General features: G+C 34.7%; 1 protein-coding gene across 1 annotated transcript; it reads right to left on the bottom strand.

Moving 5' to 3' along the window:
• Positions 1–29,263: 29,263 nt before the first annotated feature.
• LOC116864775 (tropomyosin alpha-3 chain-like) lies at positions 29,264–42,969 on the bottom strand. The gene is made up of 3 exons (XM_032852635.1): positions 42,826–42,969; positions 31,466–31,529; positions 29,264–29,721 (listed from the first exon to the last, which is right to left on the bottom strand). The coding sequence occupies exons 1-3, from the start codon at positions 42,967–42,969 to the stop codon at positions 29,294–29,296; spliced, it is 636 nt and encodes a 211-aa protein (XP_032708526.1). The 3' UTR covers positions 29,264–29,293.
• Between the last annotated feature and the right edge of the window lie 29,120 nt (positions 42,970–72,089).

Below are 72,089 nucleotides of genomic sequence, written 5' to 3'. Positions count from 1 at the left end.
ATTCTGTTTTGGACTTTTGGGTTTTGAGGAGCCTGTGATAATAGTCTGATGGAGATTTCCAATGACTACTTCAGTTATATAATCCTACAATTCATGAGGGAACAGTGGCTGGGATATTTAGATTACAGAGTTTTCAGTAAACAAGTGGATGCTGAAGTCATGGAAGTAAATGATATTGTCAAAGTGAGAACAGATGATGGAAGTCGTGTATCATGCCCTGTTCATGGGCTTTAAAGGAGATATAAAGATGTAAAACATAATCCCCTCACAGATTTCCATCTCATGGGAGAAATACATCACTAAACACACAATTACAATATGGAGTAATAAGCGCTCAATCAGAAGGTCAAATCACTGACAGTAATTTACCTCCTGTAAGTCCTGTAAGCGAAGGCCATGGTCCATGAAACTAATTCCTAGAGGCTGCAATGCCCGAGCTAAGTCTAGAATGATGGCTTGGAGTAAATCAGGTGAAGATGAGTAAGTATCAGATTACCTGGGCAGTAGACCTTTAGGTAGTTTAAGCAGCCCAAGAAAAGCTGGTGACAGGGCCCGAGATAGGGATGCCTCTCGGGTAGTATAATTTCTGTAGGATGGTTGCATTGTGGATGTCTGGAAAGGAAGTGCTGGGAGGTAAGCAGTGGGGAGGGTCCCAACCGACAGAAAGCCTTTCAAGTAATAACCTCTGTTCTCACTTTATCCAGCTTGTGCCTTGACAACAAAGAAGTATATCCTATGTAAATGTGAATATTAAAATATTTTGAATAAACCCTGTATACTTCATTTGTGTATTCAGATGAACTAAGGAATAAGTCACAATCTCATGCTTAAATAACCAAACAATAAGAGCCCATTTTTCTTCCACATCTTAAATAATATTTTACATGCTATCCCTGAATTTTATCACTTAAAAATATTGCCACGATAGAAAGAGTTAAAAAAGCAGTGTGTAGGAGACAAGATGCCAGTTTGTTTTTCATTAAAGAAATACTAACATACTTGCCCTCCCAAATTGTAATTCTGTTGTCATAATGTACTTTACCTGGAGTCACCCGCCCTGGTAATTGGAAATCCCTGAAAGCAGAAAGTAATTTGTTCCCATGCATAATTTTGTGAAGGAGTCTGACCACAGCGTTGGTGGTTACCTAACACTCTTCAAGTTAAATTCTAGACAGTGTTGCAATAAAAATCTAGATATCTATTTTTTTTAAATTGATTTCTCAAAATTGCACTGTCACATATTCTTTTTTTTTTTTTTTTAAAGATTTATTTATTTATTTATTTCACAGAGAGAGAGATCACAAGTAGGTAGAGAGGCAGGCAGAGAGAGAGGGAAGCAGGCTCCCTGCTGAGCAGAGAGCCCAATGCGGGGCTCGATCCCAGGAGCCTGAGATCATGACCTGAGCTGAAGGCAGAGGCTTAACCCACTGAGCCACCCAGGCGCCCCTCACGTATTCTTAAGTTTTGTTGAAAAAAAAAAAAATTACCAAATTGACAAAGCATACTTCCCAAATGCCTGAAAAGATAAGTAAATATATATATTTTTTATTCTTACTTTTCATAACACTAGCTAATATTCTAAATCATGGTCAAATAATTTGTCCCTAGTAAAATTGGCAACAGCATTTGAACAAATCTGGAAAAAAAAAATCTGGGAAGAGCACAAGAAAAAAAGAGAAACATCTGTGTATTATATGATTTTGCAAAATTATGAATGTCATTAGCAAGCATAATTTATGAGATTCTTTTTATTTATGCTAATGTATTACTCAAAGTGTTTTCTAACTTCTTATTTGGAATGTAACAGAGGATTTCAATATGATTGACACAGACTTTATTCTCCCTGTCACAACTAGTTGTTTTTCTCATGCATGTGTGTGTTTTGCAGGGTTCCCACAGAGTTGTTAATGAGCCATCAATTATTTGTGCAAATTGGAAGAAGAAACTAAAAATCTCTCTACTTAAGGTATTAATACATGAATTTATTTATTTTTTATTAAAGATTTTATTTATTTATTTGACAGAGAGAGATCACAAGTAGGCAGAGAGGCAGGCTGAAAGAGGGGGAAGCAGGCTCCCACTGAGCAGAGAGCCCGATGTGGGGCTCTATCCCAGGTCCCTGAGATCATGACCTGAGCCGAAGGCAGAGGCTTAACCCTCTGAGTCACGCAGGTGCCCCCATGAATTTAAATTGAATATGGGAATATTTGAATTTGAACACAAGTATATTAATCCTTGTACCCAGACACATAGCACTTTAAAAATATTATTTTGTGCTTTAAAGAAGTTAAATAATCTTTCAGTCAGAGATTCCTTCACAGTGGGCAGTTAGGCTACATTTGATGGAGGACTAGAGAGCTGTGTATTATATATACACCAGTTGAGGCAAAAGATCGAAACGTTATGCATGAAAAGAGGAGGGGAAGGAAAGTTTGAGAGGTATTGTGGTATTTTGTGACTATTCATGATTCTAGACATGTAAATAAAGAAACTAGTTATTTTGTAGACCTCTGGGGAAGATGACAGAGAAGGAGGATCCTAAGCTTACCTCATCCCAGAGATACACCTAGCTAACACCCACATCAGTATAACTAACCCAGAAAGACTGGCTTTCTACAGAAACTGACTTTCTACACTTGATCACTTCGTCATGAGTGATCCTAAGATTCTTCCCGAACACATTCTCATCAAAAAAGGTAGGGAAGAGAGAGGCACCTTTGGGAACCAAAATAATCTGTGAGACTAACCACGAAAAGTAGGGAAGAGGAAGAAAGGAATCAATCTCATTAACAATTGAACCAAATAAAATACCTAGGAATAAATTTAGTCAAGGAGTTGAAAGACCTGTACTCTGAAAACTATAAAACATCAGTGAAAGAAACTGAAGATAACACAAACAAAAGATAGATATCCCACGCTCATGGACTAGGAGAACCAATACTATTAAAATGCTCATACTGTCTGAAGCAATCTACACATTTAATGCAATCACTATCGGATACCAACAGCATTTTTCACAGAACCAGAACAAGTAATCCTAAAATTTGTCTGGAATGACAAAAGACCCCCAATAGCCAAAGCAATATTGAAAAAGTAGAACAAAACTAGAGGTATCACAATTCAAGGTTTCAAAATATACTACAAACCTGTAGTAGTCAAAACTCTATGGTGCTGGCACAAAAATAGACACACAGATTAATAGAACAAAATAGAGAACCCAGAAACAAACTCATGATTATATGTATGATCAATTAATCCATGAGAAAGGAGACAAAAATATACAATACTGAGCCTACACCAAAATAAAATCTTTTGCACAGCAAAAGAAAACATCAATAAAACAAAAAGATAACCTACTGATGGGAGAAGATATTTGCAAATAATATATCCAATAAGGAGTTAATACCTAAAATATTTCAAGAATTCATACAACTCAACACCTGAATAAATAAATATTCTAAATAAAAATGGGCAAGGAACCTGAAAAGACATTTTGCCAAAGAAGACATACAGATGGCCAACCAACACATGAAAAGATGTTCAACATCCATGGATCATCAAGGAAATGGAAATCAAAACTACTATGAGGTACCATCTCACACCTGTCAGAATGGCTAAAGTCAAAACCAGAAATAAGACGTGTTGGTGAGGATGTGGAGAAAAAGGAATCTTCATGCAGTGTTGTAGGAATGTAAGCTGGTGCAGCCACTGAAGAAAACATGATGGAAGTTTCCCAAAACGTTAAAGTTAGGATTATTCTCTGGTCCAGTAATTCCACTACTGTGTATTTATCCAAAGAATACAAAAGCACTAATTTGAAAAGATATACCTACTCCTGTATTCACTGCAGCATTATTTACAATAGCCAGATATGGAAGCAGCCCAAGTGTCCATGAAAAGATGAATGAATGAGGAAGATGTAGTACAAAAGGTAACACAATATTACTCAGTCATAAAAAAAGAGTGATATATTGCCATTAGCAAAAGCCTGGATGGATCTAGAAGATATAATGTTAACTGAAATAAGTCAGAGAAAGACACATACCATGTGATTTTGCTAATATGTGGAATTTAAGAAACAAAACAAAGGGTGCCTGAGTGGCTCAGGCAGTGAAGTCTCAGCCTTTGGCTCAGGTCATGATCTCAGTGTCCTGGGATAGAGTCCCTCATCAGGCTCCTGGCTCAGCGGGGGTCAGCTTCTCCCTCTTCCTCTACCCCTCCCCCACAGGGCTCATGCTCTCTCTTGTGCTCTCTCTCAAATGAATAATAATAAAAAAAAAATCCTATAAAAAAGAAAAGATGAAAGAGAAAAAAAAAAAAAGACAAACTGAGAAATAGATTTAACTATTGAGAATAAACTAGTGTTTGCCAGAAAGGCTGCTGGGCTGGAGGTGGGAGTAGGAATGGGTGAAATAGGTGAAGGGGATGAAGATTATACTTATTAAAAAGAGTACTGAGAATTTACAGAATTGTTGAATCACTCTATTATACACCTGAAACTAATAACACTGTATGTTAATTATATAATAAATAAATAAATAAATAAATAAATAAAATTTTAAAAGAGAGAGAGAGAAAGAGACTGTAGTTGTTTTGATGTGACTTTGATTCTAAGGTCTTTGGTCTGATCACAAAAATGCTCCCAGAATGAATCACAAGAATTATGGCTTACTAAGGATTAAGTCTCAAGGACCCTGCCATATCTTCATCACAAGTAATCCTAAAATTCTTCTTGAACACATTCTCCCTCTCAAAAGGGTATTTTTTCCAAGTCAATAAAATCCTGCCTCCCTGTTAAAAAAAAAAAAAAAAAGTATTTTTTTCCCCCAGAGCACATTTTATCTTTTTTTCCTTCTTTGTTCACAATAGAACATTTTAATCACTGTGAGCTCCAAGTAACTGCTGCTCCCTGCCATGTATCAAGGCCTGGAGGGAATTGCAATTAACAACTCAGCTTGCAGACAGAAAAATCCTCAGAATGCAGGCCCCAAACGCCGCACAGAAGTTCACACAGGTGAAGAGAGCAATCTCCACAAAGCCAGCAGAGAAGCAAAATTAAAAATTGGGTTTACAGTATTAGAAGAGAATTTCACTTTCATTAAAGAATATTATTAATGCAAGGTGCTGGGTGACTCAGCTGGTTAAGCGGCCGACTTGATTTCAGCTCAGGTCATGATCTCCTGGTCCTGGGATCAAGCCCCAGGTCGGGTTCTGTACTCAAAGCAAAGTCTGTTTGTCCTTCTCCCTCTGCTATTCCTCTGCGGTCTCTTTCTCTCCCTTATATAAATGAATACAGATTTTTAAAAAAGAATATGATTAATGCAGTCTTCCAACTCTTATTTCAGCAATGATCAGCATTCCAATAGTGACCATTTGGACCCCCCTTTATTATCCATTCATGCTTAATAACCATTTCCTATATCTCTATAAATAAATATATATTTATACAATAAAATTAAATATTTATTAATTTAAAATGTTATTAAATGAAAACATTATTTAAAAATCTAATGGCTACAGATACAACAAAGTTTGCCATTTAATCTGCTTTATTGATGATTTTCTATAACTTATAGAAACTTTTATAGGTCTAGAAAATCAAACCAATAAGCAAAGTCTTAATCTGGAGCATTTGACTATTCTGTGGTATAAATATTACAACCAAGGTCAATTGTAAAGCTATTGATGTAATATTACTGAATATAGAATGGTGAAGACATATTTAGAAACCAACTATTATATAATTTTTAAATGTCACACAGGTAACATACAAAGAGGTAAATAACCCCAAGAGCAGAAGTAATAGTAAAATGATTAGAAAATGATTAGACTTGATAGTGATATTGATAGTTTTGAGTATTTATTAAACTTTAGCATAATTACTTAAAGTAGAAGTCACATTATTTAACTTTTAATAATGTCTGTTTAATCACTGACTTGTAAAATCCCTGAAAATTTAACTGTCAGGTGTTGTGAGCCATCACGAGCCTGCATTCACACTAAGCAAATGGATGGTTATAAAAACTCTGCCTGGGGGGCCTGACTATCCACCAAGTGCAAGTAACTAGTATAAAATAATGCCAATATATTCCTTGTTAGATTTTCAAGATAAATGAAGCTAAAATCTGTCTAGAAATCTCTTAACTGTCTTAAGCTTTGAAGCCTGAGTCTTAATCTGGCAAAATCTGTGCATTTATAATCCTGGGACGTACTCTTCTTATTATTTCATCTACTCACTTTAGGATCACTTCTTATTTACCAAAGATATTCAGTCTTGGGTCAGTGTTTCCCCCTTTACCCCACAATCACCATCATTTTTAAAAGAACATTCTAAGTGCATTATCTGAGGCTCTGAGTGTCATGACCTCAAATCCAGTGAGGTCTCTTTCTTCAATTTCTAGAATATCTCAAACTTTGTCATCACGACTACCTACCTCAGTCTCAAAATATCCTTAACAAACATCCCATACTTCATCCATCAGCTCTTATACATCTATCCCACTCCCTCTAATATCTCCATTAATGCAGAGATACCACTTAATTCTCCATATCTGTAAGACTCCTCCTACTTTCAAATCTCTCATTTTATAGTTTTTTAAAAATTTTAAATGCATTTTTTCATCAGAGATAAATAGCATGCACACAAGCAGAGGCAGCAGCAGGCAGGGAGAGAAGCAGGCTCCCCATTAAGAGAAGAGCCCGATGTGGTACTTGTTCCCAGGACCCTGGGATTGTGACCTGATCCCAAAGCAGATGCTTAACCGACTGAACCACCCAGGCATTCCACATGTAAAAACATTTATTCCACATATAAAAAACATTTCATAGTTTTCAAATAGCCTCAATTCCAAGTAGAGTTCATTTCAGCAGTGCCAAGACTGTTTCAACATTTTAAAATTCATCAATATAAAATCAATCATCAATTTAATACAATATTAACAATATATAAAGGAAAAACTGTATAATTAATACCATAGATTTGACAAAATTCAATATACATTTATAGTTCAAAAAAGAAAAGTAGTAATAAAGAGAACTTCCTCAACCCAGGAAAGGACATCTATAATACACTTGTAGTTAATATTACTCTTAAATGGTCAAAGACTGGAAGCTTTTTCTCTAAGACTGGGAAAAATACAAGGTTGTATACTTTAGCTTACTTCTACTTAACATTGCCTTTTAAGTTCTAGTCTGTGCAATACAAAAACAAAAAGAAATACAAAACACAAAGAGAAATTAAAAAGGAAGACTCTTCAAAAATTACATGATGGAGAAAATCATTAAAAAAAAAATCTAGAAACAGGGATAATTGGGTGGCTCAGTCAGTTAAGTCAGCCTTTGCCTTCAGCTCAGATCATAATCTTGGGATCAAGCCCTGTGTTGGGCTCCCTGCTTAGTGGGGCCTGCTTCTCCCTCTCTGCCCTCCTTATGCTTGTGCTCTCACTTACTCTGTCATGCTCTCTCTCAAATAAATAAATAATATCTTTTAAAAAAATTTTTAAAAGTCTGGAAACAAGTTTCTTGAACTAATAAGTAAGTTTAGCAATATCCAAAGCTTCAGGACACAAGGTCAATATATAAAAATGTTATATTTCTTAACAATAGGAAGGAAAATTTGTAAATTACTTTTTAAATAATTATATTACAATAGCATCAAAAATATCAAATACTTGGGAGTTAATTTTAAAAATGTGTGTAGGATCTGTATACAATGCTTGTAACCAAGAACAAGAAGAGATTTCTTAGAACATATAAACAATGAACAACACAAATTGATAATTCAATAACTGTTAAATTAAATTTCATCAAATTTTAAAATGTTTGTTTTTCAGGGGCACCTGGGTGGCTCAGTGGGTTATGATCTCAAAGTCCTGGGATCTAGCCCCACATCTGGCTCTCTGCCCAGCAGGGAGCCTGCTTCCCCCTGGCTCTCTGCCTGCCTCTCTGTCTACTTGTGATCTCTCTCTCTCTGTCAAATAAATAAATAAAATCTTTAAAAAAAAAAAACATTTTTCAATGACACTGTAAAAAATAAGAAAGCATATCACTGAAAGAAAATATTTGCAAAAAATATTTCTAGTAAAAGACTTTTGCAATTCAATGACAAGAAGACATAGAACTCAATTTTTTAAATTAAGTGATTTGAACAGATATCTCATGAAATACGATCTACATAAGGCCATATGAGTGGACAGTAAGCACATGAAAAGAATATATCATTAATCATGAGGAAAGAAACATTAAAAAATCCATCAATATACCATTTCATTCTCACTAAATTGATGAAAAACAGAAACCTGAAAATGTCAATTGTCGATGAAGATGTGGAAGAACTAGAACTCTTATACATTAACTCCAGTACTCATTGTACTGGAAGGAATATAAAATGGTACAAATGCATAAAATGATACAATGAAAAATAATTTGGCAGTTTCATATAAAATCAAATATATACTTAACATATGACCTATAAATCCTCCTGCTAGGTATTTATCTAAGACAAATGAAACATGTTCAAAGAAGGGGTTGCAGAAAACTTTTTATAGCAGTTTTATTTATATATAAAACTGCTATATATATATCTATCTATATATAAAACTGCTATAAAAAGTTTTCTGCAACCCCTTCTTTGAACATGTTTCAAATGTATATATGTGTGTATATATATATATATACACATATATATAGTACATATATATATATAGTACATACATATACATATATATATGTATAGTAAAAAAACCAGAAAGAGCCCACGTGCCCATCTATAGGAAAATGAATGACTAAACAAACTGTAGACTATCCAAATAATGGAATACTATCTTGCAGTAAAAAGGAATAAACTACTGATATATAAAACAACATGAAATATTAAAAAAAAAAACGCAAAAGCATCATGCTATGTGGAAGAAGCAGATACGAAAGACTACACATACTATAAATTCTGTCAGAATCAGATTGGGATGAGTTAAATATTCTATAGCTTGACTGTGGTAGTATTTATATGCCTTTATACATTTTTTTTAAGTTTTTACTCAAATTCCAGTTAACAAAAATTGTAATATTAGTTTCATGTGTATTCAACACTTCCATAGAACACTTGGTACTATGTGTGCTCCTTAATTCCTATCACCTATTTAACCCATCCCCACACCCACCTACCCTCTGGTATCCATCAGTTTGTTCTCTATGGTTAAGAATATATTTCTTGATTTGCCTCTCTCTCATCTCTTTTTTTCCCCTTTGTTCATTTGTTTTGTTTCTTAAATTCCACATGGGTGAAATAATATGGTATTTGTCTTTCCCAGACTTATTTCACTTACCATAATACCCTCTAGCTCCATCTATGTCATTGCAAATGGCAAGATTTCATACTTTTTCATGACTGAATAATATTCCATTACACATACACACACACACACACACCACTTCTTTATCCATTCATTAGTCGAAAGACACTTGGGCTGCTTCCATAATTTGGCTATTGCTAATAATGCTATTATAAACATTGGAGTGCATGTATCCCTTTGAATTAGTATTTTTGTATTTTTTAGAGAAATGCCTAGTAAAGCAATTGCTACATTACACAGTAGTTCTTTTTTAAAAAGAACTTTTTTGAGGAACCTCCATAAAGTCTTTGAGTGGCTGCACCAGTTTGCATATGAAACCAACAATGCAAGGGGATTCCCCTTTCTCCAATCCTCACCAACACCTGTTGTTTTCTGTATCCTTGATTTTAGCCATACTGACATGTGTCTATTTTTATGCCAGTACCAAAGTTTTGATCACTACTGCTTTCTAATATAACTTGAAGTCCAGAATTTTGATGCCTCCAGCTTTGCTTTTCTTTTTAAAGTTTCCTTTGCCTATTCAGGGTCTTTTGTGGTTCCATACATATTTTAGGATTGTTTATTATAGCTCTGAAAAAATGCTGCTGGTATTTTGACAGGGATTGCATTAAACATGTAGAGTGCTTTGAGTAAGAGACATTTTAACAATATTTGTTCTTCTGATCCATGAACATGGAATGTCTTTCCATTACTTTGTGTTCTCTTCAATTTCTTTAATCAGTGTTTTATAATATTCAGAGTATAGGTCTTTGCTTAGATTTAGTCCTAGGTATTTTGTTGTTTTTGGCACAATTGTAAATGGGACTGATTCCTTAAATTCTCCTTCATCTACTTCACTATTGGTATATAGAAATTTAACAGATTTCTGTATATTGATTTTATATCCTGTGACTTTACTGAATGCATGTACCAGTTCTAGTAGTTTTGGGGAGTCTTGGCTTTTCTATAGAGTACTGTGTTATCTGCAAACAGTGAAAGTTTCACTTCTTCCTTGTTGATTTGGATGTCTTTTATTTCCTTTTGTTTTCTGATTGCTGTGGCTAGGACTTCTAGTGCTGTGTTAAATAACAGTGATGAGTATGGACATTCCTGTCTTCTTCATGATCATAGAGGGAAAGGTCTCATTTATTCTCCATTGAGGATGATATTAGCTGTCAGTTTTTCATATATACCCTTTATTATGATGAGGTATGTTTCTTCTAACCTACTTCATCAAGGGTTGTTATCATGAATGGAGGTACTTTGTCAAATGGTTTTTCTGCATCTGATGAAATGATCATATGGTTCTTGTTTCTTTTATTAATGTGGCATGCCATGCTGATTGATTTGTGAATACTGAGCCACCTTTCAACCTAGGAATAAGTCCCACTTGACATGGTGAATGATCTTTTTAATGTTTCATTGGATTTGGTTTACTTGTGTTTTACTGAGAATTTTCCATGTTCATCAGGGTTATTGGCCTGTCTCTCTTTTTTAGTAGAGTCTTTATTTGGTTTTGTTATGAGGGTAATGTTGGCCTCATAGAATGGATTTGGAAGTTTTTCATCCCTCCCTTTCTTTCTTTGTACCTTCCTTCCTTCCTTCTCTCTCTCTCTCTCTCTCTTTTATTTATTTATTTATTTATTTATTTATTGAATAGTTTGAGAATTCCTCTTTAAATGTTTGGTACAATTCACCTATTAAGTCATCTGGTCCTAGACTTCTGTTTGTTGGGATATTTTGGATTATTGATCTAATTTCATTGATGGTTATTTGTTCATGTTTTCTATTCCCTCCTCTTTCAGTTTTGGTAGTTTCTATGCTCATATGAATTTATCCATTTCTTCCAGATTGTTCAATGTTTTGGCATGTTGTTTTTATAATACTCTCTTATAATTGTTTGCATTCCTATGGTGTGGTTCATTATTTCTCTTCTCTCAATTTTTATTTATCTGGGTCTTTTTCTCTTTTCTTTTTGATCAGTCTAGCTAGAGATTCATCAATTTTATTAATTTTTTCACAGACCTACCACCTCATTTCATTGATACACTCTATTGTTTCTCTTTTTTCTTTGCTTTTCTTTTTTCTTTGCTTTGCTTTGCTTTCCTTTTCTTTTTAGCTTCTACATTATTTATTTCTGCTCCAATATTTATTATTTCCTTTCTTCTGCTGGTTTTAGGCTTCATTTGTTATTGTTTTTCTAGCTCCTTTAGGTGTAAGGTTAGGTTGCTTATTGAGATTTTTCTTACTTCTTGAAGTTGGACCTCATTGCTGTATACTTCACTCATTGGAATGCTTTTGCTGTATTCCAAAGGTTTGGGGCCATTGTGTTTTCTTTTTTATTTGTTTCCATGTATTTTTAGTTTCTTCTTTGATTCCATGGTTGAACTATTTATTGTTTAGTAGGATGTTATTTAACGTCCATATATTTGTCTTTCTAGATTTTTCCACGTGATTGACTTCTAATTTCATAGCATAGTCCAAAAAGGTGCGTGGTATGATTTCAGCCTTTCTGTATTTGTTGAGGCCTCTTTTGTGACTAACATGTGATCTGTTCTGAAGAATATTCCATGCACACTTGAATGTATTCTGCTGTTTTAGGATGGAAGGTCCTGAAAGTATGTGTTAAATTCATTTATTCCCAGGTATCATTCAAAGCCATTGTTTTCTTGTTGATTTTCTGTTTGCATAATCTGCCCATTGATGTACGTGGGGGTGTTAAAGTCCCCTATTATTACTGTGTTATTATCAATTAGTTTGTTTTTTATTGATTGTTTTATATATTTGGGTGTTCCCATGTTGGATGCATAAATATAATTATTTTAACTTCTTGTTGGATTGTCCCCTTTATGATTATATAATGTTCTTCCTTGTTTATTTTTACTGTCTTCATTTTAATGTTTAGTTTGTCTGATAGAAGTATTGCCACTCTGGCTTTCTTTTGTTATAAATGTTTCTCCACCCTTTCACTTTTGATCTGTATGTGAATTTAGGTCTAAAATGAGTCTCTTGTCAGCAGTATATAGGTGTGTCTTGTTTTTCTGTCCATTCTGAAACACTATGTCTTTTGACTGGAGTGCATAGTCCATTTATATTCAAAGTAATTATTGATAGATATGTATTTATTGTCATTGTATTACTTGTTTTGTTATTATTTCTGGACATTTTCTCTGATTCTTTCTTGTCTTTGTCACTTTTGCTCTCCTTTGCACTCAAAGAGTCTGCTTTAATATTTCTTGCATGGTTGGTTTAGTGGTCATGAACTTGTTCACTTTTTGTCTGGGAAACCCTTTATCTCTCCTTCTATTCTGAATGATAGCCTTGCTGCATAGAATATTCTTGGTTGGAGATTTTTCCCATTCAGCAAGTTGAATACGTCATGACACTCTATTCTGGTATGAAAAGTTTCTCTTGAGAAATCTGATAGCCTTATGGGTTACCTTTTGAATATTAAGGGCTTATTCTTGATGCTATTAAGATTTTTTTATCACCATATTTTGCAAATTTAATTACCATATGTCTTGACGTTGGCCTGCTCTTGTTGATTTTGATGGGAGTTTTCTGTGCCTCTTAGATCTGGATGTCTATTTCCTTCCCTAGATGAGGGAAGCTTTCAGCTGCTGTTTTTATTTCAAATGAAACTTCTTTTCTCTCTCTTCTTCTTTTGGGACCCTGATAATGTAAATGCTATTAAATTTGGTGGATTCATTGAATGTCCCAGTCTATTCTCATGTTGCATAATTCTATATTTTGTTCAGCTTCATTATTTTCCATTATTTTGTCTTCTAGGTCACTAATTCATTTCTTAGCATCTTCTAGCCCACTGTTCATTGCATCAAGCCTGTTTCCAATCTTATTTATTGCATCCATTATTTCTGATTCTTTCTTTTTTTTTTTTTTTAAATCTCTGTGGTAAAGGTCTCACTGATGCCTTCTGTTCTTTTTCAAGCCCAGTGAGTATCCTTGTGATTGTTACTTTAAATTCTCCACCATGCATATTATTTATATCTGTTTTGCTTTTATTTTTGGCTGTGGACTTATCTTGTTCATTTGTTTGGGATAAATTCCTCTTTCTTCACATTTTGTCTAAGTCTCTGCCTTCTTCTTGTGTTAGAAAAGCCAGTTATGTCTCTTACTCATGAAAGTAATGGCTTCATAAAGAGGAGACCATGTATTACCCAGGGCCTGTCACTTCAGGGAGTGTCTCTGGTATGTGCTGTGTGTGTTCTGCTATTGTGTTTTGGCTGTTTTATCCTTCAGACCAGTCACCTGCAGAGGTTCTCCTGTAGGAGAACTGTAGACAGCATTTGGCCTCTGCTTAAATGTGGCAAGTTTTAACTAATTGTGCTATGGTCTGCCTGTGAAATGAGATCTGACACCACCTTCAGATATCACACCACACCAGATGTCTATTTAGGATGATTTGATAGTTATCTAGCTGTATTTGTAGGATGAGAAAAATTTCCTATGCTTGCCACCATCTTCCTCTCTCAACTGTATACATTCCTTTACAGCTTATAAATCCTACACATATTTGGTGAATTTTATTTATATAGATTATACTTTAATAAAACTGATTAAAGTATGCTTCTAAAATGAATTCTAAGGGAATATACAAAATCAGTAGTTATCTTTTTGCCATTGCAGCTTTTTTTACATCTTTTATAAGTATTCTAAATTTTTCTCTCATACTTGTTACCTAACTTTAAATGACTAATAATGATCAAATGCTATTTACATAAATAATGATATATTATATCCTAAAATACTTCATTCAGAAATTCTATATGCTTAAGTTACAATAGTCTTAGAAAACAATCATTAAAATTTGAGTCATAAAAGCTACTACAGGTATGACCTTGATAAATGCCTATTAAAATTATTAAACACCCACATGCACTTATTGCTTTCAAGGCATATTATCTTAGGAAGAGATGTGTGGTTGAGAGAATTGCATACATTTTAGCAATTGAGCAGCCTTATCTTGGCAGATTTATTTTAAAATATGTCAAGCTATATCACTTAATGAGTCACTAGAATGTGACTAATGTCATTTCTATCCAGTCTCTGAAAAGTGTTAAACATTTAGATATTAAACATAATATATTCTTGTCCTCTTTAAAAAGAAAGAAAAATAAAGAAATATAGTAAGAAAGTAAAATAAGCCAATCAATAGCTTGTTATTGTTTTGAAAACTTTACATATATATACATATGTTATATACACACATGTATAAGCACACTTGTTATTTTTGTATATGCATATGCCTATATACAAACATCTTTTATGTGTAGTATTACCTAGTGCCTAAAAATCATTCATGTTTCAGGGAATACACTGAATATCATGTGAAATTATTACTTTAATAACAGCATTATGCTCCATCATGGAGAGGCAACTTAATGCAACTATGGTGTTGTAGCACATATGTTTCTATTATAATTAATTTTGCCATAAATCTCTTTTAGCAAATATTTGCCTAAAATTTTGATATAACATTTATACAACATGACTCTTTACCTATTATCTAGTCAATTTCCTGCTTCAGAAAAATTACCCCAGAAGGAAATTTAATCATTACTAATTTCTCTCAAATTTTAATGGTTGGGTAGAGGTTAGGCAAGAGTCACTCTTGTCCATGACAATGCTTATTATACTGATAATTTCAATTTCTAGCACTCCCAAATCACCAACAGTTTCTCTTTTTTCTATTTCATCAAATCTTGTTTTGATTCACATAATTCTATGTCAAATTTATCCAAAAAATGTTGGCTCCCAATCCATGCTGAACAATGGAATCCCTGGGGAACTTTTCAAATACCCCAATACCTAGATTCCAACCACAAAGATTCTAACTGAATTGGTCTTGGGTGAGGCTCAAGGATTGGTAGTTTTTCAAGCCCTCCAGAGGAGTCTCATACTAATATGCAATCTGAATTGAAAAACCACTGCTGCAAATGTTTCCCCAAACTGAGACCAGAACTCTGTTTATCCCTTTCAGCTAGGTTCACAATTCTTGGTCTATGTTTAACCATATTTCTAACATTTATAGTTTGCCAAAACCACTATACCATCTTAGTTTTCAGTTTCACAGTAAACTTTTCTTCATTGTTGATCAATAATTTTTTTTTCCATTTCTTTTCTGCCATCACAGATACACTAACTACAAGATTTTCACTGGGTATTGAAGGGGCAATTTTCTATTTTCAATTTATATTATCACTACATAAATCCAATTTTAGCAACTTCTGAATCCCTACAACAGGTGTGTCTAAACTGGACTACTTTCCAATAGACTCTGGGTACCGCTGGGTTTAGAAGAATGCATTTCCAGTTCTTCTCTATGGACTGTCTCTGAGAATTTGTTCTCTCTTACCATTTTCCCTTTCATACCAGCTCTCTTTAACTTTAGAGGCAGAAAGAATAGCCCTTTCCCTCAAATGTTACAATATTGTATCTTCCTGGGGATGAAGCCTCCAGTTCTGTAAACTATTGGGATGGGTGAAGACTCCTTTGGTGAGCATTCAGAACACTGTAAAACCAACACAGAGCCTCCTGTCTTTTATGTTATTAAATAGACATGATACGCATGAAACATACCACAAGAAAAGATATTTTAGCCCATATGGGGAAGGACTGAAATGAAATATAAAATAAGGGCATTGGGAGAAATAGCAACTTTTAAAGAAGAAAGCTTCTATTCCTTGACTATTGTGAAAAAAGTACAACTGTTGAGGGAGAACCTGGAAAGGGAGATTTTGGTAAAAGACTCATAAGAGAGATGCTAAATATGCTTTTTTTTTTTATGTGTTAAAACATAAGCAATTCATGGGGTGTTTGGGTGGCTCAGTCAGTTAAGTGTCTGCCTTTGGGTCAGGTCATGATCTCAGAGTCCTGGGATGGAGCCCCACATCAGGCTCCCGGCTCATTGAGGAGTCTGCTTCTGCCTCTCCTCCTGCTTCTGCCTCTCTTACTGCTGTGCTCTCAGTCTCTCTCTCTGTCTCTCTCAAATGAATAAATAAATTAAAAAAAAAGTCTTAAAAAAACATTTAAGCAATTCATATAAACTCTTCCAAAACGCATTAGGACTTGCCATTAGCTGGAAAGTAAAGCATCTTTAATCAGAAGAAATAAAAATTACTGATGTTGATTCTACAGATCAAATTGGAATGTTTTCTGAAATTATATGAATTTTTAAGTTGTAATGATAAAATTCAACTCCCAAAATAACGTAATTTCTTTAAGTTAGTAAATATCTAAATGTACTTGAATTATATTTTATGACATTGTAATCTCAAATTAGTTTATCATGTATGTATTTAATAATTTTTCCTATAATTTTTAAAAGTGAAGTACTTAGTCTAGCTGTTGTTAGGATCAGTTTTGTCAGAGTTACCTTTTTTTGTTAAAACATTAGAAAAGTTTGGGGCACCTGGGTGTCTCAGTGGGTTAAGCCTCTGCCTTTGGCTCAGATCATGATCTCAGGATCCTGGGATCGAGCCCTGCATAGGGCTCTCTGCTCAGCAGGGAGCCTGCTTCCTCCTCCTCACTCTGCCTGCCTCTGTCTACTTGTGATCTCTCCCTGTCAAATAAGTAAATAAATAAATCTTTTAAAATATTAGAAGAATTTGGTCATAATATCTAAAGAAAGCAACAGTATATGAGTTATTAAATTTATACTTTTCTTTTAATTATATTCAAAAGCTGAATGCAAAATTCTAATATACTCATACACATACATTTCCTGAATAAAGGAACAACACATCTTTTATTACAATCTTCACTTCATATAAAACTCATCATTTGAATATATATTGTATTTTATTGATACAAGAAATAAGAAACATAGAGGAAGATGGTAGAGTAGTAAGATCCTAAGTTTATCTCATTTCACAGATAAAACTAGAGTGCACCCACCTCATTGTAAATAATTCAGAAAATGAACTGAACACTGGAAGAACAGACTCTTTGAAGCTAAATGTAGGGGAAAGTCCAGATCAAAGAGGGTAGAAATGGCAGAGATGTGGTCAGGAGCCAAATACAGCCACAGGACTGTCCATGGGAGGGAAGGACACCATGGGTATGGAAGAGTGTAGAGGACCAGACTCCATGCCAGGCACCCCAGGCACAGAGAACCCACATGGGGAAGACAAGTCCCCATAACATTTGGCTTTGAAAAACAGAAGGATCTAACAATTGCTAGGGCTTAATACCTCAAACTTAGCACCAGGTGTTACATGGAGGTGCTGAATCACAATATTGCACACCTGAAACTAATACTACACTGTGCATTAACCAGCTGGAATTTAAATAAAACTTAACAATATTAGATTTGGTTCTGGGTAAGCCAAGAGGGCAGAGGTCCCACACTTAAAGAATCAGTAAACAAATAGACCCATGGAGATATAACATAGATCCTCAATTTGAAAAACACCTAGGCTATAGATGGAGATTTATTTGCTAATCTCAGAGCATGTGATGGATTTATTTACTAATCTCAGAGCATATGAGACTTCTCCAGGAACAAAGGAGACCAAGGGTGGCATTTCCCTTCTCTGTCTTTCAGCCCAGCCCAGGGACATGTGTAGGAAACAGCACAGCATGAATACTCTCCACTTAACTTGCTAACAGCATACTCCACCCCCACATTTTCTTTCAGACACAGCCACTCCAGCAAGGCTACGGCTTTACATCTCCTCCCACAGCAGTCCTTTGCAAATGTTGCCAATACCAACTCTCCTGCCCCTATGTTCTTTAGCAGATCTCTCTCTTTCAACACAGCCAGGCTTAGTCCTGGGCCACTGCAGGTCCCCACCCACAGCAGCGCTGCACAAACCATGCTTACACCACATGCCTTGCACCTGTCTTTTTCTGTACACCTGTCCCTTCAAATTCACCTGTGGCTGAAGGTGGTTCAAAGTGGTTCCAAGGGCCTGGCAGTGCATAAGCAGGCCCAAGAGAAACCAGCACCACTCCAACGTGTCTTTTGTCCCAGGGAGAAGGGAAAATACCACACACTCTAGTCCAGTTACAGCTCCAGCAGCAGACTGGAGGGTAGACAACTGGTCTGACTGCAGGCCCCATCCACCAACAAAAGATTCTCGGGGAACAACACAGGAAAATCACCCAACAATTTGGTGTTACTGCATCTTGGTGACTGCCCAGTCTCACTCAACTCAAGGAGACCCTGGACTGGTACACTAACAACAGAGGGACCAAACCCTGACTACAACAGGAAAAAAGAGCCACTGCAGATGGCTGGAATGAAAACAAATGCAGCTGAGGCACAACAGCAGGGCACATGCAACACACATAGAAGACAACCATAAAGATCCAGGTATGGTAAACAGGGGATACTGTACTGCAAGGCACTAAAGGACCTCTTCTTCATAATGGCAAAACTTTCAAGAGCAGAGAAACAGACATAGAGAGTTAGACAAAATAAGGAGACAGAAAAATAAATCTCAAATGAAAGAACAGGACACAATCACGGCAAGAGAGGTAAATGGGAATTTAAAGTAATGGTCATAAAGATACTTACTGGACTTAAGAGGGAAGGACCTTAGTGAGACACTCAGCAAAGAGACAGAAAACATAAAAAGAACCAATGAGAGATGAAAAACTCAATAACTGAAATTAAAATACACTAGCGGAATAAATAGTAGACTAGAGAAACCAGAAGAATGGATCAGTGACCTGGAAGAAACAGTAAGGGTAACTAATCAAGCTGAAGAGGAGAATAAAGAAAAGAATAATAAAAAAAATGACAGATTTCAGTGACACCATCAAACATAACAACTGAGCAGGAAATATATTTAAGGAAATAAGAGCTGAAAAATCTCCAAATCTGGAGAAGGAAAGAGAAATCCAGATCCCAAAGCACAGAGGTCCCAATAAAACTCAAGGCAGTCCCCAGCAAGACACATAGTAATTAAAATGGCAAAAAATAGTGATAAAGAGAGAATTTTAAAAGCAGCAAGAGAAAAGAAAATAGATACAATACAAGGGAAACCTTAAAAGGCTATCAGTTGATTTTTCAGCAGAAACTCTATAGGACAGAAGGAGTAGCATGATGTATTCAGAATGCTGAAAAAAAACCCAAAAAACAAAAAAACCAGAAAACCAAAAAAAAAAAAACAAAAACAAAAAAACAAAAAACAAAAACCACCTGCATCCAAGAATACTCTATCCTCAAAGCTATCATTCAGAATTGAGGGACAGGTAAATGGTATCTCAGAACAACAAAAATTAATGAAATTCATGAGCATTATACCAGCCCTACAAGAAATGTTAAAGGGGACTTTCTGAGTGGAAAGTAAGGACTGTAAGTAGGATGAAGAAAATTAGGAAGCACAAAAGGAGTAAAATGAAGTATAACTACGAAAGTCAAGGGATTCACAAAATAAAAAGGATGTAGAGTATGACACCATACACCTAAAATGTTGGAGAGTGGGGAGACAGAGTAAATATTTAATGCTTTTAGAATGGGTTCAAAGTTAGGGAACCATACACCAAATATGGTCTGCTATATGCAATATGATGTTACATATAAACCTAAAGGTAACCACAAATCAAAACAAATAGTAGATATGCAAAAAATAAAGGGAACAGAATCCAAGTACATCACTAAAGAAAGCCACTAAACCTTGAGAGAAGAAAGGAACAGAGAAAAACTACAAAAGCAACCATAAAAAAGTAACAAAATGGCAATAAGTATATACTTATCAATAATTACTTTGCTGCCTAGAAGAAACTTACATCAGTCCTAAAGACACATGCAGATTGAAAGTGAAAGAAGAGAAAAGCATTAATTATGCAAATGGTACTGAAAAGAAAGCTGGTGTAGCAATGCTTATATCTGACGAAGTGGACATTAAAACAAAAACTGTAAAAAGAGACAAAGAAGAGCCATATATAGTCCTAAAGAAAAGTTAATACCTATTCTGCTCAAACTTTTCCAAAAAATAGGAAAGGAAGGAATTCTTCCAAATTCATTATTTGAGGCCAGAATTACCCTGATACCAAAGCCAGATAAAAACACTACAAAGAATGAGAACTATAGGCCAATATCTCTGATAAACAAAGATACAAAGATCCTCAACAAAATATTAGCAAACTGAATCCAATAATACTTTAAAAAAAAATCATTCAACATGATCAAGTGGGATTTATCACTGGGATACAAGGGTGGTTCAATATTTGCAAATCAAAGTGATACATTATATCAATCAGAGAAAGTATAAAAACCATAAGGAAATTTCAATAGATGCAGAAAAAGCATTTAAAAGTAGTTTCCATTCATGATAAAAATCCTCAACAAAGTAAGTATAGAGGGACCATAGCTCAACATAATAAAAGCCTTACATGAAAACCCACGGCTAATTGCATACTTAATGAGGAAAAACTGAAAGCTTCTTCCCTAAGATCAAGAACAAGACCAGGATGTCCACTCTCACCACTTTTATTCAAAATGGTACTGTGAATCCTAGGCACAGCAATCTGATAAGAAATAAAAGGCATCCAAATCAGTAAAGAAGAAGTGAAATTTTCACTATTTGCAGATGATATGATACTATATATAGAAAACCCTATAGACTCCATCAATAAACTACTAGAACTGATAAATGAATTCAGTAAGGTCTCAGGATACAAAATCCATATACAGAAATCTACTGCATTCCCATGTAGTAATAATGAAGTAGCAGAAAGAGAAATTCAGAAAACATTCTCATTTACAATTACACCAAAAAGAATAAAATTCCTAGGAATAAACATCAAAGAAGATCTGTACTATGAAAACTACAAAACACTGATGCAAGAAATTGAAGACAACACAAACAAATGGAGAGGTATTCTATGCTTATGGGTTGGGAGAACAAATATTATTAAAATGACCATATTACCCAAAGCAGTCTACAGATTTAATGTGTTCCTTATCAAAATACAAACAGCGTTTTTTAGAGCATTAGAAAAAATAATCCTAAAATTTGTATGAAACCAAAAAAGACCCCAAATGGACAAAGCAATCTTGAAAGTGTAGGAAAAAAAAAAAAAAAAAGTAAAGGTATTACAATCCCAGGTATCAAGATATACTACAAAGCTGTAATAATCAATAATGGTATGATACTGGCACAGAAATACACACATAGATCAGTAGAACAAATTGGAGAGCCCAGAAATAAACCCACAATTATGTGGTCAATTATTCTTGACAGAGGAGGAAAAATATGCCTACTCTCTTTACGAAATGGTATTAGAAAATTATAAACTGGATCCTTAACTAATACCATATACAGAAATCAAATAAAAATGAATCAAAGACTTAAACATTAGATCTAAACAGTAAAACTATTAGAAAAAAGCATAGAGAAAAAGCCTCTTGATATTGGTCTGGGAATTTATTTATTTTTTTTTATATAATCCCAAAACCACACACAACAAAAGCAAAAATAGACTAATGAGATTTCATCAAACTGAAAATTTTCTGCACAGTAAAGGAAATGATCAACAAAATAAAGAGACAATTATGGAAGAGGAAAAAGTATTTGCAAACTATATATCTAATCAGGGGCTAATATCCATAATATTAAGGAACTCCTACAAGTCAATAGCAAAAAACAGAAACAAAACCCAAAAAACAAAAAAGACCTACAAATACCAACAGATATATGAAAAGATGCTCAATATCACTAGTCATCAAGGAAATACAAATTAAAACTATAACAAGATATCACTTCACAACATTTAAGATGATTAACACTTAAAAAAAGATAACAAGTATTGAAGAGAATGCTGAGAAAAGGGAACATTTGTGCATTGTTGGCGGGCATTTGAATTATTATAGCCACTTTGGAAAACTACATAGAGGTTCCTCAAAAAATTAAAAATAGAACTACCATATGATCCAACAATCTCACTTAGGGATGTATGTCCAAAGGAAATGAAATTAGTGTATCAGAGAGATATCTGTACTCCACGTTCACTGCAGCATTATTCACAATAACCAAGATATGGAAATCACTGAAGTGTCCAACTATGGATGAAAGGATTAATAAAATATGGAAAATAAACACAATAGAATATTATTCAGCCTTATGAAAGAAGAAAATTCTGTCATTTGTAACTACATGGATGAACCTGAAGGACATTATGTTAAATGAAAGAAGCCAGACACAGAAGAACAAATAGAACATGATCTCACTTAGATGTGAAATCTAAAAAAGTCAAACTCATAAAAGCAAAGAGTAGAATTGTACTTGGCAAGGGGAAGATGGATGGGGGAAATGAGGAGATTTGGTCAAAAGATACAAAGTTTCAGTTATGCAAGATAAATAGGTTCTGAAGATCTAAGGTATAGCATGGTGACTATAATTAATAATACAGTTTTGTGTAATTGAAATTTGTTGAGAGTAGAACTTCAGTTCTAACCACACAAGCACACATGTGCATGCACCCACACACATGCAAATGGTAACAATGTGAGATAATGAATATATTAATTAGCTTCATTGTGGTAATAATTTCACAATGTATACATACATGAAATAATACTATGTCCATACTAAATATTTTATTTGCCAATTTTACCTAAATAAAGTTGAGGAAAACAGTATATTGATGAATAGATTTAAATTAATATTTCCTTTCCTAACTCTTTGAGTACATTGTTAAACATGGTGCCTCAAACTGAAAAAAAAAAAAAAAAGGAAATTATTTAGTTATTTGATAAGTCTCTAAATTGTTAAAGTGAATAAATAAGTAACAAGTCATGACAAGACAAGTATTTTTCCCCTTCTTTCATTTTGCTTTTGCCTTTGAAAATAACTTTTATAGGTCACTAGATACTTTTGGAAAACTTCAATGAAATTGAAAAATTTGAATGACCCTGCTAAACTCATTTCCATCTTCATGTTAACTTAGCATTTACATCCATAAAAATAAAACTACAGGAATAGAACCAATGCTTAATTCTGTTTCATTCTAGGAATAAATTTTATGTATGTATCTGCTGATGAATAAATTATTTTTAAAAAACCCTAACTCTAACTCATTAAGAAATAGATTTCTAGTAACGTGTAAATTGTTTCAATTTTAATTTTGTTTTAGGATTATTTCTAAAATTATGTAATAGATGATATATATTGATTTTATTATGTAGTAATAACATCTGTAATAAATGAGAGTGTATAATGGTTTTTTTTTTAATTATTTTCAAGGGGACATACAAACAAACAAGCAAAAAAAATTAAAGCCTACTCCTGCTAGCCATTCTTTAGAATGCATTAGCAGATGGTAGGCATATCATCATTATTATGACTGGAAATCAGAAGACAATGAGGCAGAGAACATTTTTCCTGGCTGATTGCTGGTAGTTGTAAATTCAGCTTAAGAATCTCAGTCCTTATACTGAGCCCATATACAAAACCTTGAGGGAAGACATGCCTAACAGCAACCGTTCTCTGGCTTCTGTGATGGCAGTCTTTGAAACATCTCCAGACAATATTCTAATTATGATTCTAATGCTCCTTGTCCCATTCACAGCCCTACATTGTAACACTTGCTGTCATCTTGAGAGTTTTGGGCACTTAGCAGTGTTCCATTGGCCCCCAATCTTGCTTGCTCTAGCTCCACAATAGTATCAAGGCTTCAGACCACCTTGGCTGCTCTGGGATGCAAGATCAAGCCTAGAATGAGCCTGTAGCCACCAACCTTCTTTCTTTAAAAAAAAAAAAAAAAAAAAAAAGGTATTATTTTTGAGAAATTGCCTTTTCACCAGGCTCTCACTAAGAGGCACTATAGACTTCTTCCATCTGATACCCTGACGCACAGCTGCTTCTGTCTGGTATTGCAGATGGCACAAGCAGCTCTCTACCAGTCAGTCTCTCAACTCTGTCATTTCACTCACTGTGGTCCTCTTCCATTTGTTCTGGATTTCCAGAGAGGCTCCAGGAGCCATTTTAGCTTGTGATGTGTCAACTTTTATCCTTCTATGCTGAAGTAATTTTTGTGGTTGCCTTGCTGAAATTTTCCTTAAGTTCTAAGCTGATGACTGCCATGTGTTTCCTTAGATAGCTATCCAGAAAAAGGACTACAGAACTGAGAGGGCCGCTTGCAAGACTCTTGAGCTGATGGACTGATACAATTTAATCTGGAGAACTAGAGCCATAAAGAACGCCACGGGCAGGCCCAGCCTCGTGGTCTTTGTGGAGCTCATGCTTGGCTAAATGCCAATACCATCCTCATCAGATTGCTCTTTGTGCTTCTAAAAAATAATGTCTTCACTTCCAAGTCCTTGGGGAAAGAAGCGGCTTTGTTATTTGGCAAACACTTCTGGTACAGAACTATTTACAGAATTGCTGAATTAACCTCTAGTTCGCTCTCATGCTTCAGGTGTCTAAATCTCAGAGATCAGCTAGTGCAGGGTGAAAGGGAGAAAAAAGGATTATCTCAGTTCTGAACAAACAGGAATGTAGCCAATTTCCTCAAGTGAAATGGCATGATCTTTAGTGGAGCTCTGTCAGCCAGTGACCCACTGAGCAGCATGTCCCCCAAGGGAAGCAAACATGCCAACCACATGGCCCCTCTGACTTCCCACTGCAGATCAGGATTGCTGATTCTGCTCTGTGTAAGTTCAGGAACCTGAAACATCAAGGATGCAACCTATTATCTGTGACTATCATAATACTGTTTTGTCTCCAGTTGCAAGGAAGAATGGTGGTATTAATGCGTATCTGCCTGCTTAACAAATTAATAAAGACAAACAGAAACATAATCCCCATTCAGAGCTCCCACCAAGTTTTCTGCGATATCAGTTATTAAATATCATGTGATCAAATAGCTTGAAATGTTTTTCATTATTGTTTGCAAATCTGAGGGGAAGAAGATGGTAATTTATGACTGTTAGTATATATTTGATTGCTAATGAAATGTATCAGGCATTCATAGTCTTTGGCATTTATGAGTATTCTTTGTCTTTTATTATTGATCTTTTAGGAATTTTTCTGATTTATGTGACTTTTTAAATTATTACTTTGTCTAGTTGCTGCCTTGGTTCACTAATATTTGGATCTAGCTTTTGAATTTAGTTAGTGGTTCTAATTTTTTTCTTTATCAATTTCTTTGAAATTACTAATTTAGAGTTATTTCTGCATTTTTAACTTTACTTTGTATTATTCCTTAAAATACTTATGGTTCAAAGCTTAATAAAGATATTTTTTAACTATGTGACTTAATGATATAGACAATGAGGTCCAAATTTTTCTCTATATACTGTTCCACGAGGCATTCAATATGTCTTAATGTGTAGTATTTTATGAAGACTTTTGAGCTACGTTGTAATTTGGTTTTGATGTTTCCTTTTCCTGAGTTAAGTGTGATTTTCTATTTGTTTATTTAATATCCACAGATTACATTTTTTCTATTTTTTAAATAAATTTCTAGTTTAATTAAACAATAATCTGAAACATTATAGTAGAAAGAAGCAAAATTTAAAATTAGAATTTATTTAATTAAAAATTTAAAAAATAGAATAATAAGGAAAAAAAAAATAGAAAACACTGAACTTATATGTGACTGAAAAGCTAATCTACCCAAGAAGGGAGAAAATAGAAACACATAAAATACCAAATAGAGAAAAGTAATCACAGTTACTATAGAAACTACATGAACTGAAATTTGCTCAATTACATACAGTTACAATGAAAAAAGAAACAGATTCATTGGCTATTTTATAAAAATATAATTTCCCTAAAACAACTCCAAATTATAAAGAAAATAGAAAGTTATTATTATATATTATTATAGAAGAAATGTAGAATTTTGCCAAAAGTACTATTCCCCCTAAAAATACTGAACCTTGATGTTCTATGAAGAAATATCTACCAAAACTAAATCTTTAGAATACAGATGAGCATAATACCATTTGAAAATATCCAGAATATATTTAAAAGAAGAAAAAATGTCTTATTTTAATAAAAACATCCAATGTTTACAAAATAGAAAGTATATATAGATCAACTCACACAATATTAAAAATCCTTTAAAATATTAACAAAATAAGAAAATACTGGATACATTTTCATTAAATTAGGAAAATACAAAATGAATATAGCTAATATTTTTTCTAAAAGTGTTGATGATCATAAATTAGAAAAAGGAAGATTTCAGAGTTATAAAAAATGGAAGCTGGATTAATAATATTGATTTTGGAGGTTATATGCCCAAGTTAATAGAAAACCCAAGAAAATTGATTGAGGAATGGTGCTAATGGTGGTAGCCAAACAGGCTTCAATTGATAAAGAAGATTCCCAGGACCCAAAATGTCAGTACTCATGATTCCATGGTTTGTGAAGGAAAAAGATACAATATAGGAAGAGCAATAAAGTAAAGGTATTCATAGCAGCCCAAAGTGCTCATAACAAAGGTTCCCGCACACCTAGTTACAGGCTCCAGTGATCTTCCCTCTTAAGGGCCACAGGGAAATGTCTTTATTTCCCAGATTGGAAACTACTGGCTTGTGTGCAAAATATCTCAAATGTAATTCAACACAGCAGATGTATACATATTACAAATCTATAATTTTTAAAATCAGACTTTAAATCCGACCGGCACATAAAAATAATAGTTTAATCAGTGAATTATAAAGAAATAGTTAGCACGATAGAATAGGAATGTAGATGAGAGGCATATTATTAAACATATTTAAAGTAAAGATCAAAATCAGGGTTACTGATGTTCAAATTGTGATGAAGATTTCTTTCTCAGGAATAGTACAGAATCAAAGTACGGCATGAGATTAAGTAAGCTTAGAGGCCCCGTTTTTCAACTTTTTAATATTCCATTCAAGAAAATTAAGATCTACAACTCATAAAATTTATGCATATAGAAAATACCAGGATTATGGCTGGACCCTATGCCTAGCAGACTGTGGGTGTGCAGAGCAGACACTGAAACAGTTTTTAAAAGAGCATATTGATTCTCTTCATAATAAAATGTTTATTTCATAATTAAGGACTTTGTCTCGTTATTTTTAATCCCTCAAAATCTCCTTTCAACTCTATTGTATGTATTTAAAAAAAATAAAAGTAATGTACTCAAAATTGTATGTTTCTAAATTCAGTTTTTAGGCCATGAAAAAACTTTATAATACCTTTACATTTGTCATAAGTAAAAGAATGTGAAACAAAGGTAATTGACATTTATAATAATTATTTGTAATAGAAATAATGCCATGCCTTTTAGCCTGATCTATTGATAAAAAATTCCACTGGTTTGGGAAAGGATAACATCTTTTCTTAAACACAAATATTTTTTCTTTGAGATTTGGCAAAGTGTAAGAGAAAATTAAGTGAGGGAGACTTAAGGAAAAGCTCGCAGATCAAACTAGATTTATAAAGAATTGTATATTTGAATAATTAGAAGACTAAGGAATACCGTCAGTTGAAATAATCATATATAAGACCTTTCAATGTTTGTGGCTATTTTAATTTTTTATTTCTTAAAAATATTTTATTTATTTATTTATTTGACAGAGGGAGAGAGGGGGCGGAGAGAGTGTGAGAGCTAGCACAAGTAGGGGGAGTGGCAGAGGGAGAGGGAGAAGCAGACCTGCAGCTGAGCTGGGAGCCAGGTGTGGGGCTCCATCAGGTGGATCTCAGGACCCTGAGATCATGACCTGAGCAGAAGGTAGAAGCTTAATTGAGTGAGCCACCCAGGTGCTCCAAGGCTATTTTAAATTAGAGAAAAGTAATCACAGTTACTATCGAGGGACTGGTTCTTTATTTCAAAAAGACACATGTCAATTTTCAGTATCAAAACAGTTTGCAGGTAAAAACGGGGGCGCAGGTAAGCCAGTAAGCCGCAGCATGCACACCTGACATGCCTCACAGAAACCTCACCAAAAAGGGGAACTGGGGAGGGAAAGAAACTTTAAAAGACCAGCACAATGTCAGCCCACAGCCTGGAGAAAATGCTCAGCCAGACGCGGTGGCCAATGTGCCCCAACCCTACAGAAGCAAAGTTTCAAAATAATATAAAATTTTAAAAACAGTTTTGTACATAAGCTATTCAAGATTTCTCCAGCACTGACTGATACAAAGCACGAGATGGCACTTCTAGAGACAGCAGCTTTGGACCCAGCGAAGGGTGATGAGATGAGTTTGTCTCATGTGGCTGAATCAGGGGCAAGCACGTAATTTTCTTTTTTTCCTTCAAGGAGACAGGAAAGCAAGTGGTCACCTCAACATAAGGGGAACATGATCCATTCTGTGGGCAGTTAGGGCCAAGACAGGCCCAGGATTTGGTCTCAGATAGAGGTCTCACCATCTTAATTTGGTCACTTCTGATGAAAAAAAAAATTAATAAAGTTGCTCAAAGATACCTTAAAGCTAAACCCTGAGCCACACTTTTTTGGCCATTCCTCCTGGAATCATCTTTCTAATTTGGCTGGTACTTTGCACAAAGCAACGAAGCTTCCCAGAGTGGGGCTCTTTCCGGTCTCTGGCTCTCAGCAAGGCAGGCCCCTTGCCGCTTGCCCTCCTCTGCGGAGGGCAGTATGCACTGAACTGAAAAGTTACTTCCCACATGTGAGGAAGGGATGAGACTGCTGCTTCAGAGCTGTGGGTAATTTAGAATGTTTTACAAATGGTCACTACATCAACAACAGCAAAAATGGTAATTAAAAATGTGTACATCACAACATGCTTTTAAAGACACTTTGCATTGTGCTCACATTCCCTTCAACATTGTTCCCAAAGGTGCTCAGCCTCAAGCCCAGTTGGAATCTCTAGGGAGAGGCAGAGACAGTTTGGCGAAAAAGACACAGGGGAGGGGGTGGAAGAAGCGGCAAGAGGAGAAAGCAGCCTTCCAGTTAAAGATAGCCCTCAGTTGCAAGGCCGGCTTCGGGCAGGCCGGCCTCAGGCAGAGTCGGGGCAGAGGGAGGAGCAGCTGCGGGTGGGATGGCGGGTCTACATCTCATTCAGGTCCAGCAGAGTCTGGTCCAGCATCCTCTGTGTGCACAGATGCTCCTCTTTGGTACATTTCAGCTTATCTTCCAAATCATCAATTGTCTTCTCCAGCTTCGCTACCGATCGCTCAGCAGACTCAGCACGGGACTCTGCCTCCTTGAGTTTATCCGTGAGAATCTTTATCTCTTCCTCGTATTTGTCCTCCTTTTGTGAGTACTTTTCTTCAGCAGCACTCAGACACTTGAGGTTCTGGTCCATCAGCCTGATCTGCTCATCCATCTCCCGGCAACGGGACTCTGCCAGCTCAGCTCGTTCCTCTGTGCGTTCCAAGTCCCCCTCCATAATCACCAGCTTCCGAGCCACCTCTTCATACTTCCTATCTGCCTCTTCTGCAGTGTGCTTGGATTGTAGATTTACCTCTACATTTACTTCACATTATAAACAAAGACTCAATAATTGAAACAGTTTATTTACTGATGTTGCCCTTTCTTTCTAATCTCCTTTTTATATCTGTCATAGCTTCCTCAGAATAAGAATGTTTATAAAACACTTACTAGCTCCAGATTTGAATTGCTCTTCTACGTAGTCATGTAGTTTATCTACTGCCTATCCAAGATCTTCTTCTTTTTTTTACTTAATGACAGTATTGCTTAAGTCTATTTAATTAACTTATTAGGAATGTTGGTAATAATTTCTTAATTGCGTCTGAGTCAAATTCAATAGATAAATGTCCTGCTTTCCTGCATAGGAGTGAAAAAATAAACAACTTTCCCAAGTTTTGTATTTCTATAGAAGTATACATAAGAGCAATAATACAGTCACACAAATGTTTGTTGTCCATTTGGCATACTCATTCTGTTGGTGTTCAGTGGTCTCTATTAAGTAAAAGATATTGATATATTAAATAAAGAATGTTAACACTCTATTGAAAGGAGCATTTCAATTTTGATCTGAGAAACTAAGATAGAAGATGCTGTGGCTTTCACTTTTATAAAGTAGATAATCTGTTTCTTTAATTATCCTTCTGAGAAATGAAACAGCTGCCTTCCTCTTACTCCCTGCATTTCTACCTTTCCAACCTTAGGGAGGAATAAAAATTCTTTGCAAACTTTTAGATCCATCTGTTTACTTTCTAGTGAGCATAAATAGAGAGAAAATGCCTATGGTTTTTAGCATTCTGTTCATCCCAAGCTGCTAGTTCTGGTCTGCGGCTTGCTTATTTTTGACCATTTGTTTTTTGTGTGATGGCAATCATTTCCATGTTACTCAGTTGGGTGAGTTTCATCTTGATAATTATGAGAGTCACCTTTATTATGTCTTGCCCTACTTTAAGGAAATTTCTGAATCAGTTCATTGAATTTCTGAATCGGTTGGTCAGTTATCAATATTCATTCATTTAATATTTATTATATAGTAGATCCTGAATTTCTGAGTCAGTCATTAATATTCATTCATTTAATAATATTTATTATATAGCAGATATTCTACTGGGTCCTAGTTATAAAAAGTAAATAAAAAAGACAGTCTGCTGTGGTAAAGCTTAGACGGGGATAGAAACTGGACAAGTGCTCCTTCTCTAGGTAGGCAGAGTAGGTAGTAAACACCTCTCTAAAGAAGCACCATTTAAGCTAAAATTTAAAGAAAAGTGATTTACTATTTAATGGTAAAGAGAATAAAGAGGAAGAAGAGCATTCCAGGAAGAGGTAAGAGCATGCTCAAAGGTCTTGAGGTAAAGAAAAAGAAAATGGAATATTCAAGAAACTAAAAAAAAAATGGTAAATCTGAAGCTTGGGGTCCCTGTACAAATAGAGTGCCAATTGAGACTGGAAAAAATGGACAAGGTTCAGATCACACAGGGCTTTTAAGTGTGACTGGGAATTTCATTTCAAGATGGGGAAGGGGGATATCCAATTAAAGTAATCTTAACCCTTTAAGGGTATTAACTCTTTAAGAAGGCTATTTTTTCCTTTAAATGAAGAATGAATAATGGTTTGAAGGGGGCAACAGAAGAGGGGAGTCCAGGTAGGAAGATGGCTATAGCCACCCATAAAAGCAGGATGGACTCCGCCCAAAATTTGGTTTGAATGTTGATGCTGATGACAGCGCAAACACACACACACACGCACACACACACACACACACACACCCCAATAGGGTATGGAGTTTTCTTACTCACATAATGAGGTTTCTGCAAGAACAGCCTGGTTCCCACGCAGGTCTGAAAAGGCTTGAGAACCTAATAAAAGGAGACTGGCTTGTCATTTTCATGGTGATTAAATGGTAGGGCCAGGGGGAGGGTTCCAGCATGTGGTTTGAACTTTACACCAGTGCTGAACAGGAGGAGGACGTAGAAGAAAAGAAGGTACCTCGTTAGTTTTCATTACTTAATATAATAAAACTGATAATTATGGACCTATGGAACATGGCCTACTGGAAAATATTAGCGACAACGGTGTCAATGTGTGTTAAAATGAAGATATTTCCTGACCACAGCGGTTTTCCTAGTAGTGTGAGACCACTTACATTACACATAGGTGAAATCTTGGTCAAGGCACATTGTTAGAATAATATGGTAAGGGAGGACCTGGAGAGCTGTTTAAGTGCAGTCCAAGTCTTATTTTTTATCTTGAAGTCCATTGCACCATTTGGCTTACTTCGTATAGTTTGATTCTGGGTAAGATCCCTGATTACTGTCATCTGATCTGACCAATTAGTTCATTATTTTATCTCAACTCAATATAAGTAGGTGTAAAAAGTGGTGAAAGCTCATTTTGCCAGCAGGATTCAAAGATGACAGGCCATCTCTGGCAGAAGAATAAAAGATAATTGCCTACTTATGATGACTTATTTCTGCACAGAATCAATATTGGAGTGGTATAGAAGTTAGGAGAAGTGAGGAGCCTCCGTGATAAGAAGACTCATCTTTATTTTATAATTAACAGAGTGACACTGTAAAATTTTAAGATGAGAAATTAGAGTGTCTGCTTTTCATTAAAAGAGAAATAAATTTCCCTGTATAATATTATGGGGCTGAATTCATGTAATCAATTCAGTCCTGTTAGGCTACAGTGCGTTTAACACTGCCAGAGGCAGAACATCTGTAAGAAAAATACCTTGATAACTAAAATGGTGTAGCATTTCCATGTAAATGAGGTCTATTTAATATGCTATCTATACATTCTTTTTTAATACTTTATTAAATGGTTACTACAAGGAACTCTTTAAAAGGTGAAATTATTTGTGTAGTAGCAGTAACTTAAATATTAAACTGAGGAATTTTTAACACATTGTAAAATAGCTACCTTTGTCATCACCTTTATGAATCAGAACCAAGTTAAGAAAGCTTGAAGAATAGCCCCAGGCAACTGCTGTAAGTTTAGAACAATTAATGTGTAGGATGTCACAATTATTACAGATGTATAGGATTTTAAAAGTCTTATATGTACTGGTTTTTAAAAAATAGAATATTTTAAAATATATTATTAGAGAAGAGCAATCATTCCCAATAAATATGAAAAAAGATGATGTTATGAAGCCAGACTAAATTTGCATTAAAGTAGTAGTGTTGCAATAAGAAGACAAGTTGATTATAAATTAAATACTGTATTTGCAATACTTCAATGAAATAAGAGAATAACACAAGTATCTAAATCATTATTTCTCTTGTTGTTTTCCCATGGGAATTTACATATTGTCTTATTCTGCTATTTTCTTTCATTCCTAGAATTGGTCTAATTCCACCTCAGTTGTTTATTAATTGATTCAAAAGTGGCAGATTAAAGGATTAGATTATGTGGTCAAAAAGGAAAAGCTAATTTAAGCCTTGAAAATATTTCTATATATCATGTGAGAATTAATCCTAAGGTATTTATGTACTCAAATTACTCAGGTCCGGGTAAGACATGTTAATGAGTTAATTATAACTTCTTTGGGAAAAAGTGTGTGGTGTGTGTGTGTGTGTGTGTGTGTTCAATAGAAGTGTCTAGATTTTAGTAGCATTTGATTTTTGCTCTTTTGAGGTATGTTGAGTACTGATACTGACCTTAAATAATCTTTATTAAAAATAGTTTAATTAAGGCCAGACCCTGTACATATGCTATCTTAAACAGCAAAGGGAACTTTGCATGTATAATTAAGTTCAAGAATTTTGAGATAGATTTTCCTGATTTAGCCAGGTGGGTCCTATCTCATCACATAAAATCTTTGAAGTGGAGCATCTTCCCCATCTATGGTCAGAAAGAGCTGTAATGATGGATATAAGCTCAGTGTGATGCTACATTCCTGGTTCAGCAGCTCGAGGAAGGGGTCACAGGCCCAGGAATATGAGAGGCCTTCAAGAAGGCAGATGGAAAGGATGAGGAAAGAGGTTTTTCCCCTAGAGTCTTTTCAAGGGAACACAGGCTTGCTGACATGGTAATTTTATCCCAGTGACTCCCCATCTCATGCAACTCAACTACATAACTGTAAGACGATCAATTTGCATTGTTTCAAGCCACCCAAGTTTGTGGTGAATTGTTGGCACATCGATAGACAACGAATATAGTAAGTAAGAAAAAGATTAAAATTAATTATATGTTACTAATATCTTTTGTTCTTTAGTTGTTTTCTTTTTTTAAGATTTTATTTATCTACTTGAGACAGGGAGAGAGTGAGGAGGATTGGTGGGGAGGAGGAACAGAGGGAGAGGGAGAAGCAGGCTCCCCACTGAGCAGGGAGCCCCAGGCAGGACTCAATCCCAGGACCCTGATATCATGACCTGAGCCCAAGGCATATGCTTAACTGGCTGAGAAACCCAGGTGTCCCTGTTTTCTGGTTTTAAAAGGAAACAGTGCAATGCTTATTTAATATATGTATCTTTAATAGACATGGAGGGAGCATTTTTAAACAAACACAACTTTTATGAATTGTGTTTAGTAATTTCTTCTTGAAAATCTCCCAAAATATTAGAATAGGAAAAACAGAACTGTAAAAAGGCTTATGCCTTCCTAAGTCAGGTCTCACTACAGCTTTTAAAAATAAAGTGTACATAAATGTTTTCTTAGCAATACTGTAAAAAGGGCATCTCTTGCTCTTCTAGAAATCATATTTCAAGTCCAGCCATCACCAACACAAAGTTAAATTCCTTAAATTGCTATCGAAACCTATTTTACTTTGAAGCATCCATTTGTTGTCATGTGTAAGCTCCAGGTAAATGCTCCCCGTATGGGGAGAACTTTTTTCATCTCTGTACACTATCTTTACCTAAGACCAAAGCAGCAGATTAAATAAGATTTCATGTGCTGATTCTGTGAGAATCCCAGAATACCAAGAAGAAGTTTGAGTCAAACGATCCTTCCAGGTAGTCTCTTTATTTTTTACTCATGGAGCAGAGTAATAATTTTTTTATCAACTGTTTATGGCTTTTTTCCTCTCTTTGCTTCTCCACATGGTCAAACAATATTTGTCAATTATATTTTGATTATAGTGCACTTTGTTAAACAAAATGGAACCTCCCTTACTGCTTCCATTTATTCAAAACATTTCATCAGACTTTTATTATATGTGAGGTTCTGTTTTTAGGCACTGAGGATACATAATTTAAGGAAAAAGGCAAAAAAAAATTTCTTCTATCGTGGAACTTTACATCTTAATGAGCAGAAACAAACAAGCCACTACTTAACTACAACATCTATTTAAGATAGGATGAAAGCTACAAAGAAAAATAGAGGAAAGCTAAGGAATGCTAGTGGGAGGAGTGGTTGGAATTCTGAATATGGTGCTTAGGGAAGTCTCCTTGGAGAAGGTAACACCTGAGCAAGGAAGTGAACAAGAGGAGGGGAAGTGGGAAGTAGATCCCAAGGAACATTCCAAGGAGAGGCAGTGATGACTGCTATGACACTGAGACTTTGAATGTTTCTGGAGACCTCCAGGAACATCAAAGAGCCAGAATGGCTCCAGCCACATGAGAGCTGGGAGGCATGGTGGGAGCCAAGGCTGACTAAGTATGAAAGTCACGCAAAACTAAAGCTTCAAGGGCTCTCACTCTAGGGCCCTTTCCAAGACTTTCCTGGAAAAGTCTTCTTATTGGGTTGTTTGTGCCAGCTTTTTTAAATTAGTTAATGGTTGCTATTTCTGATCTCATTCTCAAGAGCTGTATTTCCTTTTGCCTATAAATTTGTATTTGAAAGTAGGTACACTGATACTTAAATATTCAGATCCCACAGAACCTGGGAACTCCCAATCTTAGGAGGTGATAGCCCAGAGAACAGTTAGGGGAGGTGGAGGATGGGATGAAGAAAAGGCAGGTATCTATTTTTAAATGCTCTACTTAGCACATCAGATACTGGTTAATGAGTTCTGTGTTCATCCAATCAGTTGAAAATAAGAAAATGGCGTTGTTAGTAAATGTGGCGGCCGCACAAAAGAAAGGGAGCCGATGGGGTTTTCAATTACAATTTGGAATTAGAAAGTATAATCTCTTATTTACCGAATCTGATAAATCCTTTATAAAAGTGGATAGGAATACCAGTAGAACCAATTTAGCCAACCTGGCAGGCACTGAGGAGAATACAATGAAAACAATGAATGGCACTGATTGGGACTCAGGCAACCGGCAAGCCTCAAAGGAAAGCTGACAGTAGAATTGAAGTATGTGTTTGATGTTTTTATGTATATGTTTCTTAACTAGTCAGCAAGCAGCTGTTTTATTATACAGAAAGAAAAAAGACCCCAAATTTGACAAGAAGTCAGCAAAAATACATTTCAGAGTTGATTTTCATGACTAAGTGTGCACAAATCAAATGTTCTGCATTCTAGAACTAGTGGTCGCTGGAATGCAAAAATAATACAAAACTTTGGGGACTTGGTCAGCCTATCTTCTGAGGATTTCAAATATGCTTTCTTTTGCTTTAAATCCTATTTACTTCACTTGATTAAAAAAAGAGGGCTGTAAAAGGAAAAGGAAATGTAGACGCTGCCAACTGATACTGAGTGAGACCATTCTGAGATTTTCAGTATTATCAAATATAGGAAAGAATATTGTCAGCAACTCAATACGAACTCTGCCAAGATTAAAATCTCTTCTTTTCTCATTTCAGAGAGAAATAGCATAACATAAATCATGCTTTCTGGATTTTATATTAAGTGAGAAAGTGCCTCTCTCTCCCCCCTTTCTTTCTCTCATCACACACATATATATGTAAGATATATCTTTAGATAAAAAGATGACTTAGCTTTACCTCATTTTCTCATATATAATGTAAAAAAAGCAGGCTTCAAAATTCATCTTCATAAAAATATGGCCACAAAAATAGGATGTGACTTCCTGTAAATCTGTAATTATTTCAAAATGAAAAGTTAAAATACACATTTAATCGAAAAAACATAGGATGGTTCTCTTCTTTCTGTACATTCTGCAAGGATTTAAATAGCAAAATAATTTCTCTGATTGTTATTGCTCTCTATATATTCTACACTTTCTAAATTACTTTTGGTAATTCATATTTCTAGAGAGAAATTATGCTCTTCATTTAAAGATTTAAATATAGTCCCACATATCTTTAAATGGAATATGAAGTGTTATTTTCCTTGAAGGAAAATAGGACATAAATTTGTCCTCAGGGAGTTGAATTCAACCTTCAGATATTTAACTATATATGCCATGATGAAAAAACATGATAGGAATTAGAGGTAAACAACCAATAATGCCAAAGAAGGATATGATAAAATGTTGTACCTGTATTCTCCCCAATAGAATCTGAATGTGCATTAGTTTAATTTGATGGTCACTGCACCATATTCCTGTGTGTGTCTTTTTAAAATAGTTACAAAAGAGCTTTCTATTTAATAAGAGGAAATGGTATTACAGTCTCAGTGTATTGTATTCATTATTTTTTAATGAGAGAGGAGAAGCTCAAATAATACACTGATTTAAAAATACAGCAGCTTCGTAACAGGACAACCCCTGGTGTCAATAAGAGGGAATCATCTAAAAAAAAAAAAAAAAGATAATTGTTTGTTGCTTCACTGCAAAATAATTGCAATCCTTTTCAACTATATATTCTCAGCACAGATTTCAAAAGCTCCAATTCCCCTTGAGGCTTGCTCCCTGCTGATACAAGGTAATTCTGGCAGAGAGTATGGGGACAGAGTTGAGTCTGTGCTCAAGTGTAAAACAGTATTCATCTGACCAACTTCTGAAAGAAACCAGGAAAACAACAGTCCCTGATTAAGACTTTGTTGTCAATAAAAATTTGTTGAATGAAAAAAATGATTTGATTGATAAAACAAACCCTATGATTATGGATGATTAGTATCTATGTTATTATACAATATGAAGTTCAGAATATATGTTTTTTAATAGAAATCAGTTTATTTATTCTTTGTGGCTACATGTACATTTGCCTTGTTTGTTTTGGGGGTGTCTTTGTTTCTTAGAATAAAGTGGTGAAGTTTCCTATACTGATTTTCTTTTTTTTTTTTTAATTAACTTATAATGTATTATTTGCATGAGGGGTACAGGTCTGTGAATCATCAGGCTTACACACTTCCCAGCACTCACCATAGCACATACCCTCCCCAATGTCCATCATCCAACCACCCTATCCTTCCCGCCCTACCCCATAACAACTGTCAGTTTGTTTCCTGAGATGAAGAGTCTCTTATGGTTTGTCTCCCTCCCCAGTCCAGAATATATTTTTAAGCAAGTCTACTAAAAGGGAAGGTTGGTTGCTGAATCCTCCTGAAGTGAATAATGAAAACAAAACTTTTTTAGTGGATGGTGAAATACATATTGAACAGTGAGATATAAAGTCATACACACACACACACACACACACACACACACACACACACAATTTCATGCAACTTTTCTACCAGTAATGAAAATCTTTACTCTGCCCCAGTATTGGAGACATGTGTGGCTGTTTTCATCTCAACAATTGTGTGTAAAGCAAAGTTGTCAGCCACTTTATCCATGGATGAATGATTTACTAATTTACTAATTTGAAACCTAAGATTTGTTTGTTTCCAATCAGATATCAGTAATGACAAAGTAGTAAATTATTATAGTCTACCATGAATTATTAAGTGTTCTGGTATTTCAATGAATAAAAGCCCTACTATGTATGCAGAAAAGCTTATGACCCTTCAGGCTTAAGGAAATTAGATGTGGGTTGGAAAAGAAAAACAAAACAAGAATTAAGGAAGCAAAGACTATATTATTATAGGCTTTTGGAATTGATACTCCATTTCATGGAATGTTTATCAAACATTTTAAATGGATTAATTACTATTTATGTAGATATCTAAAAACTTGCTTTTACCATTATATTCTTGCTTTCAGAATTTTGCAATCTTTGTGGGTTTAGTCACTAATATAAAGTGCTTCATTTCTGTCAGTTTGTTAAAAATGTGTGATTTGGCTTATTTCTAGGTGCAAGTAAGAAATGAGATTCTAGTTTTCAAATTACTTTTCAGTTTGAATTAAACCCTTCATGTTTATGGGAATAGTCTGAGCATCTTGGCCAGAGGCCAGTTTTCTTCGTGGTGTTTTAAATCATCAGTATGAGGAATAAGCTATACAAATAGGATCAACTGAGGAAGTAGGGAGTGTTTTAGTAAGTGCTGTTGAACTTCATTCCTGTTCTACAGCATGATTTTGAAATAACATATATTACTATATATTTTCCTAAGCAATATTTAGTGATATGAGATACTATATGAATATGATGGCAAACAGAGGAAAAATCAAAGAAAAAATATTCTAATAAAGCATTTCTTTGGACTATTTTTCTGGCAGAGGTGGTACATTCTACTGGTTCAAGTACAGACTCTTAAATCAGGCTATCTCATTTTGAATCCCTACTCTGCCACTAGGGAGTGTATGATTTGCACATTACTTCACCTCCCTGTATTTCCGTTTCCTCCACTGTGATGCAGACATAACTGTATGCTACCTCACCGATACAGTGAGGAAAAGAAACCCTCCCTACCATAGTGCTGTTTTGCAAACTGTTACCAGTTTCTTATCGGGTAAATACAGAATTCTGGAGTAAGCACTGGACATTTTACAGGGAATTTTCTGGCTAGTGATTCTAATAGTGATTGAAAACAGGCTGATATTTGTTTGCTTGTTTGTTTGTTTTTACTTTCTAGTAACTCATTTTCTGCCTTTTATCAAAGTATTGGCCTAGGATGTATTCCATATTAACAGGAATAAAGACAAAAAATAAGTCCTTTACCTAAAATAGTTTGAGAGGTTCTGATATAAAATTCTTAAAAATTTGCTTTGTATATAGTAAGTACTCATTAACAGGTGAATTAAATCCTTTTATTTTGTTAACACTATGTTACTAGTATCTTTCTTGTGAATATACAACTTAAGACCCAAAGTAGATGATATCCCCATACCATCTCCCCACTCCCCCATAAAATCTGAATGTCCATGATGCCCTACAAATCAAAGTCAACTACCTTCTACTCAACTACTCTTCTCCTCAGCTTTCAAATAATTACCAATCTTTTGTCACGTTTCTATAAATCCTTGATATTAGCCAGCTCTTAAAATGAAAGGAAGTAGCTCCTTTATTTTAGAAGTAATGGGTTAAATTATAAATTATTATAAATTATAAATTATAAATTTTTCTTCTCCTGTGAAAATCATATTTTTCTTATTATGACTCCTATATCTTAAAAGTAAAATATGCTCAAAAGTCAAAGTGATGTAGAAGTTTGCAAAGAAGTAAGCAATTAAGTAAGCACCCTTTTAACTCACCCAATCTCACACCTATCACCACAATGCCTCGCTGTTAGCAGTTTAGGATAAATCCTTATAGTCATTTAACTAAGCCTTTAGAAGCATCCATAGTTGTGTTGGTTTTGATTTAATGAAGGAGATTCTATTATATATATTTGGTCCAATTTTTTTTTTCAGGTAAGACAATAATAAACATACCAGGGAATTAAATAATTAAATGAAGGGAACATTCTTGGCCCAATTCTGATGAATTAGCAACAAAATAAATATTATCACTTCTTTATTAATATAGCCATTGTTATCATTTTAATTACCATGATGGTTTTCATTCTAGAATTTCAATACCAAAACACATAAAAATATTTGCATTTTTACTCTTCTACCCACAGTGTCTGATTCATGCATAATCATTGATTTTGGAAATTATCAATCTTATTTAAATGTATATCAACATGATAGGCAACCTAGTTAGTTTTGCATACTTAATAATCATTTTTGTTAATTTCTTTTTCTTGTTAGCCTGATTGTATCTATCGGTCATATTATTAATCTATTTTTCAGTCTCTTCTCCTTAATGGCTTGTCCTTTCTTCATTCCTTTCTCTCTACCTTTGATGTGTATCCTGAGTAAGGTGTGAGGAAGCCACACGTTGAGTATATTTGGACTGTTCCCTTAGAAAAAAATGTAAAAATGAGGAATTTCATAATGCGTGGAACAGGTTCATCACAGTGATTGATCTCAACATTAAAAAAGAGAGACACAATTTGCCTGCTGGTGATATGTAACAGGAGTTACACCCCACAGCCTAGACAATAGTCTGGCCAAAAGTGAACCTCTGTGTAACAAAGCTTTTAAATCTAACTGCCAGTTTGTGGAAAACATAAGGAATAGATGGACATATTAAACAGTGACACATGAAACAAAATCCAGAGTAAGGGAAGTCCGTGGAGTCAATGACTTTATTTCTTCAGAAAATATATTATAGATATTGAAGGACTTAAGCAATTCATCAATAAAAGGTAAAATGCAAGGTTTTTGTTTAACTTGGTTTAAACAAACCAAATGTAAATTACAAAAAAAAATGTGAGACATTTGAAAAAACACTGCCTCAATATGAAATAATATTAGATATAATCATGGTATTATAATGAGATTTTAAACCTTATCTCCTAAAGATATGTATTTATAAATACTGACTTATTATGGATAAAATGACATAAGGTCTAGGATTTACCCCAAAATATGAGGGCACTGTGAGAGCTGAGTAACAGCAGGTAGGATCTACAAATGATTGTTCACATATTGATAATTGTTGAGGCTAAGTAGTACCAAAGATCCACTGCACTATTGCTTGTTTGTTTTTAGAAATTTTGTAATAAAAATTTAACAATAACAAAATCACTGGGAAAGCTGAACTATGGAAAATAATGCCCAGAAACCTGATTTGCCAAAGATAAAAATGACTGTCACTTTATGCCTACATATAAAAATTTCACACACGGTAATGGTTTAAAGATCACAGGCAAAACTATCAAAAACAGAAAATAGAGAGTGATGCTTTTGTTACATTTAGGTAGGAAAAAATGGACTTAAAACATATATAATTAAAGGATTTGTTTGAGTACACTTTGAACAAAGTTAAAAGATAAATGACTGTGTAATCATATTTGTAATGTATAAAACTGACAAGAATATAAAAGAATAAAAAATAATCCTTTCAAACCAATGAGGAAAATGTAATGAAATCCATCTTAAAATTAACATATACTATGAATTAGGAAGTTTATAGATGAAAAACATTGGTGAGAAAAATGAAGCAAATTAGAACAAATGATGTATCACTTTATATTAGACTTAAAAATGTTAATTTTGCGGAGAATGTAAAAGATTATTAATGCAGTGCTAAAGGGAGTATGTGTGTGTGTGTGTGTGTGTGTGTGTGTATATGTAAAAAAGCCTGTCTTACCATACATGGGCTTGCACTGAGGTTTTAAGGAAGGGCAGTATTTGAATGGAAGGAATTTGTAATTCTAGGCAAATGAGAGTAACTGCCAAGTTCATAGAAGTGAAAATTAATATGTTTGTGGGGGGAGGGGGCTAGCGATGTGATTGGACTTGATTTATGAAATTACATATAGCACTGAGCAGGATGTGGTAGAGAATAGATCCGAAAAGGGGGGAAAAAGCGCCAAGGACACAATCTTTACTTGTTAATTTATCTAGTGAACAAGCACAGAAAAATCTATTAAAAGGGGCAGGCAAGCTGATAAAGTATATCTGGTTTTAGTCAGGTCCCACGCACAAGGGAAGTTTAAGGAAGCAAAGAGGTTACCCTGACAGTGAATTGACCCTAGATAACCTCGGGTACCATTAAGCCATAGAAGGTATGCAGTCTTGTTTGTCCAAGTATTTGAAGAACTGTCAACATGTTAGGCAAGATAAGTACTTCTAAATTCTGATAGTGAAACAAATCTCAGTTTCCACTTGGAACATTACATGACAGGAGAGTTCTAAGTTGTGACTGTCAGTGTAGAAGAAATCTTCTATTTCATGCATCTTGTTTATATGATTTCATCTGTTACATTTATATATAGGCAGTCCTCGCCTTGCATGGCAGTGTAGGACTGTGAACAGTCCTATAACTTATCGCATAATGAGCATCTTTTCTATGCCTTGACAAATTATCATACTCTTTTTCAGTTTGGATCAAATTCTCACACTTTATCCTTTGTATTTTTAATGTCATGAAATATTTCTGAGAGTTCCGTTAATGTAAAGATGTTTGTGTTTTCTTCACCAGCGTCACTTCCTCTGGGACATCTTCCTTGCCTCGTTCTTCCGGCTGTATGTCTAGTGTCTCAAACACAACGGTATCATCCCCATAGTCAGCTGTTCCTGCTGTAATTCCATCTAAATTCAACAAGAATTTCACATCTAACATCATCACCTTTAATTTCCTTGCTGAACTTGAAGAGACCGATTCTCTTTTCTGATGATCCGTTTTTGTAAAACATTAAAACATCACATGATTCTATCACTAATGCCTTGAAGACAGCACAACCGCTTGCTACATTCTTTGTATGAGAACTGAGTGGCAGATACACAGTGACCAATCCCTGGCCGACTTTGAAAGAGGGGAAGTGACTAGTCACTAACGATGACGGGCATCTAATATATACAGTGATGTACGACATGAAGACTAGCAGGCTATAACTTCGCAAAAGCATTCATAGCTGGTGTACCATACTAACTGGAACTCGAACCATGTTGTTGAGGGACATAACATATATTACCGTATATAACATATATAACATAACCATGTTATTTTAGAAAACTAGTAAAACTAAATGTGTTCATATCTTCGTCATGGTGCAAAGCAGCAGCTGTGTGTGTATTTGTATTTATGGATGTGTGCTTGTGTATGTGTACTGATAAGAACCCCTGAATCAAAGAACACTGTTTAATACAGACTCACAGAGCTTCTTGGTAGCAGCTCCCGGGGTCCAGCTCCCAGCGTGCCCTGTAAGAGGAGCCTCGTGTTACACTGAGAGTGAAGTGTGATTGCAGCACAGGAAAGTAACTCTGAAATGCTAAGAGTTGGAGCTTATGCTGGTATGTTCACCAGTCCTCTCCTATGGAGAGAGACACTTTTACTCTGGAATGTAAACTTCTTCTCTGGGGAGAGGAGAAGACCTCTAGTTTCATTGCTTTGAATGTATGTAAAGAGCTTGGCAGGGGTGGGAGGTGGTAAGGCTTTAAGGCATGTCCTATCTCTAGCTTCCAATGCATGTTTACCCTCTGTCCAAACTTTAATCAATTTCTTCAGTGCTCTGTACTTGCAAAGCCTTGATCATGACTATGAACATATTCATGAAGAATTATTTCCCAACATTGTGTTTTCTTATTACTTAATTTGTTTTTGAGCAAAGCTAATTTTCCAAAACAAAGTAAAAGGTGACAATTATTTTTTTTTCAGTCATCAATGAATCCATATTACTCCATGCTCATAGCTACAATCACAACCAGAATTAAAAATAATGGTGAAACCATAACTACTAATGTTTACAAAGTGCATTACTTTCTGAAAAGCATTTTAAAATACATTGCCACTTAATGCCACTAAAATTTTGTAGAGTATGCAGATTAGTGTAATTACCTATAAATTATAAATGTAAAAACTGTGATTCAAGAAATTAAACAATCTGCCAATGATTATGTATTTAACTACTCAGGAAATGCCTTAGTCAGCTTTGGGGGGCCACTATAATATCCCTTAAATTAGGGACTTTAACAACAGAAATGTTTTCTCACAGTTCTAGAGACTGGTAGTCTAAAGGCAGGGCAGCAGCATGTTTGGGTTTTGGTAAGATCTCTTTCTGGGTAGCAGATGGTCACCTTCTCCCTGTGTCATCACGTGGAAGGGAGAGACAGAAAGAGGAAGGTGTGTCTGGTGTCTATGCTTATAAGAATGATACTCATTTTGGATCAAGTCCCTACCCCTGTGACTTCATTTCATCTTAATTACTTGTATAAGTAAAGACCCTGCCTCCAATTACAGTTACATTTGGGGTTATGGTTTCAACATATGAATTTGGGGGAATACAAACATTCAGTCCATAACAGTAAACTAGAACTTGAACACAGGTTTGCTTTTTGGATTTGGTATTGGTCTGTCTGTTTCTTTGTTTGAATTCCCCCAAATACTACCAGACAGCCTGTTAACAAACCAAATCTAAAGAAGTTCCTGGAGTAAGGGAGAATATCACCTCTAGAGAATCTCATCATATACACAGAGCTATGTGATCTAGCTTCTAGTGGCTTAGAGACAGACTAACAAGGCAAGACATGGTATGACAGAGGGCAAATTTCCTAGAATGATGGTGTAGGATTGGTGGAAACAGAGACATGAGGGTCTTGACTGTTTTATTTAATCAACCGAGTGGTCTACAGATGGTCAATCATCTTATCTAAATGACTCTGACACAGATGGTTTTTGGTTCTCATTTGGTTTCAAATATGTATCCTTTCTCCTATACCATTCTTCTTCCTTAAAGGGCAAGCAATTTTCTGCAGACCATGAATGAGAAATACAGCTATGGGGAAGATGCGGAGAGCTATGAATTCAGTTTTTTTAATAGAAGGAGAGCTATCTATATAATGTCTCCTAAGTATAAAGTATAAATCTTTACTTAAGATTCCTTTTCTTGGAAAAAACTATGAAAAATTAACCTCTTTAACAAGGAAGAATCATTACTATTTCTCATGTTTTAATAACTCTGTTTATAACCTCATAGTAACAGAATGAACACAGGATGTTCACTAGATGTTTAAAAATCTAAATCAATATCTTCAGTAGGAATGCTGTTCTACTGTTATCAGTATCCAAACAGCACTGAAATTGAAAATAAATGCTGACAAGTCAAAAAAGTCCAAGAACTCTAATAGACTTATCCAGAAGTGGACATAAATTTAACACCATGCCCATAAAAAATGAGGCTTTGCCAGAGGAAACTAGATTATCAAAATCTAGAGAAACTGGGGAGCTGTGGTGGTTCCCCAGTTGGTTAGTTGGTTAAGCAACTGCCTTCAGTTCAGGTCATGACCTCAGGGTCCTGGGATGGAGCCCTGCATTGGGCTCCCTGCTCTTCAGGAAGCCTGCTCACCCTCTCCCTCTCCTGCTCACCCTGCCTGTGCTCTCTTGGTCTCTCTTTGTCAAATAAATAAATAAAATCTTTAAAAAGATCTAGAGAAACTATGTTCAAGGGGGGGGTTTTAGTAAAGGAATTAAACTGACTGTATAAATCAATTAGCTGATCTCTACTAGTAAAAAGGCTTAAACTATACAATTTTGATAGGTGAATGTAAATCAAATGACCCTCCCTAAAAAGACAAATTAAATGCGTGCCCTTCCACTTTGTTAATATGTCCATGTTTTGTCAGAACCTAAACATTTTTAAGATCTTAATTATAGAAGCGGGAGAGGCCAACACAGTCCCTTCTAGCATCCTCCCTGGGCACATTCATTTTATTTATGCTTTTGTGGGACAGATATTAGGATTGTGTGATGAGGGAACTATTCAATGAAATACTTTTGTACTTAAGAAGAAATTGTTTAAAACTCAGATATTTTGGTTCTTAGTTTCCTTTTGATATGGAATTTGTGGTGGGATTAGTTACTTGCCTACAAACCATCCAGACTAAAGTCTGGCAAGGACTAATGGAGAACATGATAAGGGGTCCTGCACAGACCAGTGTGTTCCAATTAGTGCTACAGAAATCTTTTTACAAGTGTAAAAATAATTCTTATATTTTATTAATTCCTACCCTTGCAAACAAGCAAGTCATTTTAAAATTGACTTAAAATATTAGGGAGTATTTAGGCATATTATGTAAGGCAAAAATAATGAAGTTGATATAGTAATGGTTAATATATGATATTACTGGCTTAAATTTTGAAAATTAGCATAGAGTTAAAATGATATTATTACTGTTGCTCTTCAAAAAATCACCACCAAGAAAATGCAGTTGGAAAAGTCTACTTAAGAAGACTACAAAAACATTTTTTTTTTTTTTTTGGTCAAGTGATAGAATTCTTTGGTGGAATTAGCCTGTTCCCAAGTTCCTTGCCCTCTGCTTCTATCCATATTAGTTTCCTGTGGTGAGGGACTTCTCACCTCCATTCATTATAGTAAGCTAACTTTTTGAGCCTCAGAGCCTGTTACTTAAGAGTTTGTCTTCCTCTCCAATACATGACAGAGCAATTCCTTCCAGAGAGAAGGTATCACCTCCAGTGTGAGTGATTTCTGAATGATGTGAGGCCTTAAGCATAAATGAAATGTAAAGAATGGAACTATCTTGATTTTCTCTTCATAGAGGATCTCAGTAGGTCACACTTGTTTGAAATTTCTGGTTCCATTAGCGCTTTGATAGACCTGACAGATTGCAAGACTTGATTTTTTCTAGCTTTTCAGCAGATATGTAACTGCTTTCTATGAATGACCTACTTAAATTCGACTATAAAATAAATATGTATGAAGTCATTTCAATCGTATTGCAATATCTAAAAAATAATTTTTGGTAATATAATCCACTATGTTTTTCTTTAATAAAACTCTGGAATACTGTAACCTTGAAAATCTTTTCCGCTTTACTATACCTGCATAATTTTTGAATTAAAGTCCTGGGGTTTAATAATATTTTTGCTTTTAGAGTTTATCATCAATCATAATCATTTCTCCATTTCTCTACTTCATGAATTTAAATGCCATGTTAGCAATTGCTGTTTATCTTTCTTCCAACACTTAGTTTCCTTTTTATTAGTAAGTGTGCATTTTGTGAATAATAATACATATTTAATTGCTCAGAAATCTAAACCATAACTCACAGTAAATTTTCAGATTTGAATTTAAATGAAGCTTACATTTAATAAGGGACTATCATATATGCATATACGTCTCTATGATGCTATGTGCAATATATTTTACATGGACTGGCTCATATTTACCCTTTCAAAGCACCATGAGAAAAGATAGCTTAATTCTAAGAATATTCTGCACCAAGTATATGCATGTTTTCAATAGATTGGCAGGAACTTATTTTTAAAAATTTCTAAGTTTGAAAAATAAATTATTCAACTAAACTTGATTCTGTATATATTTATTCCTTCCCATTTCTTTCCCCTTTCTTCTACTGCAACAGAGATCTAATAGGCTTTTGCTTAACAACTCACACGTATTTTAAAATGCAGATTAAAATCTAATATACGTTTGAGCTGGCAGACATGTTCTGCCTATTGAAAATTTATCTCTGGAATGAAAAAAATCTTAGCAATATAAAAGAATAAAATAAGAACTTTTTTTGCATAGAGAAAACATTTGAATAGTGACAATCTGATACTTGAAATTTCAGAAGGCTACATAATAAAAAAAGATGCAAATATTGTTGCAGACATGACCTGGTGCCAAAATATTCCCCTTACATTTGACTTTTAAGACTAACATAATATAAATGCACAGCATTGACACTATTGGCATATCATTTTCACATAAATACAACCATCCTCCTATTTAAAGATTTAAAAATTGTGACTTCTATAAAGGCAATACTAATTTGTTATAAATAACTTTAATGATGGCAACTGTTTTCTCATATATTAGAATATGACAATTCATTAAAATTAGAAACTAATAGTGGTTTATTTATCCTAGATAGATAGATGATAGATGGATAATAGGTAGGTAGGTAGACTGATGATAGATAGACAGATGGAAGATAGGGAGATAGATAGGTGTGCATGTGGCTTATAATGTATTGCAAACTGCTTAAGAGAAGAATTAAGTGTTGATGGTAATGAACAAGAATATATAATGTACTTTTCACAAAAATCACAGGGTGTTTCCAGAGTACATGACAATATCTCATACTAGAAATCTTAGTAATGATTAGTAAAGATTTGAGCAACCTCTCTATTAACCTGTTCATATTCAAGAGGAATTCTGTTGATTAAATTTCCAAGACTTGATAATCTGTCCACCCTTTAAGTCTCAAATAATATGAAGGTTCCTTGACTCTCCAAAAAGTATCTAATTTCCCTTCAGAGCCTTCAATTTCCCCATCTAGTTGGCAGTACTTGAGCATCAAAAGTAAGGTAGAAGTCATTACCATGAAAACAGTAAGGTCAGCAGCATGATCCAGGGTGACCTGATCTTCAGGGAATCTATGAAGATGACTAATGTTCATAAGGGACACAGAGAGATAAGCACAGATGTAACAGGGTGTTGCTTAATATCTACAATCAAATGAGATGAAAAATGGGTGAGCAGAAGGCAAGGTCAACTTCTCTACTGGAAACTCACAATCCTGTGCTCAGTTTGCAAACTGAAGCCAATTTTCAGACTCATAGCATACTAACCGAAAGAGACATCTGAGGTCCCCGTCAGGAAGGTAAGTGTCTATGGTAGAAATGACTGTAATCCTTCCACAAAGATATTTTAAGCCACTTTTCTTTTCAATAATCACGTATTACACTTGGGAACAAAGAATGAACATTGAAAATGAATTTAACTGTATGTTTTTTAAAAGCAGAAAAGTGAAACAAAAATAAAGTATAAAAGAGAATAAGAAACTTAGTTTGTAGAATTCTGCCACCTTTTAATTTATGATCTGATTCCTCCAAATCTCTATGAGATGGGACTCATGAATCTGTTATTTCCTCTCTTTCAATTCCCATGTGCTTTTCACAGTGTAAGCATCTTGTTCCACTTCTGAATGTTCATTCAGTGTATTTTTGGTATATGAAGACATATTTCTCTTACAGTAATGTTTGTTTAATGCCCAAGTCATAAATTTTATTTTGTATTCAAATAAAGAAACAGTGATCCAATTCAATGCTTTTCTGAAGGAAAACCAGCTCTGTTGGGATTTTGAGATGGTAGGGGTGTTGGTCTCTGACACAGCATTTTTTAGGGAAATGGAATACTATTGTTGACTCTATGTGATGTCCATCTTATTGCACATTTTAGAACCTAAGCCACACAGACTCACACCTAAGAACCTAACTATACACAAGTATGTAGAAAACCCCCACTTATTTGTAATAAGAGCAAGATAGGGAACAATAAGAAGTGAACAAGAAGATAGTTGCCTTTTGGGGGATTAAATTTTGGTGGGGAAAAAATTAACATTCACACAAAACCCAATAAATAAGAACAACTTTTGGTTAGTATTCTGAAAGAAACAGGAAAAGTAATGTGATTGAAAGCAGCTGAAAGGATGGAGTAGACATGTTACTTTAAATAATGTAATCATAGAAGTGGTTTCTGAGAGGGAGTCTCACACTGATATCTCAAGATTAAGAAGGATATGAGCTTATGAAGAGCCATTCCCTAATGAGTGAAATTCTAAGTGAAGAGTAGGTCAGAAAAAGGGAATTACCTATCCAAAGTTCCCAAGGCAAGAAGCCTGACAAATAGAATAGAAAGTCAGGATGCTGGCGTGAAGCTAACATGGAGACAGGAGAATGAAGATGGAGACATTGGGCTAAAACAAGTTGTCCAAGGCCTTGTAGGTCAAAGTAAGAAAGTCGGAATTTATTGAGAAGGCAGCTGTTACTCAACAAGCTGAAATGCCCCCAGCTATCTGATGGAAATGCCAGAAGTGCAAGATACCCTTGACCAAATCCCCAAAATAATGAGAAACCAACATTCTTTTTTATATTTTGATAAATTATTCTAAAAAAATCTAAAGAATTTTATATATTTATAAATATATCAAGGTCAGCACCATGGAGGAAGCCTTACAGCTAGACACGATGCTTCCATGATAGTCCCAGCAGCAGCAGCAATAGCAGCTTTAAAAAGAATCCCAATAGTGGCTGTTGGTATGATTGTTCTGTCTTGGGCTTTGCAATCACATTTTCAACATTATTGACTCTCTGCAAATTTCTCAACTCCACTCTTGCCAAGAAATAACCTTGTTTCTTTGTTCACAGAATAAATTTAGAAAGACATAAGAAAGAGAGAAACCATAAGAAAGAAAGAAACTTATGTAAGAACTTCTAGGTTGCTCAACTGCAAAATACCCAAAAAATATGTATCTATACCCTTCCTTGTCCTACTTCACAGATACAGTAGAGGACCTGGCCCTTCTAAGAGCAGTCCTGCTCACTGTGCTTAAAATCCCAGTTCATCTAACATCTCCAGAAATACATTTTTCCAATTATCCCATTTTTCTCTTATATATACAGTTGACCCTTGAACAATGTGAGGCTTAGGGTACTGATCCCCTCATGCCACTGAAAATCCAGTACAACATTTGACTCCCCCAAAACTTAACTTCTAAAGCCCACTGTAGACTGGAAGTTACCAGTAACATAAACAGCTAGTTAACACTTATTTTGTATGTTCTATGTATTATATATTGTATTCTCACAACAAAATAAGCTAGAGAACAGAGAATGTTATTAGGAAAACCATAAAGAAAAAACACATTGATAGTTCTGTACCGAATTTACTGAAAAAAAAAAAAAATTGTACAAGCGGACCTGAGTATTTCAAAGCCTTGTTAATGGTCAACTCTACAACTTCTTCTTAACCGGATCCTTTTAGACATACTCAACATTCTCATTAAGACCAAGAAGAAAAAAGAAATCCTTAACCCCATATCCTTGACCACCTACCATCTGATCTCTCTTCTTTATGTGACCTCTAAGCTTCTGACAGAGCTGACAGCACTACTGTCTGTATCTTTACCTCCTGCTCTCTTTCAAGCACATTCCAGTTCTAATCTGGCCCCATCATTCCACTCAGATAACTCAATACTGTCATCAGTGACCTCCACGTGTTGATATGAAATAGGAATTTTCAGTGCTGATGTTACTGACCTCTCTGCAACATTAATACCACAGACCTCTTCCCCTTCTTAAACCACTTTCCTCTTTAGCTCCTGTGCTAAAACAGAGTCTTGGCTTCCCTTTCTCTTCTTAAGCTCTTCCTTCTTGGCTTCATTTTCAGTCTCATTCAGTCTTAAATATTGTAAGGCTCAGCTCTAAGGTCTCTCATCTTTTCAGTCCTTATTTTCTTCCTAGGAAATATACATATATATTTTTAAAATTCACAGATGGCCTTTAATTTCTATTTCTAGCTCAAACCTTTTTTTCTGAGTTTTGGTTGTATAAGAAAGAAGCTTCCTTCTTCACCCCTGAAAGATACCTCATATTTCATATATCGAATACGAATTCACTGTGACAGAAAGACCTTAGGGTATTCCCAATAAGTCCCACCCCTGGTGTTCACATCTTGTATATTCTCTCCCTTTGAGTGTGGGCAGACCTACGATTTGTTTCTAGCCAACAGAATATGGCAAAGCTGAAAGGGTTTGAAAACATAACGAAGGATCCACATCAGATGATTCTGAGTTAATCAAAATGGAAATTATCCTGAATGGGCCCTCTTAATTAGATGAAAAGCCCTTTTAAAACAGAGACTGGGCCATGGGCAAGAGGTTCTCCTTGTTGGCTTGATGAAGTAAGCTGCCGTGTGCAGGAAGTACCAATGGCAAGGAGCTATGCACATGGCCTCTAGGAACTGAAGGTGGTTCTCCAATGGGCAGACCACAAAACACCAGACTTCCCAGCTATATAGCCAGAAGGAAACAAATTCTGCTAACAATCTGAATGTGTCTGAAAATAAATAGCTTCTGAGAGAGCCTCCAGATAAAATGCAGTCAAGCCAACACCTGGAAATTAGTCTAGGGAGACATGGAACAGAGGATCCAATTTGTGCCCAGACTTCTGCCCCAAGGAAACTGTGAGATAATACATAGGTGTGGTTTTAAATTACGTCTGTTACACAGCATTAAAAAACTAGTACACTCTCAAAAAAACAAAAACAAAAACAAAAAAACAAAAAACTACTACACTCTCAAACATTACAGCAAAGCTTACCCTCTCCTGGGAATATATTTTAGTGTGATTCACCACCATACTTAACAGCAGCACAGTGCAGCAAAGTACTTTCTATGGTCACTTGAAAGAAGAGAAAAATCCTCCTCAAGGTCTGCAAAGACCCACACTGTCTCATTCCCACCCAGATCTCCAACCCCTTCCTTTCCTCATGCTCTTTTTTGGCTTCAACCACAGTGGCCTAGCTCCATTTCTCAAGCCTATTGTGTAGCTTCCTGTTTGGTGCCCTTATGAAGGCTATTGCATATTCCTAAAGTTTCCAACTTTCTTGCTTACTTAGAAATATTTTTCTCTCATCAGTTCAGTTACCTTTCTTCAGAACTGCTTTCCCTACTTCCACAACAAAAATAATTTTTGTGTAAACAATAAGTGTGAAAATAATTTTTGAATGATTATTTGGGAGCCCTGTGCTCTTCATACTTAGTATCCCTGGGAAAACTGTACTAGCCACCATTCTAAGCCTAGCAACTAAAGCCAAGTTCATGTTTACCTGTGCAGTTGCACTGGGCCTTAAGCTTGAATGCTGTTTTCAGCCATCTTAAAATTCTTAAGGGTTTTTCAGTAAGGGGACACACATTTTCATTTTTCACTGGGTTTCACAGATTATCTAGCTGGATATAGCCTTATATTCTTTTCCTTCTCCATCTTCCTTGAAAATCAGAATAAAACATTTGGTTTCCATCTACACTAACAAAGTCTAAATTTGGAGAGGGGGAAAATACTCCCTAAGGCATTGTTTATACATTTTATCTTTACTTTAAATTATTAAAAAATTACTCAGATTTTTGAGAACCTAAAAATCCTGCAGAATTTTTTCTTTTCCATGTAAAAATTAAAATGCTTCCACTAAAGACTTGTATCAAATTTAGTATCTTTATACAGACCAAGGTGGTATGGTAGCTGGGGAATGGTGCGTATTCGTTGAATACATAAAAACTCTTTGAGCTGTTACCCATCTGTTATTCACAGATTCTGTTAATAGCCTTCATTGCTTATGAGTTGTCATATTTCAATCAAAAAGTTGAAGTTTGTTTCCCTGTAACCAGCAGCTTCCTATACATAATAGAAAATTTCCTCAGAGTTCCCATTTTTTTCTGCTCATTGTCCATTGTGACTTTATGGTTACGTACCATTCATATTTGCTAAACTGGAATTTCATATTCACAAATGCCACCCTCTCTTAAGTCAGATAATAGCATCCTATTCATTTTATGAGCACTATAGTCTCTTCTAATTTTTGTAAATACTTTTTCTGAAAGATCATCAGATTTTTTGTCTGTCCTGAAACATATCATGTTTAGAAAGAAAAAAAGCAATATTTCCCCAAGATAAGTTGGTTATAAATTTGCTATCAAAATTTCAATTATTAACCCCATTCATCGAGCTTTTCAAAGAACTAAATAAAAGGCATTCCCAGCATAAGTTTCATTCTCCTATGTAATATGAAACTGCCTCAACTAAAGAAATGTATCAAATGCACTTTCCTTACTAATTAATTTGGTAGTTACTTATTCCATTGAAATTTAGATGTACTAATCAAATGTTTATTTTGTAATTGTATTACATTAACCCTGATTAAGGATGTATTTATCGCTTCAAGGATTACATTAAAATGCAAATGCTACAACTGTTGATTGATGTTAAATTATATCTATCAAATAAAGCAATTACTAGTGAACAACCAACAACGGATCCAAAGTCTTTTTTATATTATGAATTTATCACTTTATATATAAGAAAGTGAATATGTTGACTTTCTTAAGTTTCAATCAAAATTAAAGAACATATCTGTAACTTATAAACTCTAAAATTTCTTATATTCTAACACAAATCATTAATTTAACACAAACTCAGTTTAAAAAAGTGTTTAAAAAGTGTTTATTGGAAATGGACACAGTATTATGGAACAAAAGTATAATTTCCAACACAAATACTCAGACCCTTTCTGTTTATTTGGTGACAAGAAGAGAAAGCAAAAATGATGAAGCTTTTAGAAAAAAAAAAAAACAACAAAACCTCTCTAAACATTAACTAAACATTTTTAGTTAAGAATGTTTTAGGAACTTTGATGAAAAAAAAAAACTTCAAAAATATGTTCTAACCACATGAATATTAAAATATAATCCAGAAAAATCAATATTATCTCTTTAGTTTAACTGTGTTGATAACAGTGTGATACTTTTTTCTTTAGCCCTGTCTGTCTGTCCAACATAGGGTTCAAAAAATCAGTTGCTTGTGGCATATTAAGTATATCATACTAAGTTCCATTTGTTCATTATTTAAAAAATTTAAAAGGAACTAAACTTTCCTTTCCTAGACCAGAGCTAAATATTAAAGTTCAATTACCTTTGGTAGCCAAAGTATTGTACTAAAATTACAAAAGAACATTGGTAACTCATGCCTACTTCTTGAAGCCAACTCTAATGGTTATACGAACAACTATTCATTCCCCTTTGCAGGGATATTGGGTTTATTCTAACCTCCTCTCTTTCCTTATTTGTAGCTTCTTTACTGACAATAAGAAATATGGCTCTTGTATATAGATAGGTAGGTAGATAGATATAGATTTTTTTTTTTAAGAGACAAAGATAGAGAGCACGGGCACATGAGTGCGGGGAAGGGGTAGAGAGAAGGGGAGAAAGAGAGAGAGAACCCCAAGCAGGCTCCATGTCCAGAGCAGAGGCTGACAAGGGGCTAGATCTCAGAACACTGAAATCATGACCTGAGCTGAAATCAAGAGTCAGGCGCTTAACCAATTGAGCCACCCAGGGGCCCCTATAATACACACATTTTTAAACTATGCTCTATTCGTAAACTAGTTTCAGAACTGATAACCTTTTAAAAACTTATTTACCAGCTAAAGTAGAATACTTTTTGTGTTTGGTCAAAATTCAATTTCCAAAATAACTTAAATGAGCTCTGTTATTCCCACCAACTTCATAAAATACTCATTTCTAATACAATTAATTAGGTTTATTTATTCTAACTTTTTTCTTAATTCATATACAGTGAAATTCATTGTGATGTATATTTATGAATTCTGATGTGCTCTATGAATTTTGAAAAACACAGTTATGTATCTTCCTAAACAATCACAATATAAAAGTTTAATCAACCTCCAAATTTTCTTGCCCTACTTCTTTGCTGTCAATCTTTTCCCCTACCTCTACCCTAGTAATGACTGTTTTGTTTTCCATCTTATAATTTTGTTTTTTCCACAATATCAGAAATGAAATCATATGATATATAGCTTTTTTAAAGAAAGCAATGTCAAAGACTCCAAGTGTAATTCCACAATTATTTATTTTTCCTCTAACTTTTATTGAATTTGGAATTCTACTGTAGGATAGATGCTAAAATTTTTTTTTCTTGCAAAATTGAGTCCTTTTATGATTTTTAATATCCCTCTCACATCATGGTCCTTTGTTCCAAAATTTATTTTGTGTATCAATATAGCTACTCCAACTTCTTTTTTGGTTAGTGTGGCAGGCTATATTTTTTCCATCCCTTTGCTTTTAACCAACCTGTGCTTTGATAATTAAATTGAGTTCCTTCTAGAAAGCATGTAGGTGAACTTGCTTTTCTTTTTTGGGGGGTGGAGGATGGAGGGGGTCCATTCTGACAATCTCTGTTTATATGCTATTTAAATCTCTTGTATTTAATGTGATTACTGATATATTTGGATTGAAATCTACCACATTGTTAGCTTTTTTCTATTTGTCTCATATATTCTTTGTTTCTTTTATGTACTATACTTATTTCTTCTCTTTTTAATCTGTATATCTATAATAATTTTGAAGTTAGTATTTACCATATACATTAAGTCAAACTTTAAATAATGTTAATACCTCTTTTTTATAGTGCAAAGATCTTACACTAGTATACTGCCTTTCCTCCCTCTCTTCATATGATCATTTTTGTTACTATTCTATGAATGAATATTATATTAACTATTTGAAGTGACTACTGAAGGCATTTCTTACCCAGTAGTAGTGTTCTCTTTAGTATTTCCATTTAATTCTTTCCTACAGTTTCTACCTCTGTACTGAAATTATCCATCTGCTCCTGTATCTTGTCTATCTTTTCTATTAGAGCCATTAACAGATTTATTAATCAGTGATTTTACATGCTCTTCTAGATAGCTCTAACATTTGTGTTATATGTGAGTATGATTATGTCAATTAAGTTGTCTTTGGAGAGTGTTTTTGTTTTGTTTTGGCTTTTAGTTTTTTGGGTTTTTTGCCTTTGTGTATGCCTCATAATATTTTGTTGAAAACTGAACATTTTGCCTAAGCAGCAGAAACTGAGGTGACTAGCTTTATGCTTGGAAATGACCACGTCTTTTCTTCTGCAAGGGTTGCACCATTCTCATAAGGAGATGGACTGGCTTTGAGCTTGCTATCCCTACCCTACACACCTCAGGCTTCAAATTCCTCTAGTGTACCTTGGGTTTAGGGTGGTGACTGACTTACCAAAGGGTTTCTCTCAATGTCCATTCTATCCTTAACATTAGGTCTTTCCTTTGGGCCGTGTCTCAGAGTGCTGTAGCTATCGTAGTAGTATTGTAACATGACTTCTACTTGATGTTTGCTTGCCTGATGGTGAAAGCTAGAGAGTTATTCTGATTTTCTAAGTCTGAGTTTTAAGCAGCCACTGTGACTGTGTTAATGAGTGTATGGCTTTCTCAAATGCCCCCTTTCCTCCTCCCTTCTTCAGTTCTATTTCTTGACCTGGTGGGCATTCCTGTCTCCAGCCCAAGGATTGTGGTCTTTTTTTTTCTTTTTTTTTTTTCTTTGTATCTGTTTCTCCAAGTTTCCTTGTAGCCACTACTTTGTGTTGCCATTTTCCCAGAATATTGGTACTTTTCTGCTTCAGAGAGGTAAGGGAGAAGAGATAGGGAAGAATTTTCAGTCACTGCCATTCCCCTCTTTCAGGCATTTATTTAATTGGTAACTTTTTCATGCATTTAGTCTCCCCTCAGTGGGACCAGTTATGGGGGAAAAGCTTACCAAAAAAAAAAAGGTATGCTTCTCTTCATAGTCTCCCCTCAGACTCCACCTCTCTTTTAATGGTTCTAACTCAATTGTTCTTGGTCTAGCTGCATTACCTCAAGTTAGCAAGTGTTTGCATCTCTCTCTCACTGCAGGCACCTGTCTCTCCCAGATTTCATTTAGCTCATCTTTTTGATGGGTTCAAGAAAAGCTATGATAACTTGCAGTTTATCTGATTTGTTTTGTTTCGTATGATTATCTGCTAATCTTCTTGGTTCTTTCAGTTTCTCAGCGGAAACTAAGATAAGGTTGATTTTGAAAAACACATAATTCATTATTTAAAAAAAAAACTAAGGGAGAGAAATGGAAGAAGGACATTAACATTTACTGGCATCTGCAATTTGTCAGACACAATGCAGGCCAAGTGATTTGCATATGGCATCATGTTTAATTTTTATAACATTTCCACTTTATAAACTTTGTGAAGGTGAGAATACTGCCAAGACAGTCAGAAAGCAATTGTGTTTGTTGTCCTTATCTGCCTAAATGGGAAATGTTGTATTGTGCCCAAGGTTATTATCTTTTATGCATTAAATGCCCAGTGACCATAGCTGTTAACTTTCATGCATTAAAAACATGGAGGAGACAAGACAAAGCTTATTCAAAAATAATTCAATTTAAAAGCATTTAAATATAGCAAGGAATATACTGCTGCTAAATTTATTAGGGAATTGTCCACTAAAATACTATTCAATAAAGCCAGAAATAATATGGGATTCAGTATAGGGTCTGAATTATAATCTCAATTCTCAAACTCTCAGAAAAGATAAAAAATGAACAGCCAAAATGACACACAGATTAGTTTTCTCTTTTCATTTTTCGCCTCTAACACATAAACAGTTATCAATTTTTTACCTACAAGGTTAAAATTTAAGGTGTATGAATTATATCTTGTATATTAAAGACATTTAGATAGTCTCATAATTTGATGGCAAAACATTTTGTGAGCCAGTGAAGCATAAACTGACTTTCTTGTTACCTATACTAAAAAGTCAATGGTGTTTACAAAAAAATAAAAATGAAATTTATGGTGAGTGCTTTATCATTTGTCTTTCAGCTCTACTAGAGTTGTTTATGTAACATGTATTTGAGAATACATTGCTATACTTTCAACATTTTTAAAGTTAGATAATTCTCAGAGATTTCCTCTAAATCTGATGCAGTTTTTATAACCTAACAGTTACAGTGTTTCTGTTCTGAAGATGGACGAATTTAGAAATGTTCCAGCTGTCTATGAAACTCAAATTGCTTATTGGAAAGAACTACGTGACTGGATTTTTCTTCAAATTCATATTTAGAGAATCAGACATTGAGGTATCTTAACACATAAAGATTTTAAGCATACAGAAATATCTTGACATTATGCTGAGTGCTAACATTAAGAATAAAAAAAAATCTTCGATATTTTCCAGAATCATAAAGTTAACACATTTGTTTAGTAGTAGTCTAAGTTGAAAGAGTCAGAAATTCTAAGAATTTCCTTCATCACTATTTGTGGCTGCCTGAAAAATGGTCCCCCAAAGCTATTTATGTCCTAATCCCTAGATCTTGTGAAAGTTACCTTATAAAGCAAAATCTGTGAAAACGTGACAACGTATCTTGAAAATGAGGATGTTATGGTTTAAATGTCTGTGTCCTCCAAATTTATCTGCTGAAATCCTAATGTCCAACATAATGGTATTAGGAGGTAAGGTCTTTGGTCAGTATTTAGGTCATGGGAGTGGAGCCCTCATGAATGGGAATAGTGTTCTGGCAAAACAGACCCCACAGAGCTTTATAGCTTCTTTCACCAGGTGAAGACACAGTGAGAAGGTGCCATCCTTGAGCCAGAAATGAGTCCTCCTTGGCTACCATACCAAATCCCTTGGTGCCATGTTACTGGACTTCCCAGACTCCAGAACTGTGAGAAATGAATTTCTGTTGTTTTCTAAGCCAGCTCATCTGTGGTACTTTGTTATAGGAGCCCAAGTGGTCTAAGATGGGAGAGCTTATCCTGGGCTATCCAGATGGGTTTTAAATATAATCATGTCTATTCTTATCATAGGGAGGCAGAAGGGGATGTCTCTCTCTCTCTCTCTCTCTCACACACACACACACACACACACACACACATGAAAGGGTCATGTAAATACAGGGCAAGGAGATTTAAGATGTGGCCAGAAACCAAGAAATGCTGGCAGCCCCTAGAAGATAGAAGAGGCAAAGAACGGATTCTCCCCTAGAATCTCTGGGAAGATTATAGCCTTGATAATATATTGATATAGGCCTAATGGTACTGGTTTCAAACTTCTGGCCTCAAGAACTGTGAGAATAAATTTGTGCTTTTTTAAGCAACAAAGTTTGTGGTAGTTCATTACAGCAGCCACAAGGAAGTCAAATACTATTTAAAAAATAACTTATGTATTCAAGGCACACTCATCTATAAATATTTCAAAAAGTACCACTGGCCTGAATTAGCTTGCAATATTGGCCTGCTTTCACTCTGCTAAGGAGAATATATAAACTTAGAATATTGCTATAAGCATCCATATGGTTGATAGGTAGTTGATGATTAGCTAGACAAAGTAATTGCAGTTTACTTGGATTAAGAATTGACTTGGATTTCATCTCAAATAGGAAAAAGAAATCCTAGTGCCTTTAACTGTAGTTAAATGATTATACAGTCTCATATTGCTTCTCAAACATCTTGTTCTATGAAAAATGATGCTTTTACAACTATCATTCAATATTTTCCATTTCCCTTCACAATTGGTAATATAAATCATCTGAAACTACAATCAATATGTTGTTTGCACTGACCTTGTCATCCTAAATATGAAAACAGAATACTAATAGTAATTGCACTAAATGAGGAGTACTATGAATTAAAGGCTCTGACAATATGATTAAAAAATGGCACAAATTCTAATGGCATCTATCTGCAAACTAATTGGCAACAAAATATAAATGATGGTTTTGAAAGATGTGCAGAGAAGGTTGGAAAAAACCTACTTTGCTTTTTAAATATCCTTTCAAATGTATAAAGATAATTATAAATTGACTATTTCCCCTGGTGTCTTCAAGAATTGCTTTGCTTAGCTGTTTAGCAGAAGAAAGACATCTAAAACTAATTCTTATTTATTACAATTTTATTTATTAAAATGAACCATAATAATACTGAAGATAGGAAACTAAAATGATAACAAGTAATTGAGAAAATTAAATAGAATAGAATAATAGTAGGATGATTTTAGGACATTGTAGTACAATGAAATTCTTTTAGGGCAATGACTGTCAGATCTGAATGTGCACTCAGATCACCTACGGATCTTGTTAAGATGTATTTTCTAATTTAGTGGGACCTGAGATTCTGCATTTCTAACTAATTCCCAGATGATGCTGCTGCTGGCCCATGGCCCAGGCTTTAAGTAGTGAAGTGTTCAGAATATGAGAAAGAAGAGTCCTATTTATCCCTTGTTACCTCATGATCTAAACTCAGTATGCAAATATCCTTGTGTTTCAATTTAAATGGAGCCTCAAGTGGAACAGCACATAATCAACGCCCACAAAACTATATAACAAGTGCTAATTGACTCCCAGTTCTCTTTATGTTAATTAAGATGCAAAGGTATTATTTAATTTCAAGAGAACAGCTCTTCTTAAAACCTCACGAGTCCCCACAGCCCAAAGTGAACTTTCCTTCGTTTCCGCATTGAAGTGCAAGTTGAACTGGCCTTAGGAATCTCCTCCCTAGGACCTTAAGAGGGTGTAAAGGGAAAACTCTAAATAGGCATACATTGCAAATTCCTTAAAAGTGATTATCTCAAGCTGTCATTTGTGTTAACACTGACCCTCATTTCATTTAGATTCCCAAACAGAAAGGGAGAAAGATATAAACTTTGACTCAGTACAATACAGCACTGCAACTTAGGTCACAGACTTTAAAATTTTCATTCCTAATTGGGCACAAATTACTGTATTCCGAGTTTAAGGAGCAAAACACATATTATTTCACTTTAATGAAAATAAAATAGTGAAACTTACGGAATTGAGGATATGTCTTATTTTTGACATACCTTATTGAAGTTAGATAAGTATCATATGCACATTGAATATTAATGTCAAAAAAAACCTACAAAAAACCCTTGAAGTTAGTCCAGACCATAAAATATTAGCCAGGGAGGCTACTTCATGGATTCTTCCAGAGAAAAGTATACAAAGAGTTTCAGAAACAGGAAAAGATCCCAGTTCTTCTGTCAACTGCTCCTGAGTACTTCATCTCTGAGTTACACAAAAATGTCCAGATTTGATTCCTTACTGGTTTACCAAAATCTCCTAACTTTATGTGTGAACACGTAAATTTGCAATAGATACAGATTCCTACGTATGAACTGATCTGACCATACAATCTTGAGCCTCCTCATTCTGTATTACAGCAGTGAACAATAAAAATAAGATATTTATAGTATTACGATACAAAAAGAGGCACTTTGTCCCTTGTATTAGTGTATAAATGTATCAGAAATTTTGAAAATTCCCCCACCAAATACTGAAGGTAGATGAGATCAGTTTGAAGCAGGAAGTCAAAATCATCACAAAGCAGAGAAAAGAAATTGCTAGCACAAAATCTGGGTTCATTCATGTAACAGCTGATAAGCACCTGTCCATTATATTCTTTTCCAGTAGTCAAATTTGCATAAAGACCTTCATGGATTATGAAAATTTTTAGATACAGTTTTAATAGTAAGATAGGATGAGATATGCTATCATAAAATTTAACCCTGACATGTAAGAAGTTTAACACAGAAAGTTAATTTTTCACTTTTACAAATCCTTAGATTTGTCAGAAAAAAAGAGAAAAAGGCTCTCCAGGCTGTCTCTCAGATTTAATAATGTATTACATCTAGAGCTGTGTTCATTTGCTACGGTTACATTTAACACTTTGCTACTCAAAACCACTGTAGGCAATTGAGGTTTAAAGGGCAGATTAAGTAATTCCAGTTTAGCTTATTTTATTCCAACTGGTAATATATTACTTCATTAGGAAAACAAAACAAAAAAATTCCATGACAAAAGCTAAATTGAATTACATGACAGAGGAAAAGGTGCAAACTGGGACTATTCTAGGCAAACTAGATGTTTAGTCTCTTGATTCTAAGCCACTGATGATTTTTTATGTTAATAATCATAATAATAATAAAGTGCCCATTTCTTATTCATTGTAACCAGTATTTATCTTCAATCATTATTATTATTACTCCTTCCCTCTATGTAATAAGCATATTCCTTATGATCACTTCTTGTATATGAGCCTCCTTCCTTTCCCATTCTCTCCTTCCCCTAAAGAGAAAGGCACAGCCTTCGTATTCTTCACTTGGAAGCAGAAAATTTAGGGAGGGTACAGATCATGAGAAGACAGAAAACATTCTTGCTTCCCCCTAACAATGAATTCTGACCTCTTTTTCCACAACCTCAACTGAACACAAATACATAAATAAACGAACAGATAAGATATAAACTCTTTGTTTCTCTAGTCAATAGACCACATGCCCTCTACTAAAAATTGCAAACTGTAGAGTGAAAGGTTCACAAAGTAGTTATAACTTAAACCGTTTCTTCTTGCAGAATCACACACACACACATACACACACACTTCATAATCTACCCATCCCCCCAAATAATAAAAGTTTATTTTAAACTTTCTATAATATTTTTCAATCTGAAAATGGTGTATTTGATCTAGTAGTTTCTAACCATTATTAAAGAGATTCTTAGTGAAAACAGTCAACAAAACAAAACGGTACCCTGCTGAATGGGAAAAAAAAGTTGAAAAAAGAAGATATTTTCAAATGGTGTTTCCTATAAGGGATTAATATTCAAAATATATAAAGAAGTCATAAAAGTAAACACCAAAAAATCCATAATCCAATTAAAACTGGGTAGAGGATCTGAACAGACATTTTTCCAGAGAAGACACCAGATGGCTGACACTTGAAAATATGTCCAGCATCACTAATCACCAGGAAAATGAAAATCAAAACCACGATGGAATATCACCTCACACCAGTCAGAATGGCCAGTATCAAAAAGACAAGAAATAACAAGCATTAGTGAGAATGTGAAAAAAAGGAAGCACTTGTGCACTCTTGGTGGGAATGTAAATTGGTGCAGCCACTTTTAAAAACAGTATGGAGTTTCCTCAAACAATTGAAAATAGAAGTACATATAATGCAGTAATTCCATACTGGGTATTTACCTAAAGAAAAAAAAAAAACACCAATTCAAGAAGATATTTACCCCTTTATTTATTGCAAGGTTGTTTACAATAAAAATGGAAGCAACTCAAGTGTTCATCACTAGATGAATAAAGAAAATGTGGTGTTCATACATACACACACAGACACTGGAATATTAGTCATAAAAAAGAATGAAATCTTACCATTTGTGACAACAAGGATGGCCTTTGAGATAATTATGCTAAGTGAAATAAGCCAGAGAAAGAAAGGCAAATATCATATGATTTCACTTATATGTGGAATCTAAAAAAATAAGCAAACAATAACAGAAACAGACTCATATATATGGAGAACAAACTGGTGATTGCCAGAGGGCAGGGAGGGAGGGTGACAGGTGAAATAGGCAAAGGGATTAAGAGGTACAAACTTCCAGTTATGAAATAAATAAGTCATGGGGATGAACAGTACAGCACAGGAAACAAAGTCAATAATATTATAATAACTTTGTATGGTGACAGATGGTAACTACACTATGATGGTGAAAATTTCATAATATTTATAATTGTTGAGTCACTATGTTTTACATCTAAAACTAATATAATATTGTATGTCAACTACACTTCTATTTTTTAAAAAAAAAGGATCCTTAGTTAAAGGAAAAGGAAGATGTTAAGGTGAATATCAAATATTTAATTCCATTCCTGTCAGACATATAGTTTCAAAAACCCACTATGAAAGGCATTTTATTAATGATATTCAAGCTATCCAGGAAGTTATAATTCAGAACACTCCACTGAGATACAATCCATGCATAATGATGACTCCTTTTAAGATAATTTGATTCAGGTATCTTCTACTCTGATTGTCATAGAGGTACCGTTCCATAAAATTTTACTAACATAAGCCCATACTTGAGTTTTGGTGGAAGATACTGGAACTGGGGAAAATAATAAGTGGTCACAGTGACTTAGGTTTCAGAGTCCAGGGGTGATTTAAAGACATTAACAGTACCAGGGCATATCAAATTATTAGTTAGGCAGCTTTCATAACAATTATACAATTATACAATTATAACTATATATATATATATATTAGTATATATAACAATTATACAATTGCTTCTAAGGAAAAATTTATACCAAATAGCCAACAGTGTAAGTTTTGAAGCTTGAAAAATTATTTTACATATAATTCTAGAATAAAGCTTGTTTTGGCAGGTATTATCATTTATAAAAATATTTTCCCATAAGCTCTCGATACTCCTTTTTACTCTACATCATCAAAGCTTCTGTCTTTTTGGAATCCATTCTGACATTATATGTATACATATGTAGAGTGTGTGTATGAACTTTGATCTTCTTTCTAGAGGCCATTTCTTTTCATATCTGTATTAAGAATAAATTTACCACATCAAACTCAGATTGTGAATAGTTATTTATCACTTCTACTCATCTAAAGACATGATTGAAAAAAAAATACAAACCACAGATTAGGAGACAATATTTTCAACTTATGTATCTGATCTAGAGTTTGTATCCAAAAGACCTGGAAAGCTCTCAAAACTCACTAACAAAGAAGCCAGCCAGTTAGAAATGGACAAAAGACGTAACATGGCCAGACACATCAGCAAAGAATATACAAGGACGGCAAATAATACACAAAAAGATGCCCAGCAATTTTTGGCATTAGGGAAATGCAAATTAAACCCAACTGAAATACCAGTATGATCTAATTAGAATGACTGAAGTTATAAATCCTGATCCTATTGAGAGTTGAAGATGTGAAGGGGCTGAAACTCTCTTATATTGGTAGTAGGAATGCAAGATGGCTCAACTACTTTGGAAAACAATTTGGCAGTTTTCTTGGAGTTAAACATATACCTTGCATATGATCCAGTGATTCTACTTCTAGTCTACTGAAGAGAAATGAAGCATGTATTATATAAGATTTTTATACAAATATTTAAAGTAGCTTTATTTTTACTAGCCCCAAACTGGAAACAATTCAAACGTCCAAAACTTATAAATGGATGGAAATGGAATACTGCTGAACAATGAAAACAAATTACTGACATACACAAAAAGAATAGATCCTAAAATCATTATGCTCGGTGAAAGGAGTAAGAACCCCCTCTCAAAAAAAGTACATACTATGTAATTCTATTTGTGTAAAATTCTAGACAAATACAAATTAATCTATAATAACAGAAAGAAAGTAAGTGGTTATCTGTGGATGACAGAGGCAGGGAGATATAGAAAGGAGGGGTTAGAAAGGGGCATGTGGGAACTTTGGGGGTTGATGGATATATGTTGACTGTTTTGATTGTGGTATTGATTCTACAGGGGTATGTGTGTGTATATATATATTTATTTATATAAATATATATATATATAAAATACATATGTCAAATGTCATATACATATATGTATGTGTATATATATGTCAAAACTTACCAAATTGTACATTTCAAATATATGCAGTCTATTCCATGTCAGTTATATCTCAATAAAACTGTTAACATGGTATTTATTATAATTTCCTCACCCAATAGGCCATGGAAAACTCCAATTACACATAGTCACCTGGCTCTTTGCAGTATCATGTGACATTTTTAGGGATATTTTCCTAAGGGCATGACACTTTTATGCTTCAGTCCATGTTAACTAGATCTGAGCTGCCTATGATCTACATCACTTTTTCTCAAAGATGCCTTATCTTGATACTAAATCATACAGTATTCATCATGAATATTTACAATTCTCATGTCAAAAACTCACAGCCAGTGGCAACTAACAAAATTTATATTATATATAATCAGATATGAAGAAATTACATTCATTTTCTTTCAACTTTCATGACCTTGTCTATAACCATTTTATAATTTTAAAATTATAACTTTACAAGTGTTTATAATTTATAACTATTTATAACTAAAAATTATAAGTACAATTTAGAACCGTTTATAGAGATTTTGTGGACACTGGAAGTTATCAACTTATACTTTAAAACTAAATGTAAAAAGCAGTGATAGACTCAATGAAAACTATGAGTAAATATAAATGTATTTTCCTGTATTCAGAAATATTTTTGCTTGTGCCTTCATTGCAAGCATGACATCAACACACAGTAAATGTTCAGTAGCTATACTTCTTTATCCAATATAATCAGGAAGTTAGCTCTTCCAGGAAAGTGACTTCATTGGGTAACTTGAAATTCTATTTGTACAAGTACCAAAACCTTAATTCATGATTTTGGAAACATATCATCTATAATTCATTGCTCACATCTCTACCTTCCATCTAGAGCATATGCAACTTAATCTAGTCATTTATTGAGAGCATAAAAAATGTGTTTCAGAAACCTTGCTAGGCATTGAGCATACATTATCTCCAATAGTCACAATATGAGTAATCAATAATCTGAGATATTCAGAAAGGTTAAGTAGATTTGCACAAAATTTATAAATATGAAATATAAAAGAGATGGATCTGAACTTAGGCGTCAGAAAACTTTCAAATCTACCCTGTTTCTTTTGCAAACTAAAAAAAGTTAGGTACAATGATATCTAAATTTTATTCTAGTGAAGATGTTATTTGGAAAAGAGTAACACTAAATATGTTGAATAAATTATTCTCCAAAATTAACAAGTTTATTCCATAATTATCTACCTGTACAAGCAGAACTATTATACATATACACTCCAGTCAATGAGAAATATGTGTAATTGTTAAAAAAGTTTCCTATCCTGTAAAATATCTAGATGATCAATGATTTGCTAATATACATACAATATAAATGGGAAATCAAATACTAGTTATATAAACCATGACTTTTCAATTTTGGTTGACTTATTTCTTTTTGATTGTCTTTTTGTTAATGAACTTTTAATTTTTTTTTGGAAATATAGTGAGGTGTGTTTCACTTTCCTTAACTTTCTTTTGTGCATTTTTTCAATATGGAGGAGCTACTATGAATTAGGTGATGGACTTTTAATTTACTATGAAATATATGCTATTAATACCTCCTCTCATCCCCAGTTAAAATCCCTTAGGTCTGAAGCTTAAAATACTGATCCTCTTTATGAAACAATCTTTGGTTCACATCAGTTTGCCAGGTTAAAAATAAAATATCTTGTGAGAAAGTTCTCTGCACTTGGCACAGGATTTGAAGCTTTACTTGAAATCCTAGTAAATGTCTTTGAATCTGTGTTTATTGATTCCACATGATTAAGGCCCTATGTGGTCAAAATGCACCAGGATTATTACCCCCAGAAAAAAGTCTGCATTGCCTTATACTTGATTATCTTTCCAGGTGAACTTTAGTTTGGATTTCAAGCAAATTTTTAAGTTTCTTTCCTAGTTTGTTCTGACCTTTCATCTTCCCTGTGTGTATGTGTGTGTGTGTGTGTGTGCACTTGTGAATGTGCACATGTGCTTTTCCTGGTGGAAGTTTTGTGTGATTCTTTCTTTATATATCTATATAGAATATTTTATATTCACTCTTAAATATATTCTACTTCAAGTTTTAATATTAATATTTGAGGACATATATACAAATATGGATTCTAATAGTACCCTACTCTCTCATTTATTCAACTTTGAATTATCTTAACTTTTGTAATTCATCAGTGAGTCATAGCAGAGGAATCTGAGAACAAAGATCTATAATTTTCACTCTGGCCATGTAAAATTAGGAGGTTTTCTTAACAGAAGATATTTTTGAAAAACCTATACAAGCAAGACTACTTTTTTTAAAGATTTTATTTATTTATTTGACAGAGAGAGAGAGATCACAAGTAGGCAGAGAGGCAGGCAGAGGGGGTGGGGGGAGCAGGCTCCCTGCTGAGCAGAGAGCCTGATGCAGGGCTCGATTCCAGGATGCAGAGATCATGACATGAGCTGAAGGCAGAGGCTTAACACACTGAGCCACCCAGGCACCCCAAGACTGCATTTACTGCAACAACAACAACAACAACAACAAAGCAGCAACCACTGGAAGATAACAAATAAAATACATAGAAAAAATGAAACATATACCATATCCCTACCAAAAAAGGATTGGGATCAGGCAGAATTCTGGAGCTGTGGAAGACAACATAAATCGCTACAGGATTAGTCCCACCTCTGGAAGCCTCAAGAAATACTGGAGACAAAGGTCAGAATTCTATTTCACTCTGCAAGTTGCTCTCATCCCTGATGAACTGTAGGTATCATCACTGAAATCTGACTATAGAATGACACTTGGTTTTGGTTTTGTCCATGCCATAGCAAGAGAGGCGGAAAAAAGATGGCTCAGGAGGACAAAAGGAGACAGAAAAATAATGAAACAGTTAAGTTTAGAGAGGAGAGTTTTTCATGAGGAGAATAAGGAAACATTTCTGGTAATTGAATATTACCTGAAAAGAATATGTCCTTCCTTAATGAAATAACTTATGACTAGTTGTAGAAGATAAACCTGGTATTACAAATACACTGAAGAAAAGAAAATTCACAGTGCAAAATAAAGAAAATCTTCTAGAAGACTGTGACCCTCAAATCTTGGTATTCTCAAAATTACAAACCATTGTTAACTTTGTATACCTATTTATTTTCTTAAAAGATTTAAAGCCTTTGGTAACATCAGAGATTTAAAGTATACTGACTTGCCCAATAGAATTTAAAAAATAATACTTTTAAGTAGGCTCCATGCCCAATGTGGGGTTTGAAATTATGTTCCCTAGATTAGGAGTCACATGCTTTACCAACTGAGCCAGCCAGGCACCCCTGGAATATTGTTTTTTTCTTGAGCCAATTTTTATCACTAATGCATGTAGAAGGAACAGGTCATTGTAATATATTTTTTGAAATAACAACTTAGTTTGAACACTAACTCCGTTAAAGCTTAGCTGTGTGATTTTGTCAATCACAACTTTCTTAGAATTTATTTATGTCAAGTACAAAATGCAGATCAAACAACATCTACTTCACTCATATTTGTTCAAAAGTCAGGCATTAAATGGCTATTATTTATAGCTTGTACTGTTCCATAAAAGATGGTATGATACAAAAATGTGCATCATATATCAAGATAAAACAGTACTTTTTTATCCAATCTGAAACCCTGTATCTTTTGATGGGAACATTCAGCCCATTTACATTGAGGGTAACTATTGAAAGATATGAATTTAGTGCCATTGTATTGCCTGTAAAGTCCCTGTATGTGTAGATTGTCTCGTTAATTTCTCGTCTATATTACTCTTGGGGCCTTTCTTAGCTTACAGAACCCCCTTAATATTTCTCACAGGGTTGGCTTGGTGGTCACATATTCTTTCAGTTTCTGCCTGTCCTGGAAGTTCTTTATCTACCTATCTGTTCTGAATGACAGCCTTGCTGGATAAAGTTATATGCAACCAGTGAATCATTGAGCACTTAAAAAAAGAAAATACATAGTAGTGTTTAGCATATAATAAGTTTTACATAAATGTTAGATATTATTATTTTCTTACATGTGAAAATTCCTTTATGGACTCCAGCTGCTTGGGAGGGTATGTGCTTTTTTTTGGGGGGGGGGTGTACATTTTAAATAAACCTGTTCTTTATCCCAAAACAAACAAACCAAGCCAAATCAAAACACCGTATGTCAACTATAGTAGAATTAAAATTAAAAAAAAAATGGAGATAAAACAGTACTTGACCCATAGCAGACTTTCAAAAAATACTTGAATAATGCAAAAACAAGAAAAGTGAAGCAAACAGGAACAGGTGCTGGAAACTGTTCTGGTTAAGTGAATACATAAACAAAATGCATCAAAATGCAGACATTTCTATACAATTGGTAAAAACGGATCCCAAATTTGGTTTCAGGTTTCTAATGATGAAAAGATGAGAGATCAATAGCAACAAACAACATAAGCTTCACTGGGTCCAAACTAAAAATTTCTTACCTGTATCTTCAAACCCCCCAAACTCTGTAATGCAATCTAAAACACCATTCTTATGGTAGTCTCATTGCATTCACTTTTTGAATCCCCCAGTGTAGATGGTCATTTTCACCAAAATGCACTACTGGTAAAATGAATCTACAGACTCCAGTGAGAATTAATCCAGACAAATCCAACAGGGGATCGAAGAGAAGAAGAGCAGCAATTCTAGAAACAGAATATCGACCACTTTCTGAAAGGTAGGACCTGTGGAGAAGTGAATCCAAAGCAACAGGAAGATAGACCATGGGACGAGGGGCCAGCTCCCAGACACGGTGGAGCAATGGAGCACAAAATCTGAACTTTTAAAAGTCTGCTCCATTGAGGGACATCACTCGAGAGGCTAAGCAGGTGTGGATCCCTCGCAGGGACAGCATGGTCTCAGGTCCTGCGGGGTCACCAAAGGATCGGGGGTGTCTGAGTATCGCACAGCTCACAGGTATTAGAGTGTGGAAGCCAGCTACAGAGACAGAGCCAAGGAGTGAGCTGCTCTCAGCTCAGGGTTACCTTAAACTCTGATCCTTGGCACAGTCACACTACTGCTCTTTGAGCAGGGACCCCACAAGTGGCAGAAATGAAGAGACCTCCCTGGAAGAGTGGCAGTGATTTTCTGGGTTTGGAGACTCCGGGTGGGGCTGTGTGCCTGAGACAGAGATGCTTGGTCACAGGCCGGGTGAGCTTGGTGCGCAGCCGGAGGCCAGGGAGATGGGAGAGATTGAAAGCTTTTCTCCTACGGCGCACTGAGGAGTGGGGCCCCAAGCTCTCCACTCCTCCAGGCCAGAGGTTGGGAGGCCACCATTTTCATTCCCATCCTCCAGAATTCTACGGAAAGTGATCAGGGAACAAAAGCTCCCAGGAGCGAACTGGAACAGATTACTTAGTCCGGCCCTTGGCAAGGGTGGTAAAATTCCACCTTCGGCAAAGACCACTTGAGAATCACTACAACAGACCCTGCCCCCAGAAGATCAGCAAGAAATCCTGCCAAGACCAAGCTCACTTATCAAGGAGAACAGCGGAATTGCAGAGGAGGAGAAACCAAAGCATGGAGTTCATGGCTTTCTCCCCATGATTCTTTAGTCTTGCAAAGTTAATTTTTTTTTCAAAATTTTTTCTTATTCTAATTTTTATAACTTTTACTCTTTCCTCTTTTAATGTTTTTTAACTAGTTTATCACACCAATACCTTTCATTAAAAAATCTTTTAGAACCTTCATTATTATAGTCATATTTTATCCTTCATTGTATCTAACTTTATTTTCTGTATACACATAGGGTTTTTTCTTCTAAAAAATGTTGGGATACAACTTCTAATAGATCAAAATATACCCTAAATCTAGCCCAGGGCTTTGTCCTAGTCTCCAGCCTAACCAAATTCTCT

Source organism: Lontra canadensis, unplaced genomic scaffold (genome assembly GCF_010015895.1).
Source record: "Lontra canadensis isolate GAN:19392208 unplaced genomic scaffold, GSC_riverotter_1.0 scaffold6, whole genome shotgun sequence".
NCBI lineage: Eukaryota > Metazoa > Chordata > Mammalia > Carnivora > Mustelidae > Lontra > Lontra canadensis.
This window is presented reverse-complemented; position numbering and strand designations above follow the sequence as displayed.

Bases quoted from the DNA above. Each gene is read 5' to 3' on its own strand.
- LOC116864775 (XM_032852635.1), bottom strand. From the start codon at position 42,969: ATGTTAGATGTGAAATTCTTGTTGAATTTAGATGGAATTACAGCAGGA. The intron at 31,530-42,825 runs GTGAAGAAAACA...TCCTTTTATTAG, and splicing joins TCCCAGAGGAAGTGACGCTG to GTTCTCAAGCCTTTTCAGAC. The intron at 29,722-31,465 runs GTAAGAAAACTC...TATAATGTGAAG, and splicing joins GCAGAAACCTCATTATGTGA to TAAATGTAGAGGTAAATCTA.